General features: G+C 40.1%; 1 pseudogene; it reads left to right on the forward strand.

Moving 5' to 3' along the window:
* The first annotated feature begins 40081 nt into the window (after positions 1-40081).
* Positions 40082-50773, forward strand: LOC143394830 (ribonuclease P protein subunit p25-like protein; annotated as a pseudogene).
* Positions 50774-60948: the final 10175 nt, after the last annotated feature.

The following is a 60948-nucleotide window of genomic DNA, read 5'->3' on the forward strand; positions in this document are numbered from 1 at the left end:
TAATCACTAGATCCACGTCACAGATGTGGGGGATGGAGGTAGAGCAATCAAGTTACACCCACCCTAGAATCACAGAGCCCCTACGTGGTGGGAACAGGATTTGAACACTGAAAGTCTGGCTCCAGAGTCCTCCCTCTAGCCCCTTGCTTTATTGCCTCTCCGTACACATGGTTTGGTGCATAATCCCCAGCGCCTTAGTGTGTTTGCATAAAGATCAAATGTCTGATAAACTGTGGGGAATCAAGATCAATCCTGAGTCTTTCTTTTTCAAATAAAACCATTGAAATTATTTTCCTCTTACAAGCAGCTCATATAGTTGAACGTAAATTAGGTATTCATCTGAAGGGATTCCATGGTGTAAACTGTGGGTTTACTTGGTCAGAGCCTAATAGAGTTGGAGGCCATCTGAGTGAAAGATCATCCTTCTCCAGACTCAGGTGGTACAGGGTGGAAACCAAACCCTGGCATAAGAGTCATGTAAAAAAAACATTATGCCTGCCAAGGACAACCAAAGACATAGTTAAAAACTTCTTCCTTTATAGCTATAAATAACTAATTAAATTAACAAAAAGTTTATTGGCTAATGGGAAGATAACGTTGTGAGTTTGGATCATTTCCAGGAGAGAATGAGATGGCATATCCCTTAAAGATTTCACCACTGAATAGTGTCATACCCTTCAGCCTTAAAATCAGAGATTCCTGATATTTTGTCTCCCAAGGGCAGACTTGCCATAGGCTAATTAATATTTAAATATATAAACCCAATGCCTATAGACTGATGGCTTTAGCATAGCTAGACTATTTATTGGCCATGGCCAGCGGATTCTCTCCACTAGGAGAGAATAGAGAATAGAAAATCAAATAATAATAGACACTTGAAGAACTTGAAATCAAAACCAAGGCTTGAACCACATCTGAAGAGTGCCACTCGGCTGGAGGGCTTGAGGCACTCTCCAACATCACGTGAAGAGCCTTGCCACAGAACATCACCCTGAACTCCTGCCTCCCAGTATTGACTTGCCACCCTGGGAACTGGCCCCCCACCCCTCCAACACACACACCTGCTATACACAGCAGTCTGCTGGGACTCTCAGGGAGAACATTTTTGTTCAAATGGGTTTCCATCCCTTGCAAACAAATAAAATGATAGTGAAGCCAAAGGTCACCAGCCAACATCTGCCTCCATAAGGAGCTCTTCTCTTTAAGCTCCAGTGCTGACTGCTCACTACCCTTAAGACAAATAAGTACATTCAAATCAACTTCAGTCCAATCTGACTATGCTTGGAGGTTCTCTCTTTAACGTGACTTTGTGAACCTCTAATGAATATTTTAACTCTCTGAATGCAACTTGGTCTGATTATGAAGCTACTGACTGTCAGCTCTAAACCCACCCTTCCTTAATAGGCTCTATGATGTTCAGGCTGGGACTATGCAAACTCCTTTCTCCTTTGCCAGTTGTGTTTGTTAGGTTTTGTCAATAGGGGACCATAGAGGGAGACTGCAGGACTAGAGGAGGAAGAAAGGAAAGGCTCCATGACTGCTCCCATCAGTGATGCTCTGGCCCTGGTTCTTTACCCTAGTGGCAACAGTACATAGTTGGTAGCAATCTCTGGATTGTTTGTTTGTTTGCTTTGCTTTGCTTTGCTTTGTTTTGTTTTGCCTTTAGAAATGGCAACATGCAACCTCTCCTAGGAGGTCTGAGTCCCAGTTCCATGGCGCCCCTCCTACAAGCTCCTGACATTCCATCGGCAACCAGCTACACACTCTCCAACATCTGAGTGCCAACTCTGCAAGGCCTCACCTCTGAGCTCCTAGTTTCTGATAGCCTCGGGTTGCCATTGTTTCTTTTTGCAATTGCAATCTCTGTGGGATTTCAAAACTCAGGTTTTTCTCTTAAAGTCCTCCAACAACTGTTTAACTCCATATAAATTATCCCTACTGAAATAACTAGTGTAGTTTCTGATTCTTTGTTTTCTGTAATACAGAAACGATTACATAATAATCTATTACATAATAATCTCCCATTTATACCTATAAGGTATTTTGTTGGTTCTCCAATATCCCAACCCTAGGTGATATAATTTACTGGGAGGACCATGGGAAAAGGAAACAAGGGGAAAGATGCCAAAATATTTTCCTATTTTAACATGAGACGTGTTGGATGGATGGCCATCATCTAGAGTCTGCTACGTCGTGTTGGTCAGATTTGTCTTGGGAGCTCTTTAAATATATTTGCTGGGACTTCATTAGATCTGCTCAAACAGAATATTCAGGAGTCAGGGTGAACAGCTAAAGATTTTAAAGCTCTAGAAGTGATTAAGATTAGTAACCCAAATGAGTGGAGTTAAGTTCCGTGTGCTTCCTACAGGCTACTCTAGACAGCATTTTGATGGACCCAGTCTCTGGACACCAACCTCTCACAATTGAAGAGAGGTCAGACCCAGATTTCTTTCTATTTCAGTTATGACATGTGAAACAAAATGAAAATCAAAAACTTTTCTTGGACTCTTCAGAGAATGGAGCTCGAAGGACAAACAAACACCCAGAAATCTGGAGAGACAGTTGAATCCACCATCCCAGCCAAGATCTGCTTCCCAGAGCAGAAGCCCCTGAAGTCATAAACTGATTGGAACACTCAAATAGCCATTTTTGCAAATTTCTGCAAGCTGAGTATAATCATGCAAGAGTGAAAAACTTGTAGGACCAGTATCTATAGTTGGTGAGTTTTGCACCAGTTTCTCACAGTGTAGACCAGGGAGAGATCCCCCGCAAGGCTCTGACAGTAGCAAGGGAAGATTAATCACTATGAAATATGTCTATAGGCTTTTCCATAGCAAAGGTCTATTCTCTAAGAGAAAAGGCTTTGCTAGATGGAGCCTATTCTAGCTGAGAGAAGGGCATTCCTCCCACCCTAGGGCCTGTAGACTTCCTGTCTCACATAAATGGGAAGACAAGGTGAAGGGACTATGACATGGATGAATAAGTTAACTAGTGGAAAGCACTTACGAAAATCATTGTCCGAAGACATAGACCCACCATCAGGATAACACTTAATCATGAGAATATAGAACACTTCCCCTCACCCACACTTAAAGCCACACCACTGGGCTCCAGTTTAACATCCATGGGTTATAGCTGAGCTGCAAAATGCAGACTCTAAGGACCAGCACTTACAAAAACCTCAAAGTCAATAGGGGACACATAAACAAGGACACTGGAGGCATACACTTAAAACAGTTCAACTCTTAACTAGATTAACATAAGCCACACATCAAAGGCCTAGCCAACTCAGTTGTATTACCCACTGTTATATGTTCAGCTTTTTGACAAAAAATTAGTAGACATTCAAAAGACAAGGAAAATATAAGAAGAAAGAAGGTGAACATCAGACTATCAGACTCAGTAGATTTTGGTCTTATCAGACCAGGAATTTTTTAAATTATTATTAATATGCTAAAGGTTCTAACAGAAAAAATAAACAACATTCAAGTACATGCTTAATGTATGCAATAAGGTGAAAATAAGAAAGAATTGAGATGAAATGCTGGAAGTCAAAAATACTGTAACAGAAATGAAAATGCCTCTGATGGACAAATCAGCAAGGCTGGACATAACCTGGGAGCCTGAAGATACGCCAACAGAAATTTCTCAAACTGAAATGCAAAGAAAAAAAAGCAATGAAAAATAGAAGTGAACATCAAAGAACTGTGGGACAAATTCAGCAGGAATGACACAGCATAATTGGAATACCAGAAGGGGAAAAACACCAAAACACAGAATTCTTAGAGAATGTCAAGCAGGGTGAATACCCAAATAACTACACCTAGGTATATCATATCTAAACTATAGAAGACCAAAGACAAAGAGAAAATCTTCAAAGATTCACAGCCAACTTCTGACATGTGAAAACAAGCATTTTTAGAAGTCACAATAGCAGCAGAAATATTAGACAGAATTCAAAATTCCACTAAGATAAATTAAATGTAATTTAAAGTTTTACATGCCATACTTTAATATCTAGTCGTGTTGCAAATTTACTTACAGTACACTGAGGTGTACAGACAATATAATTTCTCCTTGGGTAGCACATTTACATGTACCAATCAACCATTCTCCTGGTTCTCCAAATTTCAGTAATATTCTCTTGGTTTAAAGAGCCAATCTGTGCAAATTCAACTCTCAAGTAAGGAGCATTTTTTTTTTAACTCTGTCTCATCAGGCAAATGCTCATCCCCTTCATTAAGGTTATACTTGCAGATGTGACAGGAGTCTTTGTGGGCAGGGGATGGGAGAGGAGAGACTGTCCTTGGGTCTGTAGGATCCTCTGGATCTTCCTTGGTGTCTGCTAACAAGTGGCTTGGAAAGTTGATCACTTAAGTATCAACAGTCTGAAGAATGTGGCATTTTGGCCTGAATATGATGGACCTTCTCTCAAGAGCTCATAAGGAACCCCGGCAACCATCAGTCTCAAAGGCCCAGCCACTGGCCCCCTCCACATCAGTACATTCCATCACTAGAGCACAGGGAGCTTTGCATCCCCCACTATGCCATGTTCAGACCAACCTCAGTCTCAATGACCTCGTTCCCTCCTGCCAACACCTCTGTACTATCAACCTGCAACATGTTGGAGGTGACAGAAGACAGGCATCTCCTTAGAGGAGAAGCCAAGAAAGCATGTCATCATTAGATCCATCTCCTGGGGGACCCTCCCTTATACCTATCTGAATATTCTAAAGCCACACTATGAATCTGCTAGAGTCATTCTACCACTCTGGCCCTTCCTCATCCCATGTTCCACTGAGCTGGAAGAGGAAGGCATGGGCTTTTGGACTTGTTAGTGACACCCTCCCTCTTCCATGGTCTAACCTTCCTAAGTGAAGGAGGGTCTTCTCCACATGATAGAAACGTCATGTGATCTAAGGCCTCCAAAATTCACTCTGGTTTCTCTAAAGAGTTTGGAAAATCTCTTTTTCCTTAAAAAATGTCAATAACATCAAACTATAATCTAATTGAAAGGTCAAAGCTGAACAATGACTTAATCTAGTAGGTATCCATTCTTTCCCTGAATACCTAAGACCTATTGCTCTGTGAGTGAGAAGTTCAGAAGAATAAATTACAGAATACAAAATGAAAACTGTTTCCACATGCAACAATGGCATGCTTGGGAAGTGTCCACAGCTAGAATTTTATAATGTCCAGTAGAATTACAAACTGTAATGCAAGGCAAGACAATCAATACTGAATTCTTTCCATATAACGAAGTCATTTACATCTCCTCCTTTAATTTACCAACAACCCTAATAGGTAGATATTATTATTGCTTATTTTATGAGTGTAAGTGACTAGTAACTCATCCAAAATCATATCTTTAGTGACTGGTAGAACTGAAATTCAAGCGCAGGTCCATCTGTCTCTGATACATGTGCTCTTTCACCACATGAAGCTGCATTTTCATTTTGGGTCTCCCCTTCTTCCTTCAGGTTCCCAATAACCAAATAAATGAAACAACATTGATATATTTGAACTTCTGATTATTTCAGTCTTGGTCTATTTTTTGTTGCTATAACAAAATACCTGAGACTCAAAAATTTATAAAGAAAAGAGTTTTATGTAGCTCACAGTTTTAGAGGCTAGAAATATAATGCCAAGCCGCCCCATTTGTCTGGATTCTGGGGAGGGCCTTCAGGCTACCTCACAACGTGATGGAGAAGCAGAAGGGAAACAGCCATACATCAAAGGGCAAGTGGTACATGCAGAAAGATTCAAGGGAGGTGACAGACTCACTTAAAACAACCACTTCTTGAGGAAGTTAATCCAGTCCCACAAGACCTGGCCCACTCCCTGAGAGCATCAATTCATTCGTGAGGGTAGAGAGAACCTGCTTACCTCCCACAGGGCCCTACCTCAGACAGGTTCCACCACCTCAACACCGCCACGTGGGTAGCCAATAATCCAGGACAAGAACCTTTGTGGGAACAAACTGTATCCAAACCACAACAATTTCCAACAAATCTGGTAGAGAAAACAATTCAAATCCAACACTCCCTGGGCAGATGTTGCAGATCAGCACAAGTAACCAACTGGTCCTATGCCCTGCACGTCCCTCTCAGCTGCTATGCCAGTGGCTCTGGAAGCCCCAGTGGGGCAGACTTTCATTAGCTGCCCGGTTAATGTGCTGGAGGGAGTAGAACTCACGGAGTTATTTTTATGCCATACTTTCCTCACCCTGCAGTGCACAGAAGCACAATTTACAGAGGCCCATAATTAAAACGTTCATTCTGACAGAACAAATTCTATAAACGAAGAACCCAGAGCTCCCTCAACACATAAAGTTAATCTAAGGGATGTCGGGAAACTCACCATAATGAGGAGGAAAATGAATTGGCATTTTCAGCAGTCTGAAATGGGAATGCCCCTCCATATGGCGAGCGTAGTTTACTATTGATCATAACTAGGCCTCCAGTCAGCCCAAATGCTCCTTTTTGGATGTAAAAAAAAAAGGCATGTGTTGGAGCATTTCTGTCCTGAAGTATATCTTAGGGGAGAATGAAAGGAAAATATGCCAATACAAACCAAGGGAAATGGCCATGCTATGGCTGTTCTTGCCATGAGACTTGGGTTTCAGTTCTTCCTTCCCCCTCTGCAGACTTCCAGAATGTGAACTTTGGATGATGCCCCGTGTGCAGACTGAGATTCAACTGCTCAGGGTACTGCCTGGCACCCTGGCCAGGGTGGCCCTCAGATGGGAGTGGGTGGTGTCACACCCTCCCCCCTCCCCCCACCCGCCCACTCCTGGGTCATGACTAGTCAAGACACCCAGGCACCACATGTGACCTGGGAGTTCATGGAGCAGCAAGGCCCAAAGTGCCTATAGAAGCAGCTGGAATGGATCCAGATGTGGCCTAGGAGTCGGGAAGAATAAAAGCAGGGTCAAGAGGAGGTGAGGAATCCCGCATCCTGGAGGCCTAGGCAGAAACAAGAGTGCTCCAGAGACAGGGATGAAAACAATGGCAGCCTTGGGGCCCAAGTGTGGAGAAGCTCACCAGGCCCCCAGCCAGGGTCTCTCCCCTGGAGAGTGAGGGGCTGCAAAGTGTCCACACTTCATGACCACCCCACCCCCAGTCCGCCGGCATAGAAGAACCAGAGAACTGGGTCAGGAGTCCTCCTGTTTTCAGCTTTTTCACTACTGTGATTAAAGGATCCGACCAGCACAAATATAGTAGGAAAAGTTTATGTGAGGGTTCACGGCTTCCGAGGTCTGAGTCCATAGAAGGCCGGCTCCATTTCTCAGGGTGAACCATCATGGAGGGAGGGGGTGGCAGAGGGAAGCAGCTCACATCATGGTGACCAGGAAGCAGAGACTCCACTTTCCAGATTCAAATATATACCCCAAAGCCACAACCCAGTTCCCAGCTCCTCCAGCCACACCCTACCACTCCAGTTCCCACCCAGCTAATCCCCATTAGGGGATTAGTTCACTGATCGGGTTAGGACTCTTACAGCCCAATCATTTCTCCTCTGAACCTTCATGCAGTGTCTCACCCATGAACTTTGGGAGACACCTCACCTTCAAACTGTAACACCTCCCTAGGACAAGTTTGGGTTAGGACCCTGGGAAAATGCTCTAGCATGTCCTTTCTAGAGCCCTTTTATCAGCTTACTTTTCTGGAGGAGGCTGTGAGTAGACTGATTCCGGCACAAAGAGAAGAGTCGCAGCAGTTCTGTCTCCATTTCCTGTGGCTGTTTTAACAAAGCACCGCCAGCCCGATGGCTTAGAACAATTCATTTATTCTCTTACAGTTCCAGAAGTCAGAACTCCAAAAGGAGATGCGGGAGGCAAAAAAAGTAAAAAATAAAACTCAACATGTTGCAGGCTTGCATTCCTTTGTGGGGGTTCTAGGGAGATTCTGTCTCTTTGATCTGCCCCATGTGTAGGGGTCGCCTGCATTCCTCAGCTCCAGGGTCCTTACTTCATCTTCAAAGCCAGCTTCCTTCTTCTCAGTATAGAAAGCCTTTCTGTGAGGACCATGAACCCCACTGGTAATCCAAGATGCTCTCCTCATCTGAGGCACCTCAGATTAATCACATTCCCAAAGTCCCTTTTACCATGGGAGGTATATTAACTAAAAAACAAATAAAATAATAATAATAATAATAACAGGCACAGATGTCAAAGGAAATAGTATATTTGGAAAACAAATGATTATAATTTGGGTCCTCTGAATCAAGACAGTGCTGAATAGAGTCCCATATGGCAAATGCAGGAGATGTCTCTGATAGGGGATTTGCACAGAAATTGTTCTCATTGACAGGGAAGAAATCCCAAATTGCAAACTGATTCTGATTGGTTAAGTAGGGTACTCCCAGCTGAGAGATGTTGGAGGCTGGGACACTGACTTCAGTTGTTTACTCAAGTCTACTGGAACATTCTGTGATTTAACCCTTCGAAACTGTATGTGCAATCCTCTCACAATCTCCCAACTCCACTTTAGAAGGTCTTGACCTTAATGACTTCATTTTCTTTCACAGGCAATATATTCACAGGCTCTGGGAATAAGGACGTAGACATCTTTGGGAGCCATTATTCATGCTATTAGGTGATTTTACATTTTACATATTGTTTTGTTAATTTCTGTACAGCATAGACAATCAAGCACATGAGCCCTTATTATGCAGCTCTATCACCAGTCAGGTGTCCCCATGGAAGCAGCCTCTGGGATAGAGATATGTGTGCTGGGCAATTATGGGGGAGTGCTCCTGGGATCCACACCTGGAGGAGGCCTGACTTCATAGGTGCGCTCCTGTCTAGTTATACAGGGTCATGCACTCTGAAGGGCCCTGCACTTGGCCTAATGCTCTGCTGTCTCCGTTTGGAAATTCTTAATGATTTATGAACAAGGAGTGCATCTTCATTTTGCAGAGGACCTTAAAAATAGGTAGCCAATCTTGTCCTGGAAGGAAAGAAGCAGCATAGGTCAGAGAGGGATTGGGCTGTGATGCAGGCGCAAAAAAGGTCTGGCTGATGCTATAGGAGCTCTAGATCTGGGATGGCCCTAAAGAGCTGCCTGAGCGGCATGCGCTCGGGTTTTTACCCTCGATGGCCAGTCTTTGGATACTGGCTTCCCTCTGGGAGGGGCATAACCTTGGACAAGGATGTTATCTGAGGCCAGGGGCATGTCCTGGTGATGGACTCAGCTGAGAACGTTCTGATACTGACACTTCTAGCAGCTGGAGGCCTGAGTGCCTCGGTCCTGCCATGTATAACCTGGGTCACACACACAGCATCCACCACAAGCTCAAAATACTAACACTTATTTCTATGTATGTAACAACCACCAAGTTCAAGGACAGAATACTTCCAGCATCCCAACAGGCTCCCCTGTGCTCCCTCCTGGTAATAACCATCCTCACAGAGGCAAACACCAGTAGGATGTTATACAGTCATGATACGTCAGCTCCGTATTTCTTGGTCTTCACATAAATAGAGTCATTCCATGAGGGCACTTTTGGATCTTGTCTCTTTTACTCATTGCTAATTCATTCACACTGTGGTGTACATCAGTAATTCTTGGTTTTTGCTGTGTAGGTTATATTTACCCATTCTCCTGAGGATGGGCCTTTGGGATGTGTCCAATTTGGGATGATTATGAGAAAAGCAGCTGTGAACATTCTTGTACCTTTCAGTCAGTCATTTCTCTTGGGTATATACCTAGGAATGGAATTGCTGCATTACAGGGTAGGCATAAGATCAGTTGTACTGAATACTATTAAACTGTTTTCCAATTTACATTCCCACATACATTCTATTTTAAGTAGACTCTGGCTGAATAGAAAAAGCAACTTCCCAAAAAATCACTGATTAATGTAGAGAGAAAAACTACTCTAGGTCCATATATATAGCCACAATAGATGTCAGCTTAGCTGCAGTTTATGAGCTTATAAAATTTTTTAGGCTGATTGGAGCAGCAGGGAAGTTGGAATGATATATTCCAAATGTTCCCTAAATAGAGTGATCCATCAAGAAAACAATCCTGTTGATAGATTCTTGCTGAAGTTTCAGGAAAATTCCAGGCAAGGCCAATGGCTGGATTTGTATTTAGGGTGGCCTTAATGAAAGTCCTTGGATTGAACTGATCCCTATGATAAGATCAGCCTCAACAAGCCAAGGAGCATGGGGCAGGGGTGACCTCCTTGTTCTCTGCAGAAAATAGAGGGGCTACAGTGAGAATCACAGAACCAGGTCTGAGGTTCTAATGTCACTCTTCCTTAGAGGGACCAATGTGACCTACATTTATTTTTCTGTAAAACTGGGATAGGAAAAATCCTTCATGAGATTTTCATGAAAATTCAATGACATATTATTTACAAAAGGGCTTAGAAATTTCAAGTAACAATGTAATTACAAGATAATATTAGCCATTCTCCTATGGCACCTTTCCTAAACTCTGCATGTTTATTATTCCCTTTCTTACCAAATTTAGGCACTCCTCACAGGTAGATCTTAGGGTTGATGGGGTTTTTCCCTACAGAGTCCCTAAATCCTGCTCAACATGACACAAGCTGGTCCTGAGAAACACAGGTGATTCCATACTCAAGGAGACAAAATATTGCTCATGATCCATCCCTTACCACTTACAATGGCTTTGTGGAAAATTTGTATTCAAAATAAATTTTTTTTTAAGTTTTCTTGCCATGAAGATACATTTTTCTTGGTGAAGCAATCTTAGAAATTACATTTGGGTGCCCAGAGAAGTCACAGAAGACAGGTGCCTTCTTCCTGGATTATTGATTCTTACTTAATACACAATAGCAATAGTATTGATTATGTACTTTCCATCTTAAAGCACACATGGTAAGCATAGGGATGGAACATCGGATGGGAGAAGACACTAAAGGTAGAAACAAGACCAGAAAGAAAAAAATATACTGCCTGGTAGTGTAGGAGGAGACAAGACCAACAAAGCAGAAGTTGAGGAAATGGCCTGGGGACAATTTGTGTGAGGACATCCCAACCCCTGAAGATGCCTAACGACTTTGAGTCATGAGTAAAAGAGGAAATCATATTCATTTTAGGAAATGATGGGATCAACATGTCATCCTCATTGAAGTCTTTTTCATTGAACATTATTTGAACAAGATTTAATGCCAAAAAAAAATCTCCTTGCCCCGATCAACCCAACATGGAAATATGATAAAAGCTTTAAGTACAATATCTTTCTTGATTAACTCGAAAAGTCCACTGCTCTGGAATAAATATCTCATCATCCAAATACAGCAACACTAAGTAAAAATAGTTCTGGGAACACAGCCCAGATTATGTAGGTTGCGAACCACATTTTTCCATTATTTCTCGAAATGATGAAGAATAAACTAATCAAAAATTTTTCAAGTGAGAAAAGAATACAGATAAAATGAGACAAATCATATTCAGAGCTTCACTCACTTCCTGTGTCATTTACAAAGGCATAAATGGATTATGCATTTTATGTTGTTATCTGAACCCTTGGAAATTAGAAAGTAAAGAATTTGAAGCTTGGGAAAATGGAGGAGACAGAAAAACAGACACAGTAATAACCATAAATCCTGATGCACATGGATAAATGGAATGCTGATGCATTGAAATAAAAAGCTACAATAATGTGGTGTTAAAACCAATACACACTCCTACATAATAGAAAAGAGGTCTCAAGGTTCCATTCATGTGAAAGGATCAGCAGATTTCTGCTCCATAATAATAACTGTTATTATTATTTATTAAGCACCTATCATATAGTGGATGCCTCAGGCACCATCTATAAATGAAAGAGAAAAGATCTTCTAAAAAAAATCAGCGCTCGAAGGCCTTATAAAATAAAAGGTTTCTATATCTAATATAGCAAAGACAGTAATAGGAGCAATATGCCTTTCCCATGTGTTTCATTTTATGGCTCCAATCAACACCAAAGGAAGCTTCTTGTCCTTCTGGCCTTAAGCAAAAAGAATCAACTGTGAGTGCCTCCAGGATAACAGGACTAGAGCAGAGTTGTCATGGACCCACTGGAGCTTCAAATGTATGTGTGGTTTTCACCTTCGTTAATACCAGCTATGATTTCAGGATAATAAATATTAAGAAAGGATCACAAATCAAAAATGGAATAAATTCAAAGACAGACCCTGTTCAAATTTTGTGAAAAGTCAGGACCGTGTGTTAAAGGTTTATCTGGGTCTATAGGACTAAAAAAGTTGATAGATTCGATCAGTTTCACTGAATAACCAATCAAGTAAACAAATAAATCAATTCTAACTTGTTTCATAGATGAAAAATATCTGAAAGCATAGAAGAAAATGCAAGGATGGACAGATGGATGGATAGACAAATGGATAGAAGAATTAAGAACAGAGAAAGGAGAGAAAGAATTTGTTGCAGATGATATCTGCTTCAAACACTCTCCTAACCCCAGGCTCTAGATTTGGGCCATCTTCAGTAGGACTCATGTCACCCCAGCTGAGCCGCAATTCTAGAAATTGCCATCTTTCCTTCTCTACTGCTCCCCATGGCCAAAACTCATAGCTTGTTTCATCTGCTTGTCTCAGTCTTCCTAGAGAAAAATTATTTTGTTCAATTTTATAGGTACAGAATACTTGGATCTTGCCAGCAATTTGGAAGTGAAGAATAACATAATGTAGAATCAACAGTATACTCTAAAAATTGATTTAATTTAATTATGATTAGTATGTGCTAATTTGTATGTACTGGATGACCTCAGTGGTCTCTCATAGTAGTTCCATCTAAAGAATAAGCTGTAAGTTGATAATAAATAGATGTTTGAGATGCCCCCAGAGTTCCAAACTAAAGATCAGTACCTCCGTGTTGCCAAAATCCAGCTGTGGAAATGTGAAGACGTAAAACTGTATGAGCATCCACTGAGCATTTCCTGAGTAAAGCAAACTCATAATCTCACAAAATGCTAAACTATTATTCCTATTTCACAAGTGGAAAAAAAATGAGGCAAAATAGTTTAGTTAACTTATTCAAGAATGTACAGGCTAATGGAGGGGCTGGGGTTATGGCTCACCGATGGAGTGCTAGCCTAGCACAGGTGAGGCCCTGGGTTCGATCCTCAGCACCACATAAAAATAAATAAATAAATAAAGATATTGTTTCCAACTACAACAACAACAAAAATACATATATTAAAAAAAAAAGACATGGAGCCAAGATTCAAACCCATTTGGCCATCTGGGTCTACAAACATCTCATCAACAGAAGATAGTATGTGTTAGTCAGGTTTTCGTTACAAATACCTAAGATAATCAACCTAAAAAAGGAAAAGCTATTTTGGCTTACAGTTTGAGAGCTTTCAGTCTATGACTAATTGGCCCTTTGATTTGTACCTATGACAGCACCAAACTTCATTGTGGGAGCACATGGCACAGGAAGATATTCATTTCAGAGTGACGGGGAAAAAAAAAAGAAAAATAGGAAAGGACCAGAGTATCACTTAAAGGACACACCCCCAATAACCAGAAGATCTCTCAGAAGACCCTGCCCCTTAAAGTTTCCATCGTCTCCCAATAGCATCAAGCAGGGGACTAATCCTTTAATTCATGGATCTTTGGGAACATTTCAGATACAAATAATAGCACAGTACCACTAAATGGCATCCACAGGACACCCATATGAGCCCATTTCCAGTGATACCACTTGCAGTTAGACTACTGCCCTGTTCTATTCCTGACCTGGGGATGGATGGGCAGCAGCCAGCCACTGAGAGCAGATGCAGCAAAGAAGAAGTAAGATAAATCAATTGGCCAGCATTACCACCCACTGCAGCCTGGTAACATAGATGCAGAAAGGTTGGAAGGGGAGAAGTTTGCAGTGACCTGATTATTAGATTAAGGTAAACTTATTGGCTAAGATGCACTGACCCATGATTCATCCAGGAACAACAACACAAAAAAGGGCTGAGGCTGGGGTTGTAACTCAGTGGTAGAGTGCTTGCTTAGCACATATGAGACACTGGATTCAATCCTCAGCACCACATGAATAAATAAATCAATAAAGATATTGTGTCCATTTATAACTAAAAACAAAAAGATGTTTAAAAAAAAAGACTGAAGAAAGAATTAACCCAGGAAGGAAGTTTGAAGAGAAATAGTTTGAAGAGGAGTAGTGCTGATACATAAAGCTGTTTTATGAATTCCCCCTTCCAAGTCCAGTCTATTCAACAATATAGATATTACTCAAACAATTCAACAGATTTGCTATAAGAAAACCACCAAACATGCCCGGTAATAAACACCAGCTCCAGGAACCATGGTGGAGAGTTACAGGGAATGGTGGAAAGAGTGGTAAACTGGCAAGTAGATATCTGAGGATTTGTGATGCTTGTTGTGAGGTATCTGTGGAGTTTGGCTACATCTACATAGAATTTGTTCATGCTTTTCAGGAGCCATGTGTTTATATGTGTTGTGTTGGGACCACACAGAAGGCTACAGGAAGCATCCTTGACTGTCTAAAGGGTATTGCTTCCCTCTAGGTATTGTTGTCACACAGGAATTGTGAGCCTAATCTTATTAGATCTTCTGACTTCAAGAAAAGCTGAAATTCTGAATGATGGTGTAAACTCTCCTGAATTTTCCAACGTCACCAACTAATTCAGAATATTTTTTAAATTTCTTAATAGTTCTTAATTAGTTATACATGACAGTAGAATGCATTTATGAACTTTGATATATCATACATAAATGGGGTATAATTTCTCATTTTTCTGAGTGTACATTTTGTAGAATCATATAGGTTATGCAGTAACAAATATACATAAAGTAATAATGTCTGTTTTGTTCTACTATCCTTCCTATCTCCACATCCTTTCCTCCCCTCCCTTCACTTCCCTTTATCTAATCTAAGTTAACTTATTCTTCTCTAGTGCCCCATGCCTAATTGTGAATTAGCATCCACATATTAGAGAAAACATTTGGCCCTTGGCTTTTGGAGATTGGCTTATTTCACTTAGCATGTTATTGTCTAACTCCATCCATTTAATGGAAAATGCCATAATTTCATTCCTCTTTAAAGCTGAGTAATATTCCATACTATGGTCTAGTAATATATATATATGAAACAGAGGCAGATGAAGCAGTGGTGACTAATTTGACAAACTGGAAAAAGCAATAGCTCAGAGCGTCTTCAGAGAGGCATACAGACAAGAATTACAACAACCTTTCCTCCCCAAATATTCAAAAAGCTGGAATCAGAGGCCTGAGTCAAAAGTCACATATAGAAACGCCCCTTACCATCTTCTTCCAAGTTCTCATCCCACTTGAATGCCAGCAGCAGCTTTGTACCCCCATGTCAGAAAACAGAGTCCTCATTCCAGAGATGCTGAAGGAGAATCATGCAGGACTCCGGGAGAGTCAGGAATCTCCAAAGAGATGGAACCATGGGAGGGATTGATGGATGGATAGATAGATGATTGATAGATAGATAGATAGATAGATAGATGACAGACACATACATACATACATACATAAAGTGCATTTATTAGGAGAATCAGCTCACACCATTATGGAAGCTGAGAAGTTCCATGACAGACCATCTAAAAGCTGGAGACCCCATGCTGTTCCCAGTAGTGTGACTCAAACCCAAAGTCCACAGATGAGGGAAGTTGAGGGTACAACCCTCCGTTCAAGGCCAAAGGTCTGAGAACATGTGAGGCTGCCGATCTAAGTCCTGGGATCCATAGGCTAGAAAGCCTAGATTTCTGATGTCCAAGGACAAGTAATAAAGAGTGTATCCCCTCTCCAGGACAAAGAAATAAATAAGACAATTTTCTACTGCTTTTTTGTCCTTTCTAGGCCCCCATCCAACTGGATGGTGCCTAATTCATATCAAGGGGAGATCTTTCCCACTGGGTCCACAGATTCACTCAATGTCATCTGTAAACCTCACAGACCCACTCAGAAATAATGTTCTACCTTTTCAGTAGGTATTCCTCAGCGCAGTCAAGTTGACACCTAGAGTTAACCATCTTGGACTGAGAAGTCCAAGGTCTGAACTCAAGATGAGGCCATGTAATTGAAAATCCGAAAATGAAATGATCTTGACTCCATACAGGGACACACAGAGACCACATCATCATAAAAATATAGAAGTTCATAAATAAAGAGAATATCCTAAGACCTTCCAGAAAGAAGAAAGAATATTTACATGCAAAGGATCAGAAATCAGAAATGCATCCAGCTTCTCAATACAGGCTACAGGGTTTATAAAATTCTGAAGAAAATCAATTTTCAAACCAGTCTATACTCATTCACACTACTCTTTACATGTAGGGAGAGAAAGACATAGAGTTTTTAGTTACTTATAATACTACAACAGGATGTACTCAACACAATTAAAGAGTAATAAGTAAGTAAGTAAGTAAATAAATAAGGATGTTGTGGGACCAAAACCAGATCTACACAGGAAAGCTAGTCTCCCTACTTCTGTCCCTGTCTATTCTCCAAGGATGTCCGGAGTGATCTTGTAAAAACACACCTTCTCTGAAAAATTCTCCTTTTATTGCTCAGCTCACTAAGAGTAGGAACCAAACTCCTTACTATAATCTACTCTGTCCGGCATGCTTGATATTCTACCTCTCTGACTCATCCTACTGATCTCTGTCTATAGGTTACACTCACTCGCCTCCAGCCCTGATAGTCTCCTTGCTATATTTGAACATTCCAAATGCATATCTACCTCAACAACTTTTCAATCCTCAATTTTTTTGTACCACACCTCATATGAGTTTCCTAAGAAACAGTGCTTTTACTGAAACACTCTGAGTCCTTGCACATTCAAAAAGCTCTTTATTTTATCTGTACCTATCAGTGGTATTTGTGTAAGGTATAGAATTCTAGATTGAAAAGTTTTCCTTAGTTCCTTCTACCTAGAGTGTTTTTTCCACATGTATACATGAGACTGGCTCCTTTACTGACTTCAATCTCTGTTCTAATGCACCTAATTAGAACTCCACTGATCAGCCTCTAAAACTTCACTTTCCTGGCCATCTTTACCCTATTTTCCTCTGTAGCTGTAAACACCAATCCATACATTACTATTTACTCAGTTTCTTTCATGGAGCCACCCACTAAAATGTAAGAACACCTAAGGCAGAGATTTTTGCTTTGTGTACTGCTGCATCCAATACCCACAACAATGCTTATTATGTGGAAAGAAAGGGAATAAGAGAGATATGGATTCTATTTAAGCTGCAGCTTTGGAGTGCAACATTCACATTCAAGCAGAAGGACAGATAACTCAGGGAGGGTGTGTGGGGGGAAAAAATGAAAACTCCATAAAATAAAATGTATGATATAGTATTTGCAAAAAGTAAGAAGAAATAATTAGTAAATCACACACGTAAAAAGGAAGGAAAATAACAGAGGAGAAGATCCAGATTACCTCGAGTATGGCAATGACTTCTTAGATACAATACCAAATGCATGATCTGCAAAAAAAAAAAAAAATCATTAATACTTTGGATTTTACTAAGATCAAAATCTGCTAGGTTTGTAGCTCAATAGCAGATCATTTCTAGCACGTGTGAGGCACTGGGTTCATTCCCCAGTACCACATAAAAATAAATATACAAAATAAAGGTATTGTGTCCATCTACAACTAAATAAAAATTTTTTTTTTGAAAAAAAAAAGCATCTGCTCTCCAAATGACACTATCAAGAGCATGAGAAGACAAGCCACAAACTAGGAGAAAATAATAGTAAAAGACATATATGAAAAAGGACTGTTACCCAAAATATTTTTTTAAAAACTATTAAAACTCAACAGTAAAAAAAAAATAACAATTCAACTATTAAAAATGGACAAAATATCTGGACACCTCGTCAAAGAAGATATACAGATAGCAAGGAAGACTATGAAATAATTTTCAATAGAGAGTATCATTATAGAATTGAAATTTAAAGCAATGAAGGATCACTGCGTACTATTAGAATGGCCAAAATCAGAACACTGGCAACACCAAAGTTGGCAAGGAGGCAGAGCAACAGAAATTTTCTCCTTTATAGCTTGTGGGATGCAAATTGGTACAGCCACCTTGGAAGACAGCTTGGCAATTTCTTACAAAACTATATAAATCCTTACAACAATTGCTCCCCTTGGTATTCACCCAAATGAAGTAAAAACTCACGTCCACACAAAAAAAAGCACACACAAATTTTTTTTATAGCAGCTTTACTCATAATTGCCAAAACTTGAAAGCAACTAAGATGTTCTTTGTAGGTGACTAGATAAGTAATACATAGACAATAGAATATTTTTCAGTACTGAAAAAAATGAGCTGCCAAGCCATGAAGAGATATGGAGAAAACTCAAATTCTTGTTACTAAGTCAAAGAAGCCAACCCCAAAAGCCTGTATACTGTATGATTCCAGCTATATGTCATTCTGGAAAAGGCCAAACTATGGAAAAAGTGAGACAAATCATGGTTTCCAGGTATTAGTAGACATAAAGGTATGAAAAGGCAGAGCACAGAGGACTTTGAGGGCAATGAAACTATTCTGTATGGTAGAACAATACCTTACAGATATGGATACGTGTCATTGCACATTTATCCATACCCATCAAATGTATAAGATCAAGAGTGAACACTAACATATACTATGGCTATGGGTGATGATGATCTGTGAATATAGTTTCATCAATTACGATGAATGTACCCGTCTGGTGGGTGATATTGTTAATGGGAGATGCTATGTTTGTATTAGAAGCAAGGGTATAGGAATTCTCTATTTTTTTTGCTCAATTTTATTGGAAACCCCAAAAATTCTCTAAAAATAAGATCTATTTTAAATAAGCAATATGAAAGTCTACTACCTGAAAAATTTTAAGCTTCCTAAAAAATAACTCTTGAGACAAAGGAGGACAACACTGAAACTGTAGAGTATGAGAAAATAACAATAAAGTCATATTATAGAACCTATGGGCAACAGCTAAAGCAGTCCCATGAGAAGAATCATAACCTTAATACTACTATTAATAAATAATTGCTATGGTTTACCAATTCAGCTCCCGTTAAATGTAGGAACATTTGCAAGGTTAAATGATTCGATTATAAGAGCTATAGCCTAGTCAGTGCATCCTAATTTAAATGCCCTGAATTGGTGGTAACTAGGCAGATGGGGCATGGCTGGAGGAGGTGGATCACTGTGGGCATGGCTGGAAGGGCACATCTCCCCAGTGCCCCTTCCCCGGCCTCTCTGTTTCCTAAATGTCATGAAGTGAACAGTTTTCCTCCACCATACCCTTGGGCCAAGATATCCTGCCTCAACTTGGGCCCAAAGCAATGGAGTCAGGCAACCATGGACTCTAATAAAACATGAGCCAAAATAAACTTTTCCTCTTCTAAGTTGTTCTTGTCAGGTCTTTTCTTCACAGCAATAAAAAGCTAACACAATAACAAGGAATGAAAATGAATGCTTTAATAATCCAACTCAAGAAACAAGAAATAAAATAAAAAGATAAGATTAAGGAAATCAGAGCAAAGAATTAAAATTGAGAACACAAGTAAAATACAGTGATAGAATTTTGAGGGTTGTTTTTTGAGGAAGAAATAAATTTTTAAAATTTTAACTAGTCGAGATTAAACAAAAAGCATGCATACACATACACACATACACACAATTGGCCTCTTGCACACACGCACAAAAAAAATGGTATTGTATGAGAAAACAAAAGAAAAGAAACTTGAGACTAGTTTGTCCAACTCTATTTAGATAAATCTGTAACTTTGATTAAATGGATGATTCTCCAGGGAAATATAACCTACATAAATGTGTCACATTTGGGAGGAAAAAAAAATCTAAAACAATTTTCATCCAAAAAGATGGAGAATGTTGTCAAAAATAGACATAAATATACACACGCTCCCAGTTTCCTGGGTAATCCTACAATAGTTTAAGGAAATGATAACACCAATACTATTTAAACTGTTAACAAAGTGAGGAAAAAAGAAGCGAAGCTTTTGAATTCTTTTTACAAAGCCAGCATAACACTGATGCAAAATTTAATAAAGATAAAACATCCCAACTCTGCAGGAAAATCTCAACTATGAATACAAAAAAAAAAGAAAAAGAAAAGAAATCCTAAGTACAACACTAGCTAACAGAGAACTCCAGTGGCAGGGAGGGGTCAACAAATCAATTTGTGCTGTCAAGGGGATAGAGGAACAAATTATGTTGATGTAAATGTAAATTGGTACACCACCTTGAGGAACAGTTTCACAACATCATCCAGACTTAAAACGCCTTCATTGTTTCACCCAGAAATTCCAAATATAGGAATTTACCCATTAACTAGATAACAAACACACACATGGAATGATGTGGACATAGAGTGTGCTTTCCAGATCTGATGGCTATATTTCCAGCAATAGAGACTAGTTAAACAAATGTTGGTATATTTATACAATAGAATACCATGCAGCCATTATGAAGACTCTGAAGCATGTTCATATGTACTAATACAGAATAATATCTAGAATGTATGTTAAAAAGTAATGTTTGGCATAGCAGCACGATTCACAATAGCTAGACTGTGGAACCAACCTAGATGCCCTTCAATAGATGAATGTATTAAAAAAAATGTGGCATTTATACACAATGGAGTATTACTCAGCACTAAAAAATGACAAAATCATGGCATTTGCAGGGAAATGGATGGCATTAGAGCAGATTATGCTAAGTGAAGCTAGCCAATTCCTAAAAAACAAATGCCAAATGTCTTCTTTGATATAAGGAGAGTAACTAAGATCAGAGCAGAGAGGAAGAGCATGAGAAAAAGATTAACATTAAACAGGGATGAGAGGTGGGAGGGAAAGGAAGAGAGAAGGGAAATTGCATGGAAATGGAAGGATACTCTCATTTTTATACAAAATTACATATAAGAGGATGTGAGGGGAAAGGAAAAAAACAAAACAAGGGAGATAAATGAATTACAGTAGATGGGGTAGAGAGAGAAGATGGGAGGGGAGGGGAGGGGAGGGGGGATAGTAAAGGATAGGAAAGGTAGCAGAATAACAGTCACTGGTATGGCAATATGTAAAAATGTGGATGTGTAACCGATGTGATGCTGCAATCTGTATACGGGGTAAAAATGGGAGTTCATAACCCACTTGAATCTAATGTATGAAATATGATATGTCAAGAGCTTTGTAATGTTTTGAACAACCAATTAAAAAAAAGTAATGTTTGGGGCATGATTATTAAGGGAAGTAGGAAATATATATCTATAAACATCATGTGCATAAATTTTCTCTAGAAGGATACATAAGAAATGCACATTGCTCTGTAGAAAGAATTTGTTGGTGGAATTCAAATCCTGGAAGAGAATGATGTTAGAAAATATTCGCTGGAAACATAATATTTTGTGTGTTTTCTTTACACAAAAGAAATAATAAAACAAATGCAATCTGAGTGAAATACTTGGCAGTCTGGGAAGCCTATCACAGAGCTGTAATAATGTGAACACATTGTATTGATTTAGCTAATAACTGTGGGGACCTACAGTCATAGCGAGGAGATAATGAAGAGGAGGGGTCTGGTGGAGAGAAATGGGGTGAGCCGTGCCAGGGCAATAAGTACTCCTCCATGATATTAGGAAGATACAGACAATGTCTAAAACAGAACAAGCAAACAAGATCAGAGTGAGCTTTGTTTCTGTCTGGGTCTTACACACCCCCAAAGGCCTGTGTACTGAAACCTTGCTGCACCTAGTGGTACTACAGGGAGGTGGAGGAACCTGCAGGAGGGGCCCAGTGGGAGGTCTTGAGGTCATTAGGGCCTGCCCTTGTAGGAGGCAGCAGGACCTTTCCCCATCTCTTCTGCTCTCTGGGAAGCAATTTTGCCCCACACGGCCACCATGTTATGCTGCCTAGTTGATGGCCACAACCAAGTCAAGATGGCGCCTGGCAGTTTGCCAGGAGGAGTGGTTTGTGGGCTAATGCCACTGAGCCATTGAGATGACGAGGATTCCTTAATGACTGACTGCTGTATCCAGATGATGTTAATTAAGTTAAGCTGTGTGTAATTAGTTGGGTATATATACCTCTGCTGTCCTGCAACAAAGAGGCTCCCACTGTTTCAACCTTCACAAGTTGCTTGTCAGCCCCCGGTTATTTTGCCCAGCCAGACTGCGGCACTGCCTCACCATGGGACCAAGAGCAATGGGGCCAATCCTCATGGTCTAAAATTGTGAGCCCAAGAAACCTTGTCTCTCTATAATTTGATTATCTAAGGTATTTGTTACTGTAAAAGAAAGCTCACTCATGCAAGAATATTATTTATAAATATGGAAATAACAAGTGAAAGAGACATCTAAAATAACTGAGAGTGACTAACTATGGGATAATGACTGGGCCAATAGGGAGAATGAGGGCAGAGCCTGTTTTTATTATAAAACTCTTGGTACTCTTAGATTTTTAATAATGTGCATATTTTATTTTGATAATCTTAAAAATTCAGTGTCCAGATTATTTGTTATAACAAGTAGACCTGTAAAAAGAAGCTATGAATAACTGGTGTGCACATAGACCCTCCTTTTGTTCCCACCCCAAGATAACCACACTCTTGTCACGGCACTGAACTTTGTATACGCTTCCCCATGTCTATTCAAATTAAAGTGCACATACAAATAAAAGTCATTTTCTGCAGCATATATGTATAAATACCATGTGCCATTGAAGTCCTCTCTGGATAGAGCTGGAGATAGATATGGAAATGGAAATGGAGATTGGGGTTGAAGAGAGAAATACAGAGACAGAGAGCAATCAAGACAAAGGTGGAGATGAATATGGAGACAAAGGGAGGAATGTATATGTAGATGTGTATACATATTCATATACACACAATACATGTAATATGCATATGTTTGTCTTCACCTCTGTCTCTTTCTCGTTGTGTACTGGCTCCATTCATTCATTCATTCAACTGTAGCTTCATCCCCTGTTCCGTCAACCTGAACCTCCTCCCTTCAGTTACTGAGTCCTCTCAGTGGCCACACTGTTCTGGCCTTTTCCTGATTGAGTATAGAATATGCACAGGTCAGGGTGTTAAGGTCTTTCCAAGAGCAGCAAACCAAAAGGTCAGCAAGGCAGACTTGACCTCATGAGCTAGTGGCAAATGAAGTGTTGGAGCTTTGTTCCCTGTTGCAGGCAAGGAATGCACTGCTCAGATGCTCCTCTTCCTGGGTGAGGAGTACAATAAGCTGGCAAACTTCAGATACAGTACCTGCAGGATCTGCTTGAGTGTTTCATCCAAGGCTATCTCCTCAGCAGCTCCAAGCACACCACAGAGCCCAATGAGGGTGCTAAACTGGCCATTTCTGCCCCATGGAACTTTATCCCAGTTTTGGTGCTAAAGTTCCATACTAGGTGACTGATTTACAGTGCTGTGGGTTGAGCCTTCTTCCTGCCCCTTTCCCTTTATGGAGCGTTAGGCCTGTGTCATGGCCCAAAGTCTCTCCTGCATAATCCTGCTCTTTCTCCCCTTCGTCTTTCACAGGGTATTAACCCAAAAAAATGTCTGGCACTTCTTTGTCATGGTGACTGCTTCCTAAAGAACCCAAAAGGATTCATTTCTCAGCTGAGGATTCCAAAGGAGCTTCACTACTCTGAGGTTTAGTGCAATTCAAACAATAGTCCATCTCCCAACCCTGAAATCCCAGATAATTCTCCTGCCTCTTTGAGAGCCCCTTCATCTCTCCAGACTCAACACTAGCAGAGTGTAAAGATAACTGGAACTTCTCCAGGGATACCATGTCTAAAGTCCTTCCCCTGGGCTGCAGAATGAGACCAGCCTTGTATGCACGGGTCCCCCCACCCTGTGCACTGGAAAATACTGTCCTCTCATTTGTCTTCTTCAAAGAACTTGGACAAACTTGCAGAGTCACTTGCCTTCATTGTTAGATTACTCTGCACGTGAGCGTTTGGGGACAATTCATAATCCAAACTGTAGCACTCACTTGTTAAAGCAACAGAAAGTAGACTAAGAGGAATTCATTTGAGCTGCCATAATTATCTGGGAGTGATACAGGAGGAGATCAGGAAGAGCTTCAGGTACAGGACAGGAGGAGGGAGAAAGAAGGAGGGGGCTATGGTTTGAGTGTGTCTCACAAAAGTCCCTGTGTTGGAAACTTAATTCCTAAAGTCATATGCTAATGATATTTGGAAGTGGGATTCTTGGGAGGCAATTAGGATTAGACAAGGGCATGAGGATGGGACCCCATAATGGCATTAGTGGTTTTATAAAAGGAAGAGAGACCTAAGCTAGAGTACTTGCTCTGTCTCACTATATGATACCCTTCACCATGTAATGATTCAGTAAGACGGTCCTCACCAGACACCTAGAAGCAACAGCATGACCTTGGACTCAGCCTCCAGAACTATGAGCCAAATAAAATTCTCTTCTTTATAAATTACTCAATGCATTGGCCAGTTGTCCATTGCTGTAACAAATACATAAGATAATCAACTTATAAAGAACAAAAGGTTTATTTGGACTCATAGGTTTGGAGGTTTTCAGTCTATAAATGATTGGTCCTTGGTTTGGGGCCTATAGTGGTACATCATCATGGAAGCACAGGACAGAGCAACCAGTTTACCTCATGGCTGGGAACAAAAAGAAGAGAGGAAGAAACTGGCATTCCATAATCCCCTGGGAGGATTTGTCCCCAATTCTAAAACCTCCCACCAGGCCCCTCACCAACTTTTAATAGCACCAAACTGGGGGCCAAATCTTTAACCTTTTGAGGACATTCAAAATCTAAACTACAGCAGCCAGTCTCAGTTATTTTATTATAGCAACAGAAAATGGACTGAGATAGAGAGAGAGGACTGGTGGGGTCACTCAGAACACACGTGACCCCTGTGATGCCGAAGTATTGGCCTCCTAAATGAATCTCTGACTGTCCTTCATGCCAACAGTGCAGCCAAGATCTTGGTCTAACAAGATGAATTTCACTGGCTAATTACTGTCATTTTGTGGATATCCACAGTCTCTCACACTGTCATGCAAGAATCAAAACTACCAGAGATTTCCAGACTGGTTTCCACTCTCCCAGGAGTTCTGAATCCTTCAAATTAGCATCTGTCATAGAATCTTGTCAGACAACAGGGACTTAAAAGGGGGGTGGACTAAAGAAATAAAAGTAGCAGCAGCCCAAAAGCAGTGTTATATTCTTCCTGTTCAGTATTGATTGTCCGTCATTAACTGTTGGATTGTTTTCCACCTTTTCACTTCAAAAGTATTCCAGGAAGAAATGAATATTTTTTAGCAGCTGATGGAGATCATCAAATGTACTTCTGAACTCTTCTAATGAAAGACAATTACTTTGTGTTGCCTCAGGCTCTTTCCAACCCACAGAATGTCGATGTCAAATTCTCCAATTAAAAGGGACATTTTTGTAAAAAAAAAAAAAAAATATAATACTTGAAAGAATAAAGTTGGTTTAACAATTGTGCCAGCAATTGGAACTTTCTATCAACCTGCATGACAGCTACTGCTGTGGAGAAAGTCACAGAGAGAACACTCAAGGCCCTGGATCCAAGTCTGAAACATGGCCCATAAGCTATACAACTTGAACAAATCACTTACTCCACTGGGACTCAATTCCCCACTTTTCAGAGGATGGATGTTTTAAAATCTTTAGCAGTGAACTTCTTTTCCAGTAAATCTTACCCAAAACACAAATCTATAAAAAAAGCATCCGTAATGGGTTGAATTGTGGCCTCTCTAAGAAGATATGATGAACTCCTAACTACAGATGTGCCCTTACTTGGAAATTGGGTCCTTACAGAGGTAATCAAGTAAAACAAGGTCTTCAGGATGAGCCCCAACATGATACAACTGGTGTCCTTTAAAAGGGGAAACTTGAACACAGAGACAATATACACAAACAGGAAATGATGGTGCTGAAGAGACACAAGGAAAAGACGGTATAAGTCTGAGGCTACCAGAAGAAAGTCTGGGAACAGACACACACACACGCACACACACACACACACACACACACACACACACACACACACACCCATAGATCCCATGGTGCTTTCACAAAGAGCATGACCCTACTAACCTCTTGATTTCAAACTTCTACCCGCTCCCCCACCCCCCACCCCCACCCCCGGCCCTGTATTGTGAGACAATAAATTTTCATTATTCTAAGCCGCTAGGTTTGAGATACTTTGTTACAAAAGTCCTGGGAAACTAATACAGCAGAAAGACCTAGTTAAAACCTGCAGTTTTTGCCATTATTTATAGACTCCTGCAACACATAGTCCAAAAATCCCTGAACTACATGATGCCAAGAGCCCTGATATACTTACATGGCCCTGAGGCCCTAAAACCTCTGAGTTCTCATCGACAGAAAAACCTTCCTTTGTGTGACATTTCAAGGCAAAGTGTATGCTCACGTCATGTCTAAAAACCACTAAAGTGTGCATTATATACCTGCTACTCTTTTTGGGGGGGATGGGAGTACCAGGGATTGAATTCAGGGGCACTCAGCCACTGAGCCACAACCCCAGCCCTATTTTGTATTTTATTTAGAGACAGGGTCTCACCGAGTTGCTTAGCACCTTGCTGTTGCTGAGGCTGGCTTTGAACTCCCAATCCTCCTGCCTCAGCCTCCGAGCCGCTAGGATTATAGGCCTGCACCACCGCACCCGGCTTACCTGCTACTCTTAATTGTAAAACTTGAGTGACCTGAATGTGCTATGCCCTGGTCAGAAAAAGAGAAACCTATATGGGTGCATGTTTTTAAAACAACAGATTGATGACAGAGACAGATAGATATTAAGGTTACATCTGTAAGCTCTTCATTGTGTGAGCAATGCCTTAAAAAGTGCTTGAAGTCACAATCTATTGCCAGAAAGGAATCTTACCCTTTGATGAACTTCATCACACACAAAATTCAGTACTTTGCCTTTCCCATCCTGGCTCACAGGGGAGTCTGGGACACTCCTTTTGCTGCACTCTGCTCACCCTTGTCCCTCCTGGAGGACCCTCAGGTCCTAGTCCACCAGGTTGGAGGGCTCCTGAGAGCTCCTTTAATGGCATTGTCTAGATTCTTCCAAAGGAAACATCATTTCTCCTGTCAACCTACTGCTTCTTACAGACTGTCATGTTAACAGTCTCTAATTCTGACCCCAAAAGTCTCTCAGGAGAGATGAAAGGCAGAGAAAAGAATATAACAGAAGTTGGAGAATGGGCAGGGATGGAGAAGCCCATCCTGACATCTATTTTATCTATGTTCTACCATTGAGAAGTAAACCTATACAAATAGTTCCATGGTTGTGCTCACGTCAGTATCACAATAGGATATTTCTGTGGCTTGACTGTCTCTCCCAAACGCACGTTGAAATTTAATTGCCATTTAAACCCTATGAGAAGGTGAGGTCTTTAAGAAATGATGGAATGATGAGGGCTCCACCCTCATGAATGGATCACTGCTGCGATCTCTAGAGTATTAGTTATTGAGAGGGTGGGTTGTTATACAAGGTCATCTCTCCCCTGTGCTCACTTTCCCTTCCACCATGTTCTGACTTGGCACACAGACCCTCCTCAGGAGCTGGCATCAAGCTTTTGGACATCCCAGCCTCCAGAATTGTGAGAAATACCTTCCTTTTTTATATAAATTACCCAACCTCAGGTATTTTAACAACACAAAACAAACCAAGGTGAATATAAAACTCCAAGAGGGGATACATTGCTGAATTTAAAACTTGGTGATTGACTAAAAGAGAGAAAGGCTTTCTAATGATGATACCTCGAAGCTATAGTTCCAAGACATACACAGTGAACACTAAATTAAAGCACCAGGCACTATCATGAGATGTCTTCCTTTCTTCCAAATGTTTTCTCTTGGAGAAGTCAATAGGTTTTCCTATGAGACGGAATGTTGGATGCAGCACACTCTTGGCTCAGACAGAAGGAGCCACCAACTCAATAAATATAAAGCTCAGCGGCTGCCATGTTTTTAAAGTCAGTGTTTGTTGAGCTCTTTGCATTCATCATTTCACTTAATCCTACAGCACAAATATGGGAGAGACTATTTATCCTGTGTTCAGAAAGGAACCTGAGGCTTGATAGTTGTGCACATTTCTCAAGTTGTGGGATCAGAAGAAATCTCCAGTTCTTGAGAACCACTGAGTAACAACAAAGGAGAAAAGCCATCTTTATCTTCCCGTAGGAAGGAAAATGTCCATGCCTTGGACTCTTTCTCAGACCCATTGCCGCTGTCTTTAGGGTATCCAAGTTCATCTTAAGAGATAGTTGAGAAGAAACAGGGCTGTGGGAGGCAGAGTCCGACAGGTCTGATGGAAATCTGCTCATCCATTTCCTTTCTGGAAGACGCTGGAAACTTTTCCTCGCCCATCTGATCCTCATTCTTCTTGTTTGCAGAATGTGCTCATCATGTGGCATATTCTGATTAATAAATTAGTTAACAAATTATAGTCACAAAAAATTGAGGTTTGATAACAACAGCAAAGGTAGCAGCAGTGGTGCATGCTTTTTATTTATTTGGTGGAGATCTCTCTATAACTGTCGGTTCCACATCCATCCCTACTACTCTCTTCATTGATTCCACCATTTCATCCTATTGCTCAGCCTGCTCAGCCAGCTTCGCTTGATATACCAGATCCTCCCCATCATCCATGGGGGCAGCAGCTTCGGGAGGGTCTGCATGACCTTCTGCCTCTTGCTCAGCATCTGGGCAGCAAAAATGGTGGTGCCTCTTTGTGGGGATCTTTACCCAAGTTATAGATCTGTAATCACAGGCTCCATTTTATAGCAGAACCTCTCCAAAGCAGGACATGAGAGAAAGTCTGCAAAGTTCTCTGTGCTGAAGTTCAGTTCCAAAATTTCAGCATTCCTCCTGCTATTCATGGATGCCCTCTCTTTGGGTGGTATGATCAGCGGAAACAAGTGTCCCTGCTATTTAGTCACTTGCCAAATTCAAATCCCTTGGTAACTACTGAGGACTTTTTTTGGAGTTTTCTGAACCTAACTTTGCATTGATCTATCCTGTCCAGTATCCTCCTTCCGAAACAGAATTAAAATTCCTCTTAGTAGATATTTTAAATTTTAAATGAGTATGGATCCTATTTTAACCATTTGGAGAAATTATTTGCAATTCTTTATAGATGTCCTATAGTGTGAAACTAGCATAGAAAAAGCATAATTTTAAATTGTTCTATTCTGTCTTTCTTACAGAGCATGCATATGTGTGTGTGTGTGTGTGTGTGTGTGTGTGTGTGGTGTAAGAGGCTATTGGTGCAGAAAGATAAAAGAGAAATGAAACTCTTCCATTTGGATAATGTTTGTTGGGCATATGCTTGTTGTCAGGGCCTGAGAATAGAAAAGAGGGGTGCATATCTCTGCTGGCAGGATCTAGCAGGAAAAGTAGGTCAGAAAGTTTATAAAAACAACAATGGTAGACACTAAGACACCAGGAAGCCCCTGAGGTCTATGAAAAGTGAAAGGAACCACACTTAAATCTAAGGGTTGGGGTTGTGGGGGTGGGTGTGCATAGGAAGCTGTTTCTCACCTTTTCCCAGAGGTGATGAAGCACATGGTTTGGGATTTCACAGGCTTATTCCTGCTTTAGGTATGAGGTCAGTGTCATTACTTGAAAGCCAATTCCAAGCCTTTCATTTTTCCACAGGCTCCATCAAAAACTAGATCAGAAGGGACTCTTCCTTCTTGCTCAGAAAGGTTTCTCACACAGGGCAGTCTCTACCAGGTCCTGACAGTTCTGTTGGTTGGGTCCGGTTAATCTAGAGGGTGTGTAATTAAAACAGTGCACCTCTACCCTCTGCCTAACTCATTGAAGTTTTGATCATCTGACTTGCAATTTGAGCCCTTCCCAATACTGCTCCAGGTCATGTGCAGCCCTGGTCCACCTGGCTGCAGAGCACACATCATCAAGATGTCTGTGAGAGAAGAGCCAGATCTTGAACCAGAACCTAGAATCTGGAGGCTCTGCACAAGGGCTCCTTTGTAGAAGAAATGGATTTTCTCATCACATACACCCACAAATCCACAGTTGTGTGTCCTGGTTGGCAGCTGGTAGACCTCTCAGTGTGTCTTGATTGAAGCTGCTCAAGAATGACTGCCCTACTTAGTGCCATGTCCCACAGACTGGCAAAGTAAATGTTATGCATTTTTTAATATTTTTAAATTTTTTATGTATAGATGGATAAAATATCTTTATTTTGTTTGTTTATTTTTATATGGTTCTGAGGATCAAACCCAGTGCCTCACATGTGTGAGGCAAGTGCTCTGCCACTGACCCACAACTCCATCCCAATGTTATGCATTTTTTTTAAATTTTTTTAATTTGTTTTAATTAGTTCCATATGATAGTAGAATGCATTTATGTACTTTGATATATCATACATAGATGGGATATAATTTCTCATTTTTCTGAGTTTACATGTTGCAGAATCATATTGGTCATATAGTCACATATATACATACAATAATGTCTGTTTCATTCCACTGTCTTTCCTATCCCCACATCCCCTCCCCTTCCCTTCCATCACTTCCCTCTACTTAAACTAAGGTAACACTATTCTTCCTTAGTGTCCTCCGCCTAATTGTGAATTAGCATCCACATATTAGAGAAAACATTCAGCCTTTGGTTTTGTGGGATTGGCTTATTTCACTTAGTATGATATTCTCCAACTTCATCCATTTACTGGCAAATGCCATAATTTCATTCTTCTTTAAAGCTGAATTATATTCCATTGTGTATATATACCACATTTTCTTCATCCATTTATCTACTGAAGGACATCTAGGTTGGTTCCACATTCATCCCTGATGTAGAGAAATGAGTTTGTTTTATGGGTGTTGATTTTATATCCTGCTATTTTGCTGAATTCATTTATTAGCTCTAGAGTTTTCTGGTGGAATTTTTTTAGAATCATGTCATCAGCAAATAGAGATAGTTTGAGTTCTTATTTGTTTTATTTGTATCCCTTTAATTTCTTTCTTCTAATTGCTCTGACTGGAGTTTCAAGGATGATGATGAATAGAAGTGGTGAAAGAGGGCATCCTTCTCTTGTTCCAGTTTTTAGAAGAAATGGTTTCAAGTTTTCTCCCTTATCCTACATTGTTTCAAGAAAGTTCTGGCATCTCATTCTTATTAAGTGTGGGTTCCCAATGGATCCAAGTTTTAGTCATTGAAACCAAATAAGCCATTAGATCCCATTCCAGCTGTATATTAAATCCAGGATCTCTGGTATGGCTAGCCATAGACAGAAATTTGGTCCTATCCCACTGTTCTCTTTCTCTAACATCTTGAAGATGCACTAATATCTGGTAAGACAAATTATCAAAATCTTGTATCAAAATCAAAATTCTTTTGAAATGTAAGCATTTCTGCATTTCTCAAATTGCTAGAAATGTTGAACTTTTTTGATATATTTGTTGATTCATTGTATATCATCTTCTGAGAAGTGTCTGTTCAGTTCCTTGGCCCATTTATTGATTGGGTTATTAGGTGTTTGTTTGTTTGTTTGTTTTTGGTGTTAAATTTTTTGAGTTCTTTATATATCCTGGAGATTAATGCTTTATCAGAGGTATATTCTGTGTCATTTTGGTTCTTGTTTTCAGAGCATAGTGAGCTACAAGAGATGGTTGGTTACATCTGGAGAAGGATGGGCCTACCTTGCAAGGTACTATAGTTTAGATATGAAATGTCTCTGAAAGGCCCATGTGTTAAACTCTTAGAAGATGGTGGAACCTTTAAGGGGTAGGGTCTTGTGAAAGGTTTTACACATTGGGGGTGAGACCTTGAGAGGAGTTGTGGAATTATGGTGTCTTCCTTTTCCTCTATTTTGCATCCTGACCATGAGCTGAATGGGCTTACTCTTCCATGTGATCCTACCATGATGTGCTGACTCCCCTCATACCTAAAACAATGAGGCCACTCAATCACAGACTTAAACCTCTAAATTGTGAACCAAAATCAGACTTTTCTTTTCTCTCTTATTATCTCAGATGTGTTGTTACAGTATGGAAAGCTGACTAACACACACAGCAACTTCCCTATGTGAGATCATTCCAGTGTCTTCTAGTACTAGAAGCCAGTTCTCCTCACAGATGGCAAGGAAAGATTGAGCTGACTTAAGGATCCACAATCATCAGCTTCATCTGAATCCATCCAAATGTCTCCATGCCAAGTCTCAGGGTCCCACTCCTTCCTAAAGAGAACCCCAAATCTCATGTGTCAAAATTGCCATTGCTTCAAATTCACTTGAGGTTGTAATTCTGCATCCTTCATGATTAAACATTTTCTCCAGGTCATCCTGGAGCTTCAAGAAATAAAAGATCTGGGGGATCACTCTGGTGTTCTGGCTGCATCCTGCATGAGGTGAATGGGCTTCTGCAAGGCCTGTTTAACTTCTGCAAGTTTAAAGACTTGAGTCTGTCATTTTTCTTTCTTTAACTACTTTAATGCACCGAGAAAGAGCTATTGTATCCCACATTCTGTGCAGTCATTATCACTGCCTTAACTGTCAAGTGCAGCAGTCCCTTGATCCTCAGGCATTCGCCTCAGTAAGCATCTCATCACAGGACACCTCAAGTGATCCATTGGTCAATCTTGATGATCCTACATTCCATGGCAAGGACTCAGCACCATATTTGATCTGAAGAATGCAACCAAATCATGCCTAAATCTCATCTCTGGGATTTCTTTTCTATAGTCACTCCTGAAACCATTTCCTGTACCGGTTGAATGTCCCTTATCTAAAATGCTTGAGGCCAGATGTATTTCAGATTTCAGATTCTTCCCCAATTTTGGAAAATTCACATATACATTATGAGATAACTTGGGGATGGGACCCAAGTCTAAATCTGTAATTCATCTGTTTCATAGGTATCTTATATGCACAACCAGAAGGCAAGTTTACAATATTTTTAGTGCATTTGTGATTTAACTATACATGAGGTCAGGTGTGGAGTTTTCTACTTGTGGTATCATATCAGTACTCGCAAAAGTTTTAGAATTTGGAGCCTTTGGATTTCTGATTATTAGATTAGGGATGCTCAACCTATTTCATAAGAGATCAATCAGTCAAGAGATGAAAAACATGCTGATTCCTAAGCGGTTCCTCCAACCTATAACATTTGATAACAATGAAAGAATGCCGCAGTCTGGCTGGGCACAATTCACAAGCCACTTATCAAGCAGAAACGAACTTTATTTTTAGAACACACACGCCTCTCAACAAAAGAACCCAGTGCCATTTAATAAACTTAGTTTAAAATAAGTTGGTTTTCTATAGGAAACAGCTACTACCCCTAGTGATGCAGGAATAAAGAGAAGAAGTTGGAATGTCAAAATTTAGAAACTTGATGGAAGGACCCTGCAGATCTGGAGATCAGAACTTTGTGGCAGACCACTTTTCTACTTGGACTGGGTGCCAGGCTGGCTGATGCTGGCACCTCTGAGGAGGTACAATGAAGTTGGTTCAAGGAGTGTAGGAAGACCTCAAACTGGAATCCATTGGTACTACTGGAATTAACTGGACCTTCCAGGGTGAAGAAGGGGAGCTACTGTGATGTCACATCCTTTCTTTATCCTCCAGCCTTCCAGCCTCCTTCCAGAGGGCCCTACTCCAAAGCAATTTTAATGTAGGTTTTAATTATTCATATTTACTATATTAGAAAGGAAACAGAGTTAAATATTTATTATTTCATTTAAAAATAACAAAAAAATCCAACACATGTTAACGTAAATAATATCTTTTTAAAAATAACTTTATTTTTCCAAAAGATAAAATTTTTGAGAATTGTTTTACATGATCCAATCTCTTTAACATCTGGTTTTATAGGAGACAGTTCTGTTAGTGGGTCTGTATCTGCATTCAATCTTTTAAAATATGTTATCTGATTAAAAGTATATGAAGAAAACCCAGACTCACACAAATATGAAATTGGAAATAGGAGAATCTTGCAAGATCCTCAGAGGTCCACCTTTGTCCAGCTGCTGAAGTAGAAGGTGATCTAAAAGACCAAATGCCATTGTTAAGCAGGACTCCATAGAATTGGACCAGTGTCTAATTAATGTGCCTCTTTTCCCTTTGCAATCCTCCTACCTTATCCCCTGTTAAAAAAGAAAAAGAAAATTAGTAGTAAATTCATATAAATCAATCAGCAATGTGAGGGAACAGGTAGAGGGAAGAAGCACATCATCCTCCCAGTTGACCAGGCAAATCTCAGTTTACACTCAGCTAGGGCACCTTCTCCAAGTGCATTCTGCACAATTTCTACAGGAAATAACATGAAAATGAATGTAATTTTCTAGAATATTTTAAAAGAAGGAGGGGGAGAGATAGAACCTGCAGAAACTTTCCCCACTTTTCTCACTTAAAAATTGGATTCCCAGAGGCAGAGACCAAGATGGTGGCTAGGAAACCAGAGTGGGGTAAGAAAATAAGGATGCAACAGCTGAGAAGCCCAGGGCTCTGCTCCCAGGCAAGTCATTCATATGTTGTGTCAGAATGTGATTTCTGTTCCAGGAGGAAGAGACAGGTACTTTTCTGAGTTCATACTTCCCCATCTATGGGACTGCAGTGTAAAGCTCGGGAGTCAGAAATAGAAACAATGTGTAAGTAGAATACATTGAGACCCTTCAACAAAGACCCTCAGTTGTGCCTGCCTTTTATACAATCCTCTGTGCCTCCAAGTTCCTGCTTGAGTGAGTAGAGTAATAACCCCCAAGATCCCAAAGCCGTCCACTCACTCAGATAAAGAAACCATCTGCAAAATAGAACCACATCAGAGCACAAAAGGTAGGTCCTTGCTAATGAACAGAAGCCTGGTTTGACAGCCTGGGCTGCTCGCCAAACTCATTTGTTTCCAGGCATTCTGTTTGCCAACTGAAGTTGTTGAGAATTAATAGGCCCCCAAAATATTTCCTAGGATACATACTGTAAAAGCTGCCAACTCTGTCCATTCCCAGTGATGTTAGAAGAAGCAAAGTAAAAGTGTAATAAAAAGAAAGAGCTGAAATACCATAAAGCACAAGCCATCCCAAAAGGAACAGCAAGTAAATTTGCTGCATTCACTAAGAGGAACATTTATTCTAAATTCAGCTTCTGATCACAAATGTCAGCAGGCTACTGCTGAGACCAGAAGAAAGGAAGCCTCCTCCACCTGCCATAAATAATAAATAAGTGTTCAAACTTACAGAACTTTCACTTAAGACAATCCAGGTAGTATATACTTTTCTTCTTTGGAGGCAAACATTAGGGAATAAATTTTAACTGAAACAGAGAATAAAAATAGAAGTGATATGGCAAGATAATACTGGAATCCTAATAAACATTGATATTTTTTAAAAAAAAACAAAGAGATTGCCTTCTGGTTTCTTGTCTGACATAGGACCAGAATAAAAAACTGAAAAAGCAATAGTTCTCCCTAGATCTGTAAGGGAAGAGAGAGGTCATAAGGCAAACCAATACCCCAGAAATTAGAGAGATTAACAGGGAGGTACAGAACATCACAACATACTAGAACAGAAATTCGGGAGCAGAAACCTCTGTGGGAAGCAGTGCCAGCATGGGAAACCTGAATTGTGATTGATAACTGTTGGATACTCAGTATGGGAAATCTGAGAGTCCATCTCTGGGTTCACTTCCATGAGCTCTACCAGTTCCTTACAGTAATTATCAGATAACCATCCCCTCTAACTTCCAGAAGGAAGAGGAGAGAAGGAACCACTTTGAAACAAATCAGAGCATCCTTCTCTTCTTAATATGTAATTTGAATATAGAACAACAGGGCTGAGAATGTAGCTCACAGTACCTGCCTAAACTGTGTGAGGCCCTGGGTTCGATTCCCAGGAGCCGGAGAAAAAAGAATACGTACCAGCAAATAAAAACAGTAATGAATATTATCAATAGTAATCCAGCTCTGCCAAAAACTACTTTAAATATTAATGTTTAAATAGAAAAAGAATTTCTAAGCTTGAGGATATGATAGAAACTTCCAAAAGTAAAAAGCAAAAAGAAAAATATACTAAAAATATAGAACAGAATATCCAAGAACTGCCAGGTGCCAGGCGCACACAGCACCCAGCCTCCCAGCAACTTGGGAGGCTGAGGCAAGAGGATCGCAAATTGAAAGTTAGCCTCAGTCACTCAGTAAGGCCCTAAGCAACTTAGCAAGACCCTGTCTCAAAATAAAATCTAAAAAAAAAGGGCTGGGGATGTGGCTCAGTGGTTAAGCATCCCTGGATTCAATCCCCAATACCAAAAAGAAAGAGAGAGAGAGAGAGAGAGAGAGAGAAAACTATCTAAGAACTAGGAGAACTATAAGAGGCAAACATATATGAGAATACTAGGAAGAGAAGAAAGAAAGAAACAAAACTAGTATTTGAGGTCATATTAAATGAGAATTCCCCCCAAATTAAATTGGATACTGAACTACATACCTAGAAAGCTCAGAGGACATCAAGCAAACTAAATGCAAAAAGAAAAAAACCCTACATTAGGCATAGCATATCCACATTGCAGAAAATATATCTTTTCCATGCAAGCAAGAAGAGAGTAGAGTGAAATGCATAGTATTGAGAGATAAAAAGCCACCTACCTAAAATCCTAACCCTTTGAAATTATCATTCAAAAATGAATAAGAAATGAAGACTTTCTCAGACAAATAGAAATTTAGAGAATCTGTTACCAGTAGAATTGCCTTGAAAGAATGTCTAGAAGAAACTCTTCAGAGAAAGTAAAATAATATAGATCAGGAACTCAGGCCTCCAAGAAGAGCATCAGAAAAAGGAATAAGTGAAGGTAAAATTTAAAATTTTATCTAATGGATATGAATATATACCCACACAAGTATGCACACCACACACATAGTCATATGCCATATAACAGCATTTCAGTCAATGACAGACCCATATATGATGGTGGCTTCATAAAGTTACGTTACCAAAACCAATGTAGCTAAATTTGTTTATATAGGTACATTCTATGTTGTTCACACATTAACAAAATCATCTAAGGATGCATTTCTCAGAATGCATCCCCTTTATTAAATGACACATTATTATGTATCGTCACTATGTATATAAATTACATATACATAAAAATGTATGTATATGCATTGGTACTGTATTGTATGAATTATATGTGTCATGTATATAATGTATATTCTTATGTATGTTTGTTTATAAGGGAGGATTTTGAAATATTTTGTTATTATGAGATATTTGGATAATCTGTGAAGCTGCATAGTATTATTTAAAAGTGGGCATGTAGTATGCACGTATTAAAACTCTAGAGAAACTACTAAAAGGGGGACTTTAACTGATACATAAGAAAGGAGAATCATAAAATCCTCATTTAAAACCACAAAATGCAAAAGAAACATAGAAGATAAAAGTAGGAATAAGGGCAACAAATAGAAACAGTGACAGGTAGGTATTAATTATATCAATTACCACTTTAAACATTAATATTCTACATATGCCAATTAAAAAACAGAGATTATAAGAGTGGGTTGCAAAACAATACCCAATTATATGTTTTCTATAAGAAAACAACTTTATTTTTGTTTGTTCATTTGCTTGTTTATTTTTAGTACCAGGGACTGAACCCAGGGGCACTTAACCACTGAGCTGCATCCCCAGCCCTTTTTATTTATTAATTTATTTTTATTTTGTGATAGGGTCTCGCTAAATTGCTTAGAGCCTTGTTAAATTGTTGAGGCTAACTTTGAACTTGTGATCCTCCTGCCTCCGCCTCCTGAGTGCTGTGATAACTGGCTAGAAAGCCAACTTTAAATATGAAGATATGCATATATTAAAAGTAAAGGAATGGAGAAAATATGCCATGGTGATACTAACAAAAGGAAGTGGTAGTAGCTATGTTAAATTCACATCAATCTCACTTTAGATTAAGAAAAGTTATCAAAGATAAAGAAACGCATTATATAGTTATAAAGGGGTCAATACTCCCAAAATACATAATAATCTTAATACATGTATGTGAAATCACAGAGCATCAAAATATATCAGAAAACTAAGAATTGCAAAGAGAAGCAGATGGATCCACTTTTTTAATATTTATTTTTTATTTGTAGTTGGACACAATATTTTTATTTTATTTTTATATGTTGCTGAGGATTGAACCCTGGGCCTCACACATGCTAGGCAAGCACTCTACTGCCGAGCCACAATCCCAGACCTGGATCCACTTTTATAGTTAAAGATTTCAATTCCTTTCTATCAGAAATAGACAGATCCAGCAGGAAGAAAATCAGTAAAACATAGTTGAACTCAACAAAATCATTAATAAATTGGGTATAATGGACATCTGCAGACAACTTCACCCAACAACAGCATATGACACATTTTTCTCAGGCTCACATGAAACATTCACCAAAATAGACCACATGCCTAGCCACAAAATACATTTAGCAAATTTAAAAGAATAGCAATCATATAATATGTGTTCTCAAACCAAAATGAAATTAAACTAGAAATCAATGACAGAAAGTTAGCTATTTTGGAAAATCCTAAAATACTTGAAGATTAAACAACATACTTCTAAATAACACATGGATAGTCTGGTTTCTGTTCAGGCTATATAAATATTTCACCTTTTACTAAATAACACATGGGTAAAAGAACTCTCAAGAGAAATTAAAAATTCATTTTGGACTAAACCAAAATGAAAATACAACTCATTAAAATTTGCAGAATACAGCAAAATTGGTACTTAAAAGAAACTTATAACATTGAATACACGTATTAGAAAAGAAGGAAGAACTAAAATCAAAATGTTCCTCAGAAAACTAGAAAAAGAAGAGCAAATTAAATCCCAAGTAAGTAGAAGAAAGGAAATATTTTTTTAAAAAATAGAGCATAAATCAATGAAATGGTAAGCAAGAAACCAATAGAACCAAAAATGTCAAAAGCTGGCTCTTTGAAGAGACCAATAAAAATCAATAAATTTCTAGCCAGGCTAAGCAAAAAAAAGAGAAGACACTAATTGCTAATATTGGATACAAAAGATGGGACAACACTACAGATCTTGTGTACATTAAAATGATAATCTATGTAGAAAAGCCAAAAGGAATTGATCAGGAAAGAAGAAATCTTCTAGAACTAATAAATAATGATAGCAATTTTTTCCCTATATAATAGCAATGACCAGTGGAAGGTGAAATCTAAAACAAATTACTATTTACATTAGCACCCCCAAACATGAAATAGTTATAAATCTAACAAAATATATACACCATATATATGAAGGAAACTCTGATGAAAGTTATTAAAGAAGTAATAAATGGAGATATATTTTTATAGTCATGGATAGAAAGTCTCAATTTGTCAATATGTCACTTCTTCCCAACTGGACCTAGAACTTAATGAAAATGCAACAAAAATTTCAGACAGTTATCTTGCAGATATTGACAAACTGATTTTAAAGTTTGTACGTAGAGGCAAAAGACTTAGAATAGTCAGAGAACTGACCTTACCCAACTTCAAGATTTGGCATAAAGTTAAAGTAATCAAGATAATACAATACTGTTGAAAGAAAAGATCAGTAGACCAACGGAACATGATACAGCCCAGAAATAATCTATATAAATGTAGTCAACTAATCTTTGACAGATGAGCAATGACAATACAGTGGAGTAAAAATTGTGTTTCAACAAAAGGTTCTAGAACCACTAGACACCTGCATGTAAAAAGTGAATCTAACAGATTGTACACCCTTCACAAAAATTAACTCAAACATAGACCTGAATACCAAGTCCAAAACTGTAAAACCACTGTAACAAGAGAAAATCTAGTCACAGAGGTTGGGGGAAGGGATGGGTAAATAGCTGCTGCACAGAGGATTTTTTAGAGCAATTAACTTCTTCTGTATGATACTATAATGGTAGTTGTATGTCATTATATATTTGTCCAAAAACCATAGATTATACAATGCCATGAGCAAACACTAATGTGGTCTATGGACTCTGGGTGATGATATGTGGGTGTAGGATAGTCAATTATAACAAATGTACTACCATGGTGCAAGATGTGGATGGTAGGTAATTGGAAGGGAAATCTCTATACCTTCCACTCAATTTTGCTTGAACCCAAAACTGTTCTAAAAAAATAGTTTCATTTAAAAAACTAGACTTACTGACTTGCAGATTGTTGACTTCATTTTCCCTCCGATTATATATTTTCTCATTGCTCAAGTTTTTGCCAAACCACTACCAAGCAACTTGAACTCTGGACTTGAGCACCCTCTGATGAAATTACGGAGACAAGTCTGTACTGTACTGTTAGTAAATAACATATCTTCTGTTGAGGGAGCCCATTGGGCTCCCAGCGCAGTGCTCACCACATGACATATATTACCACAGTCTGTTCTCACAACAACTGAGAGGTGGGGACTTCTACCTTCCTTTTCCACAAGAAGAGTCTGGATTTCAGAAATGAAGTAACTTGCTCTCTGCTACATAAGCACAACCTCAAAGATACTACTATTGAAGATCAAAACAAAACACTACATAACTCAAAACTATGTGCTTGTATGCGTGCACTTGAATGTTGGGGAGTGTGGTAGAAGGTGTCTACATCTACTTCCACAACTTAAGAATCATTCCCAACAGGTCAGATTCAGGAAGCAGCTGCAAGAAATTTGATTTTGTGTTTATGGAAAAACCCATGGAGGAATTTAGACATCATTAAAGGAAACTCTAAGAGACCAAAGACAGAGCTAATAACTAGAACTGAGCTAATTGCATGCCTCTTTTACTCAATCCTGAAAAACCTAACCATGTCAATCATCTTCAAAGCTATGTAGTTTATAGGAATCTCAAGTTGAAAGAGAGTGTCTCCACCAAACTTTATTATGCCCATCCCAGAATATCTGGTACATCATTTCTCCCAATTAACCAGTCATGATCTTTGTGAGATTCAGTACAGACTTTTGTGCATCAGCAATACACACAGCCTGTATTAGCTTGGGTTATTAACACTAGTTGCTAAAACAAATAAATCCCATTATGTCTCAGTGGCCTGACAGAGGAATTAAGCTGAGCATCTCTCTTCAAACTGTTTGTCATACCTCTTTTAACTTTGGCTCAGTCACTGAGTCCTCTTAATGGTCTGTCTTTCTGGAGTCTCCACATGCAAAGAGTCTGCATCACATTTTAGGAGCCAGAATTGAAAGTAGTAAAAACACCTATTCGTTCCACATCATTGGCCCATGCTTATTACACCATCCAACACAACCTGGGGGAAAGCAGTTTATCTATGAGCCCAGGAATAATAATATGTGAATGTCAGCAGTTCAGTCAACAGACTCTTTGAAATCAAAAGAGAGGATTATGGAGAGGAAATGGAAACCCATGTAGAAGCAATGAGGAAAAAGGAAGATGGCTACAATGAATTCATCCCAGATCTTCCATGAACTAAGATGGTGATCTCTCAAAGCGTTGGTTCCTCATAGGTAACATGAAGCTAAACATGGCTCAAGAATTGTGATGAAGACTGATTGAAGAAATGCATGGAGGTATGAGCTTTAAATGGCTAAAGACCAAACACAGGACTCTTCAGCCATGGAAGGACTCTGATAATGTGACCCAGGAAGTGTGATAAAGCTGCTGACTCCTGTTGGTGGGTGAGGTGTTCATCAAGAGGTACTCAACCTCATACCCATTCCATGCTCAAATCCTCTAGGATCTGCTCAGCCCCAGCTGCGCAGTCCAAGTGCCCAGAAGCAAGCTCATCACAAAGGAGAGAAAGATCCCCTGATCCAGCTTTGCCTGAACCCAAATAGCATCAAGCATCCTCAAAATAACTGGCAAAATGGAAATCTAGTCCTCTCTGTTTAGACAGTGAGCTTTGGATATTTACAGGAAAAGGGAGGGAATGAAGTTTTGTTTGTTGTTGTTTTTCCTGTTTGTCCTAAAATTGTTGATTCCAAGAGGCCTTCTGTTCAACTCAGAATCCATCTGGATCCAACAGAGCTGAATCAGATCCCTAGAGGCAGACATGTGATATACTGAGGGGGACTGAGGAGACCCAGAGAAGACCAAAGGAGCCATGTCCTCAGCCACATGCCATCAACACCTCTTCCACTATCCTTTCCATGCTCAGAAAATGTGCCGCTATTGGCCCAGCCCATCTTCGTGGATGGAGAAGAGTGTGTCTTCTTCCTCCAGGGAGGCCAGGGAAATCTCACAACAAGTTATCTCAAATAACATCCCAGGCTGCCCAAGATGGGATTTCCTTTTGACTCTCTGCTTAAAATCAGGAAGAAGATTTCATTCTAAATTTAAACTTCATGACCTTGGGCTTGATCAGTCAAAATGCCTGAGAGCAGAGCCTTCTCCTTCCCGTTTATGTGTCCAAGGAGGTCATGAAGGAGACAGGTTCCTTCTAACTGGGATGCTTCCATCTTTAAGACAGAAATTTCATCCCAATGGTTATAAAATGGAGGCCAAACTTCCCAGGTCTTTCATTGCTATTTCATACAGGAGAACAGGGAGGAATGGGAGTAAAAGGCACGTGCCTGCTGACCCTGTCTCTTGTTTCCCAGAAGCCCCACCCCACAGACATCCATGTAAATTTCTTTGGCCAGACCATATCAAATAGTCACACCCATTCTCCAAACTGCCTAGAAAATTAAAGTTGTACCTCTGTGTCTGTGAGTTTTGCATCCACTGATACAACCCAACATGGGTTGAAAAATACTGGGGAAAATAACTGTTTCTGTACCAAATGTGCAAACCTTCTTCCTTGTATAATACAGGATAATGACTATTTATATAACATTTACATTGCATTATGTATTATAAGTCATCTAGAGATCATATAAGGATATAGGAGAATTATGTAGTTTCTACTGGAGTATCTGAGGGAGGTCCTGGAACCAGTCCCCCTCAGATACCAAGGGCTAACTCTACACACCTTGGTTTTTACATTGTCCCCATGAAAAAATATGCTAATAAGTAAAAAAAGGAAACAAATATTAGGTAAGCAGCCAGCAACGTGGCCACAGCATGAGCCTAAAAGACTGACAAAACTTCATTTTGGGGGGGAAAAATTAAATCTAGAGTTGGGATTAAGGTGGTTATCATGGCCTGTTTAGTGACCCTTTCCGACAGTTCATCTCCAGGAAGCCCCAAATGCCCAGTGCAAGACTAGACACCCAGCATCAGCGTGGCTCACTCAAATAGCTCAAAATGTGTGCATTTCCTCATAATTACTGATTTCCTCAACAGATTTAATGTCTAAGTTTATCTTCACTTTAATCCAATTTCACGCCTGCAGCAGAGGGATTCCAGCAGAAGGTCTTTCTTAACCTTCTGATATCATTAATTATTGCTACATTGGGAGTTACTGCACAGAACAAGCAGGTTTTTAAATAGAAATCATTTGTCTCTCAGCAGGGAAACTCAACGGCTTTATTTCCAAGAATTCAAGCTGCTGCACTTGAGTAATCGGTTTCATGGTGATCTCCCTGTGCTCACCTCCAAGCCGAATAAATCCTTCCTCTTTGCTTCCCAGATCAGCCCAATTTGCCACCTGTAGCGGGAGGCATCCATTTCCTCCTTTAATTGTTGAGTAGGGTTTTCCAGAATGAGAGGGCAGCCTTTCCCCAAGCTCTGGGCATTTGGTCATGCTTCCTGGTGATTTTCTGCTAAAGGAAATCCCCTAACTCATTAAAAAATAATAATAATAGATTAATTGACCAGTTCAGTTACAAGTCGCTCCAGGACCCAATAAACTTTGCAAAGAGTACATTCCAATTACAACAGTGCTCAGCAGGAACTCGGTGGGTAAGCCAGCATAATCTTTCCCTGGCATGCAGGAATTTTTATGTTTTCTTCTCCATTCATGTCACTTTTCTGCTTCAGCACGGGTGTTGGGTCCAACGGCAGTTCTCTGTCCTGTCGCTGTATCAGCTGCTGTGACCCAGAGTGCCAGCAAATGACTCCCTGAAACCAACAGGGTCTCAAAAAGGGTGGCTGCAGGCTGGGTTGGCAGGAGCCCTTGGAGTGGGCCACTTGGACTGAGAACAGAGCGTCATCCCTGGAGCACAAACATCTGGGACACTGTCAGCATCCTGGCTGGCTCTGCAGCTGCAGCTCACCCTCCACACCGCAGGAAGGTCATCAGGAAGCAGAGATTTGGGTAAATAGCCTGATTGCAAAAGCAGGCTAAGGAAATGTGGCCAAGTCTGAGGTAAAGAACCTGCTGAGCGGTGGCTGCAGAGGATGCTTCTGGATGAGGCTGCTCTCTCGAAGGCAAGCTACGCCATCCTTTGACAACCTTTGATATCTTGAAAATGTTCCCCCTGAGAGGGCACCAGAGTGCAAGAGATTTCATGCAAGATTCCTAATCAACAAATGTTTATTAAGCACCTCTTATGTAAGACGATGGGTATGTTCATTTGTAACACTATAGTAATTATTTTACTCTCTCTCTTTATATGTACCTTATAACACCATGATATATATATTTTAAGTACATACAATAAAATTTATCATAAAAGAAAGGAAGCAAGCAAAAGAGTGAGGGAAGGAAGGAAGGAAAGAAGGAAAGGAGGGAAGGGTCATGTGTCAGCTCTGATCTGGAACCGAGGGGTTACAAAACACCAAGTCAAGGTCTTGCCTCTCTCAAATCCCCACGAAACTGTCTGCACAAATAAAATATGATCTAGAAATAAACTACAGCTACAGCATTATAAATCAGCCTCTCTTTTATCTGCCCTTTTCTCCTAGTGATTTTTTTTTTTTCTCATTTCTACTCCCCTGTCCTTCCTGGATTCTATGCAGGCCAAAGAACTTCAGCATTGAAGGAAGGACACGGCTTGTTGTTCGCCCAAGGAAAAGAGAAACAAGTCCACGGGTCCTGGAGAATCCTGCCCAGGACATTGCACAGACTGCTCTTGCTTCTAGAAACACAGTCCTGAGACCCTCAAGGCACCCCAGCTGTCATTCCCAAGCCTGTCACTTGCTGTACATCACAGTTTCTGGGGGTCACGAGTCAAGTCCAATTGATCTCAATATTCCCAAAGACCGGCACAGTGTCTAGTCCTGCCAGGTACTAAATCAGAGTTTCTGGGCCTCAGCACCGTTGGCACGCACTCTGGCCCAGGTCATTCTCTGTAATAGGGGTCGTCCTGTGAACTCTCCTGTGATGTTTAGCAGCCTCCCTGGCCTATACTCCCGTAGGAGCCAGTGACACCTCCATTCTGGTTGTGACAACCAACAACGTCTCCAGACATTTTTTCCTGGTGGGAAAACCACTGAATGAAATAAAGATTTGTTAAATGAAATATAAAGATGGTCACCATAGTATTCAACAATTTAGCTGCACCAGTATTGCTTTTGAATTCTAATTTCTGATGTTGTTTCCCAGGTCTGTTTTACCTCGCAATCTTTGTAGAAACAAGACCTCAGGACTGGGGAAAGGTAGGTTCTGGGCAACAGATTACAGCATTTTAGAAAGGATCTTGTCTCAGGAGGCTGAGGCAGGAGGATCACCTGTTTGAGGTCAGCTTGTGCAATTTAGCAAGAAAGACCCTGTCTCAAAATAAAAATTGACTGATGTAGCTTAGTGATAAAGCACCCCCAGGATTCAAATCCCCAGTACCAGAAAAATTAAAGAAAGGATCTTGAGTAGTTAGTAAAATTTCCCCTGTGTGGGTGCTGTGCTACAATCTCTGTGTTGCTTGTCCCAGAGACTGAGTGGTCACCACAGTGCATTGCCACCCAGGGGAAATCCCTCTGGCTAGGGTGCAAGTCCTTGGCTCAATTTACAAGTTTTTTCATGATTTCACATCTTCATACTCTCAGTAGCTTCACTCCCCACTTGCTGGGGTTTGGAAATGGTTTGAATGCCTCCCCCGGCAAAAAATTTCGTGTATTGGAAGCTTACTCTCCAGTGCAACCATCTTGAGAGGTGGTGGGATCATTAAGAGGTGGGGCCTAGTGGAAGGTAATCAGGTCATGGGGTAACACCTCTGAAGGGATTAATGTTGGTCTTATGGAGTTTGTTCTTAAAAAAAGTGGTTTGTTATAAAGCAAGCTCACCCCGTGTGCCTGGCCTCTTCTGCTTGTTGCTGCTTTCTGCTTCTCTATCATGTTGTAACACATCCAGGGGTCCCTCTCCATGACACAGCTGCTGTGCTGTTTGGACTCTCTAGCTGCCAGAATCATTAGTTAAATAAACCTTTTTTCTTAGAGAAAAAAAAAAAAAAAAAAAAAAACCTTTTTTCTTTATAAAATCCACAAAGCCAGATATTTTGTTATAGCAACACAAAATGGACTAATATACTACCACCCTCTGCGGTGCCTCATCTGCTAGACACCAAGCCACCCCCGCAGCCTTCCCCAAACCTGCTCTATCCTTTCTTTCCTGTCTATGGTGTACAGTTGCTCCCACACTCTGGACGACCTTGGCCCCCTTTTTCCTCCCTGTAGGGTACCTTCTGATGGTTCAACTCTGCACCCTAAGTTCACCTCTCTTCCTGGGCAGGGTGTAAGATTCCCTCTCCTAAACCCCATCTGCACCATCACATCAAAACATCAGCAGATGTTGCTGCCTCCAACACAGAGGCAGGAGCACAACAGGCACTCTGCATGTTTGATGAAGGACTTCCTTCATGGGTCAAAGCCTGAGTAACGGCTGCTATGCACTCATCCATCCATGTGACCTGAGTGACTAATTCCCTCATAATTTGAGACAGTAACACAAAGTTAACTCAGCAGCTCTATCTGTCAAATCAGTTTTCTGGCATTACTTGGAAAAAAAAAATAATAACCCATCTATTAAGTGGATGCTTTTTACTGGTTATTTGGACACTTTAAATATATCATCAGGATTCTTGGTTCCTGGAAGCTTACGATAGCATTATACGCTAGCTACAGATATACCCAAAAAAAAAAAAAAAATTACACTCTGCTGTGGGAGGTGTTTTTTAAAAACACTTTAGTAAAATTGGATCTACAGCACCAAGTGTTCATAATGGTTTAAAATATTAATGCATGTTGGATGCCAGGTTATTTTGAAGACTCAACCAGACTCCTGTTTAGCAGGAACAATTTTGCATAGACAATTAGATACACGTGCAAATATTTAACTATAAGTTGATGCTTATGCCATTGAAATATGGTGGTTCATCGACTAGCCACCTGGCTGGCAGAGCCAATTAAGGATTTGCCCATATTACTACTAAATCCTTCCCCACCTTCTCAGCATTCTAGAAATATAAATAATTGGGGGTACTGTAGCAGGAGGGTTAAAAAAAAGTTGGAAACTACCTCTGAAACCTAAATTCTCAATGGAAGCCAGAGTGCTGGAAATACACCAGCTGCATACACATATCTTTTTATCACTGTTCACATCTATTAAGAGATCATGAATTGCTGAGCTGGCTAAATGCTCTCAATCTCATTTTTTGGTTTGGGTGGACTTTGAATAATCACACATTTCATGTAAGATATGAACATTTGGGGGCTAAGGGTAGAACTCTTGCCTAACATTGCAAGACTCTGGGCTTGATCCCCAGCACCGCAGAAGAAAAAACAAATTAACATTGTCCAAAAAAATCACATCAAAAATCAAATACAACAGTTACTAATAGGGCATTATGTAAAATTGTGGATGTGTAACCGATGTGATTCTGCAATCTGTATTTGGGGTAAAAATGGGAGTTCATAACCCACTTGAATCTAATGTATGAAATATGATATGTCAAGAGCTTTGTAATGTTTTGAACAACCAATATAAATAAATAAATAAATAAAATAATAATAATAAAAATAAATAAATAAAATTTCATCAGATATGAAATAGCAAATGCTAATGTGTATATAAATACACACACATCGAAGACACGCCTATGGGAAAACTGTAATTGAAGCCACAATGTTCTAATCTCTGACTTTCTCACTTGTCTAAAGAACCAAATGATAGGAAATTCATCATAGTGTGCAGGAATGCGAACTGAACTTAAAATCAGAAGGGAGGATCAAACCAAGCAGTTTCATTTACCAATTTGCAATCCTTAGCTAGCTAACCCTCTGAGCCTCACCTACTTCCGTGGTAAAGCAAAGAAAACAATATTATCTTACAAGGTGGTGGGGAACACTGAAACAAGCAGCCAGATGCTGACTTTCTTCATTTGAGAAAGAGGGGCAGCCAGCTCTCCAATCTGCCCTTGGCCATGGCTTCCTGGCCCTCTGAGAGGCATTGTCGCCCATGCAGGGAGCATTCCTCGGTCTTCCTAGAGCTCACTGTCCGTGTCTTTGAAAACTAGGCATGTCTCCTGAGGTCTTTCTAAATTAACATGACATTTGATTCCAAATTAGACTGACAATGGATGAATGCTTTGACACAGCGTGATATACAGTGAGACCAGACCTAGTAATATGAGTTCATATTAGTTACCTAGAGTAGTAAAATTCCTACTAATGTTAAGTTGTAGGCATTCCAACAATTCCAAGAACCAACATTTTTCTATAAAGATACAGTATGTTTTAGTAATGATATTCAGAATTCATGCTTCCAGCTTTCTAAAGAGACCAAGACTTTTAAATCCCCTACCCCAAATTCATCCAAAAAATTTCCATATATATACTTTCTGAGAAAGCCCAACACAGCAAAGTTATACAGAATTTTGCCTCTTATTTAAAGTCTGCATACCTTGTAAGAAAACATAATTAAGCCCAAAGTCTGAATGTATCTTATTTTTTCATAGGGTGCTCAGACCTTTTGACAATTTGGTCCTTAAAAAATCTCAGCACAGGCACCTGTTGGCAGCTTCAAGCTGAGAACACAGGAGATCACATCACTCTGCACCATCCCCAACACTAAGCCATCCCCAAACACTACCCACGTTCACAACCCTTGCTCCATGTAAGTCTGCTTCACTCAGGAAGAATGGTGTGGGTGAAAGGACAGAGACTTGCCATAAGATAAATGAGTGCAGTCTGCCTAACTCACTGACACTGGACCATCACTTACCCCTCTGGGGTCCCAATCTCCTTATCTACAAAGTGCAATAGCAATGTCTACATGGGGATCATTGTACCCCACTGCATGGTACACTGGATATTACACATGACCTCAAGGAAACTACCAAGCTCTCTCTTCTGCACAAATAAAATCCTAAACATAATATGCTAACTTTACCCCTGTTGCCATTATGGACACAATCATTTTATGATGAACAAAATATTTCTTGCTAACATGGTAATGAGTGGTCCTTGAAAATTCAGAATTGCTGGAAGGTTTTCTGGTAACACTCTCACAATATGATACCCTTGTAGGGGCTGAGCTGGTGTAGCAAACCAATTACTAACTTCTCTCTCGTGGGCATGACTTAACTTCTTATTTTCAAATAAAACTCACAGTAAGTTGCAAAAACAGTGTAGAGTCCATTTTATTTATATATAAAAAAAAGAACTATACAATAGTGACCTCGTAGCATAATGTCAGAACCAGAGAACTAACTTTGCTACAATATTGTTCACAGGACTATGGACCTCATTCAGTTTTCACCAATTTTTATATACTAGGGGTCAGGGGGTAGTCAGTTTGAGCCATAAACAAACTTCAAATTCCAATAACCACCACCACCATCAAAACACAGAACATTACCAAATACCTCAGAAATCACCCATGCAACTCTTTTATAGTCACACGCTAATACCTACTTTTAAAATTGACTGTGGTTCAGAGCAGCATGACTCACAATAGACAAAAGGTGGAAGAAAAACAAGTGTTCTTGGGCCCAGGACTGGATAAGTAAAATGTACTATCTCCAAGCAGGATTATTAGCCCTTAAAAAAGAAAGAAATTCTGTCACATGCCACAACATGGCAGTTACCCAGAGTAGTAAAATTCCCAGAGACAAAAAGTAATATGGCGGCTGCCAGGGGCTGGGGGAGTGGAGGGTGGGGAACTGACAAATGTATATATAGAATTTTAGATTTGCATGATAAAAAAAAGTTGGGAGTTGGATGGTGGTGATGATTGCACATCGCTGTAAATGTATTTAATGCCATTGAACAGCACACTTGAGAAGGGTTACAATGGTAAATCTTGTTATTTTTAGCCCAACTAAAAAACAAAGAATAAAAATAAAACTGTTGACTAGCCTGTGTGCCATCTTGGCTATGCTGTGAGGATCCAGTGTGAGCAGGGAGTGGTGGCTGAGTAGGCAAGATTCACGGACACCACAGCAAGCAGGATGGAGAAACTACCAGAAAGCTGGCGTAGAGCTCACAGCACCTTCACCAGCGTTCCAGGTACCTCCTGACACCCTGGATTTGTGGGTCCAAGATGGCAGCAAAATTCAAACCCTGCTGAGGCTGGCACTGGGTCTGTTGGAGACAGGCAGCACAGGGCATGTGGTGCTCTCAGGTTCTGGCTGGGTTGCAGGGAAGGCTGTCAACAGCCTGAAATTATGCAACAGCTCTTCCCAGACCTATACCAGCTCACCAAACTGCATTTCCTGCACACTGAGGACAGCTGGGTCCCAACTTCACCTAACACAGGTCTAGACCTGCTCACAGGGCATGCCATGCACCTGCAATGAGGGTTCTGCTCAGCTGGGAGTCCCTGAGCCCCAGAGAGTGTGGCCTCCAGCCCCCTGGGGCACGCCCGAGCCTGGGGTCCCTGCTCAGCTCTGGTTGTGGACCCCAACTTAGAAGAAGACCTTTGGGACACCTTGTCCTGAAGACCTGCTGAGCAGGTCTTTGGATGGCTTTGCCTTTTTTGGGATGGCTGAGCCTTTTCTGAGAAACCTTTGTAGTCAAATCCCAGAAAGTCTTGGGTCCACAGAAGTCCTGCCTCCCCCTTCTCTCTGGCATATGGGAAGGTACGGCTGTGAAGAGTGCCAGGGGTGGGCATCTGCTGATTTCTGGATTGTTTGAAAGGGGCTTACTCTGCCTCAATCCTATAGAACATCTGATCTGCCTTCTGACAGAGATCAAGGGGCGGGGGAGTCAGGAAATAAAGGTTCTGCCCATTTGTCTGATGAAGAAATAAATAAAATAAAATAGTTTGTGATTATGAGGCCTGCAGTTCTTCCAGGAGAACTTTCAGGCCATCATGAGGAGGAGAAAGTATAGCACATGGTTACACAGCCCCTGGAATCAGGAAGGCCTGGGTTCAATTCCCAGCCTGGGATGTTGACTACCTGTGTGGCTTCAAAAAGGTGCTTAACCATTCTGTGCCTCCATTTCCCCCATCTGAAAATGGCAATAATTAGAGAACATACCTCAAAGGGCTTTTATGAAGATGATGAGGGGCCTGTGTTTTTGCATTCAGTGAATGAAAGATCTTGGCCTTATGGCCACTGTCCTCCTCCTGCATATCCCAAGACTTCCCAGCAAGACGAGACCTAGGAGATTACTAAAGGGGCTGAGAAAAAGGAGGGCGTAAATCACCAAGCAATGCAGGTCAGTCAGTATCTTCCCACTGAACAAGCTGGGAACCCCAAGTGATCCTAAGGGTGGCCTTACATCCCACCCACCCCAATGCAGTTTTATCTCATTTCTACTAATTTTAAGTCAAAACAGTTTTGTGGAAGTTTTTTTTTTTTTTTTTCAATCCTAAATCCCACTTGCCCTGCATTGGTCGCTTAAAAAATGTGAGAGGTCAAAGAAAATATAGGCCAATGAAAATAACATTGCAGCAAGAAATTAATTGCAAAGCCTGTTTAATATGACAGGGGACTCCCTAAAATCCTATTATATCATTCCCTGCTTCCCTTCATCGTGTGCACTGGTTCTGTGCACAAAGGCCAGGGCAGGCTCCCCGGTGCATTGCTGCATTAATTTGACATTTCTGGCTCCAATTAACCTTACATTTTAGCTATTTTCTAAAGATTGTTCTTTTAATTTGCAATAAGGTTATTTTTTTTTTTCCTATTGGTGTTTCACTGGCTTGTGCACAAAGGCCTGTTGTAGAAAATTCAGCCCAGTTTCTGTATGTTTCAAAGGACACTGTCCTTTATACTTTGCCTATTCATAAGCAGAAGAGTTGGGTAACAGGCAGTTTCCTGCAGTATATGTTGGCTGGGACAGGTTGCAAGTCCAGAAGAATCAGGTGAAGTGACCCCACATTGGCCCAGCGAACATTGGGAGCTAATAGCCCATACTCCAAGGGAAAAGCAAGGAAAACCAATTGCAAAAAGAATGCTGGATTCTGACTCAGTAGATCTGGATTCGAATCCACGGGTGTCTCTTAGCAGCTGTGCTAAGAGCAACCCGACTGTCGCTATAGAGTCTCAGGGTTCTCATATGCCAAATGAGGCAAGTTTACCTTCTCAAGAGGTAAAGATAGAAATCGAGATAAAAGTACCTTTCTCATAAGAGACCTCCCCTATTGTCACAGATAGTTTTAGAAAAGCAGCCAGCAAACTATGGTCCACAACCCAAACTGACCCACTAACTGGTTTTATATATAAAGTTTTATTGGAACACAGCCAAGTTCTTTCATGTATTGTCTGTAGATGCTTTCTCATCGCAACAGCAAAGTTGAGGGGTTGTGACAGAAACTGTAAGACCTTCAAAACCTAAAATATTAATTAGCGAACACTTTAGACATAATGTTTGCCAATTTCTGTTCTAGAGGGAAGAAAGAAAGCTGAGACAAGGATGGTGGAATGGGATGGACATCATTATCCAAAGTACATGTATGGAGACACATATTAGTGTCAACATACTTTATATACAGAGATATGGAAAATTGTGCTGTATATGTGTAATAAGAATTGTAATGCATTCCACTGTCATTTATTTTTTTAAAAATCAATTAAAAATAAAAGTTATACAGTAACAGAAAAGAAAAAGAAAAGAAAGAAAGCTGAGAGGCAAAAGGTTTTGGCATCGCAACACCCCTGTGCTTTGGCTTAGGTAAGTGTCCCAGAAGGGCCCAGCGTGTGGTACAATTAGGAGATGGTAGGACTTTAAGGAAATGGGGCCTCAAGAGAAGAAGTTAGGTCATTGGGGTGTGCCCTAGAAGAGAATATTGGGCTCAGAACCCTTTCCTGTCTCTCTGTTTTGCTTCCTGGATGTCCTGAGATGAGCAGCTCTCCTACCATGCACTCTTGCCATAATGTTCAAGGAAAAATAAACACTTCCTCCTTTTAGTTTATCTCAGGTATTTTTCCATAGTGATTGTCAGCTGCCTAACACCCTCCTTCACCCCTGTCTGGTTTGGGTGGTGACTGAGCTCCTGCACTCTCCGTAGGACCACAGTCTCAGAACAAGGTTTCATCTGATACTGTGAACAACTCTCGTTCAACTGGGGATGTTAGTTTATTTTCTAAACTACGTTAGCCCTAAAATACCATCTTTAGAGTTGATGCCCCTTATGCCTCTGCAAATACAGAATTTATTTTCTGTAAGATATTTTGAGCCTTTCTCCAACTTCCTTCTTTTAACTCTTCTGTGGGAAAGGCTCTAAGCTATGTAGGCTACTTGGGGAGAAGGAAAATGAACCAGACAAATCCTTTTCTCCTTAATGCCTATGCCCTGATTGGAAACATTCCCATAAAATAAGACTTGTGGAAATGGGAGTCAAACGAGTGTCTTACTCACAATGTTGGGCCTGGGGACCAGCAGCCATGGGATCCTCCTGGAGCTGGTTGGAAATGAAGAATCATGGCCCACCACAGACAGAGTGAATCAGAATCTGCATTTCAACAAGATGACTGATGGATACACGTGTCAGGCAGTTCTTCTGGAAGCATACAAGAGATTTACAAAAGGAAGCAGGAACAGGGTCAAGAGCAGGGAGGAAAGCAACAGCTTATGATGCATCTTTGACAGGTGGAAAGAAGAGGGAAAAGGAACAATTAGGAAGGAAGGATCTGGCATGAGGGTGCAGCTCTGAGAATGTCGTGGCCAGTTCGAAAAAGATTTTGAATAAACTTCAATGTCATCCCTTTTCTATCTGTAGAAATTGGTTTCAGGACACTCCTCCTCCAAGCATAGTATTTGCATAGAACCTGCACACATCCTCCCACATATTTTAAAATCATCTCTAGATGACTCGGATACATAATACAAAGTAAAAATGCTAAAGAAATAGTTGTTATATTGTATTATTTAGGGAATAATAATAAGAAAAAAATCTGTACATATTCAGTATAGATGCAAATTTTTTTCTGGGATCAGATGCAAAACTGAGAACCAATTGTGATCAATTCCATGAGTTAAAACTGCCCATCTTTATAATTCTGCTACCCCTCTTCCTTTGTCCTTGATTTCCTCAACCATTTCCTGTACTTTTATTTTATGAGCCTCAAAACTTTTGTGTGTATATACATAATTTGCTTAAAAATTCAAAGCAATTTTTATGGGTTGAATTTGAAGCATCTTTTCTCAAAAGATTATCCCTGTCATTGAACACTCAGATCATTTTTCTACCAAACCAACACTTGAATGAAATTGCTCTGTGGCTAAAATATCAGAGATCATTTTGAAGTGCCCCCCCAATACCCACAAATAGACACCGCCCTTCTTTGACAGTGTTGTATGTTCCCTAGTTAGTTAAGGAAAACTTTCCCAGAATTTGGGCCCACAAAAAGGATTCAAAAGATGTTTTTTTTTTTTTTTCACACTTCACGCATCAGATGCTGGTTTTTAAAATACCCTGCATGGTGTGAACTTAGCTTTCAACATCAAACACAACTTTTTCAAGTTTGAAACTAAGTGGCTGAGAAACAAAGATGTTGGGCAGCAAAATGCACATGTGCAGAACATCACATTGTTAAATCAACATACGTGTGGGTGAGTGTGGCCATTCACACCAGAGAAGACAGTTGGAAGTCCTCCCACGATTCTGAGTCCCCCAACCCCCAGTGGGTATGCATGCACAAAAGTGGGTGTGCACACACACACACACACACACACACACAGTGTATCATTTGCTAGACTTGCCAGCTGAAGCACTGTGTCTTTTGCATTAATGTGTGTCTCCATATGTGTATTTGACATCTGTATCAGACAAAGAATGTGGTGCAAATGCTTAATGAAACAGAGCTGTTCTTTCCTGTTTAAAAAGAAATAGCTTTGCACACCTTCACAATCACTGTGATTTTGTAACATCCTAATTTGTTGCATTTGAAAAACCAAGAATACCTGAGAATGGTTTTAGAAAAAAAACACAATCAGTCTTCCTTATCGGGGGATTCTGAATCCAACGATTGGACTTGCAATTGTTTTCCAAAAATTCACCCAACCTCAGGTCAAAAATATTTAGAAAACAATTGCATCTACACTGAACATGTACAGATTTTTTTGGTCATTATTCTCTAAACAATACAGTATCACTATAATTTCCACAGCATTTGCATTCCATTAAGTGTTACAATATCTAGAGATGATTTAAAGTTACAAGAGATTACGTATAAGTTCTATTCAAATGCAATGCCATTTTATGTAAAGGATGTCAACATCCATTGATTTTAATATCCGTGCAGGGTACTGGACCTTGTCCCTCATGGATACTAAGAAATGATTGTTTGCCTGAGTGTTTTAGTCAGCTATTTCACCACTGTAACTAAAAGACCCAACCAGAACAATTATAGAGGAGGAAAAGTTTGAGGGCTCATGGTTTCAGAAGTCTTAGTTCATAGAAGCCTGGCCCCAAATATCATGGCAGAGGGAAGGGGTTCGCATGATGATCAGGAAGCAGAGAGAGAGAGATCCACTTGCCAGATACAAATATATACCCCAAAACTAACCCCCAATGCCCCACTTCCTCCAGCTACGCCCTATCTGCCTTCAATGACCGACCAATTAATCCCAACAGGTGATTAATTCACTGATTGGGTTAAGGCTCTCACAACCCAATCCTTTCCCTTCTGAACCCTCTTGCATTGTCTCACACATGAGCTTTGGGGGGATACCTCACATCCAAACCATAACCCTGAGTCTCTGCAGGATCCGGGCCTCGCTGGCTGCCTCGAAGGACACCAGTGGTGGCACATCTGATGATGTGTGCCCCTGGCTCCCGTGCTCACTTCATCTTTCCAAGGTTAGCTTTTCTGATGTGGCTGTTTTGTTTTTGCTGTGTGCTAACCCTTTTTTAAAAAAAGGCAAATGGGCAATCAACAGAAAGAAACCAAACTTCATGTCATAAGATTTGGCTTCCTCTGGGTCTTGGATGAGCCTCAACATGCTCATCTGGAAAATAGGTTCATGCTACTTCCTCACATGGGTTAAGGTTCAAGGAATGTAGGTGTGTGAGCTTCATTGATTGTTCAGAGTCATGCAAACTAAGGTATCCATGCTGAAAGCGACAGTCACAAGAATACACGGCTGTCACCAAAGGAAAGGCAGACCAGATCCTGGCCTGGCAGGAAAGCTCAGGATGTAAAATCCTTTTCTGTACTTTTCCTCAGCTTTACCCTTCAAGGTGCTTCTTCCTGGGGATTAACAGTTTTAACATTTAATAAAGTATGACAAGCCCACTTCCACTTCTGTAGGTCAGTTCTCCCAGCCTCATGCAAGGCTTAGTCTTTGAAGCAGTCAGACTCTTCTAATCAAATGCTCATTTTAAATGTTTTGAATACTATAAAAGCACAGTTATTGAGTGCTCATAATAATGCTATAAAGCACCGTGCTATATTATGTTTTTTAAACCTCATAAGAATCCCTGCTTTATTGATGAGGAAAATCAAGGCAAATAAAGTCAAATAACTTGCTTCAGGTCACAGAGTTAATAAAGGGTGACACAAAGGTACAGACTGAGGACTGTGTCACATCACTGCACGTCTCTGTAATTACTGAGTTTTGTCTTTCAAGGGCTTTTTAGAATGACCCCTCCTCAATACTGCTACTTTGTATATTTTAAATCCCTCAAAACATTTTAGAAAGCATCAAAAGCAAACAACAAAACAAGTAAGCAGAACCCAAGTAAGAAAAGACCATGATTACCCCTGCATCTACTTTCCAGGAAGACCATTCCCCGCTCCCAGGCGAAGACTGTGGTCCCAGATTAATTATTAATAGCTTTGCCTCACTCTCAAAGTGACCAGACTGGAACAATAAATTATGTGGTCAACCCAGGTTCAAAACTTTTGCAAGGACATATACACATAAAATGAATAATAAAAGAAATTCCCAGAGATAACCCTTGTGGAAATTGCTATTTCTCTGCAAAGAATAGTTAATAATGATGCATTGCATATCTCAAAATAGCTAGAAGATGGAATTTTGAATATAATCAGCATAAAGAAATGGTAAGGGGCCGGGGTTGTGGCTCGGTGGTAGAGTGTTTGTCTAGTATGAGTGAGGCACTGGGTTCGATTCCCAGCACCACATAAAAACAAAAACAAATAAAATAAAGGTATTGCATCTGTCTACTACTAAACTTATATATATCATAAGTTTAATGTGATAGATATGGTAATTATCCTGATTTGATCATTACCAAACATATATATGAATCAAAACATCTCATTGAACTTCATAAATATGTACAATTATTATGTCACTTTTTTAAAAAACTTGGAATATTTTATCCCTTGCTTTAAGATTCTTAGGTATCAAGTCCTTAAACCTCCTCTAGACTATAAATTATTGTCTGCAGTTCAAATACCCAACTGGGCTCCTGGAGATTGACATTCCCAGAATTCTGCTTTAAAGCCATATCCCTCCATGTTTTAAAGTGTGTGTGTGTGTGTGTGTGTGTGTGTGTGTGTGTGTGTGTGTGTGTGTTATTCTGTTGTGCTTTATGTTTTAACTTCAGTTTACCTATTGGTGGGGGGAGGTGGCAGGGAATGGCCTCACACATGCTAGGAAAGCGCTCTACCACTGACCTATATCCCCAGCCCTGCCTATTTCATTCTAATTTGTTTTGAGAGTACAGATAATAAAAAGGGAGAGAATTATTTAAACCTTATTCTAATTGCATACTTCATTTTAATTCTGTTTACACTTGAACTGATTAATGTGTACATTTAATTGAGTTAATAAAAAGTTCTATTTTATAGAATTATTTCCAGTTACCTCTGTTTACCATAGCAAGGAAACTTGAACATTAAAGTGCAATTCCCTAAATCTCACCTACTTAAATGTGTATTGGGTTAATAGTAATTAAGACATATTGACTCATCAGAATGATGAAAATGTCTTCTCTATATTTCATGGTAGAATTTTGTCGAATGCTCTGGTGCCAGTTCTAGGAGAAGCCCCTCTCTGGTACCTCTGGGAACTCTGGGTGGAGGGTCACACCGTCAAGCTTATTGCTATGAGGAACCAGGAAGGATAAGGAAACCTCTGTGTGTGAACCTCATAATGCAAACATCTGGAGCTCCCAGTGACCAGAATCCTCTCTGGGTATCTAGAGGATTGCTCTTTTTTGGTTTGCTCTGTGTGTGTGTGTGTGTGTGTGTGTGTGTGTTTCTGGGGATTGAACCCAGGGCCTTACGCATGCAAGGCAAGCACTCTACCAACTGAGCTATATCCCCAGCCCTATGGTTTGCTCTTTGAGACCTGGAAACCAGCCATGGTCGCCGTTCCTGGAGATCAGCACAGGACACATGGAACATAGTAGTGCTTCCTCCTCTGAGAGACTGCTCTGCACTGTTCCTTCAGAGGAATATCCATCCATTATCCAAAATGGAGAACTGCAGGCAGACGAAACTGTCGGTGAGATTTCAAGACATCAGCATAGGCAATGATGTTTTGGGATGTGACTGCCCAAAGCACAGAAAACCAAAGGAAAAGTAGACAAATGGAATTCCATCAAACTAAAAAGCTTCTTCACAGCAAAGGACACAATCAACAGAATGAAGAGACAGCTTATAGAATGAGAGAAAATATTGACCAACTATTTATCTGATGAAGCATTAATGTCCAGAATATATATTTGAGGAGACTCAGAAGCTTAACAACAAAAACAAAAACGAAATTCAATTTTAAAATCAGTGAATGGGGAGGATAGTAGAGGATAGGAAAGGTAGCAGAATACAACAGTTACTAATAGGGCATTTTGTAAAAATGTGAATGTGTAACCGATGTGATTCTGCAATCTGTATTTGGGGTAAAAATGGGAGTTCATAATCTACTTGAATCTAATATATGAAATATGATATGTCAAGAGCTTTGTAATATTTTGAACAACCAATAAAAAAATAAAAATAAAAAATAAAATCAGTGAATGGGAATCTGAATAGACACTTATCAAAAGAAGAACACAAATGGCCAATAAGTATATGAAAAAATGCTCAAGTCATTAGCGATAAAGAAAATGTAAGTCAAAACTATAATGAGATATTATCTCATCCCAGTTAGAATATAGAGTATAAAATAAATACATAGAAATTAACACCAAGCATGGGGGTGCACGCCTATAATCCCAGCAGCTTGAGAGGCTGAGGCAGGAGCATCACAAATTCAAATCCAGCCCCAGCAACACAGCAAGGCCTGGAGGAACTTAGGGAAACCCTGTCTCAAAAAAAATATAAAAAGGGCTGGGGATGTTGCTCAGTGGTTAAGCACCCCTGAGTTCAATCCCTGGTACCAAATAAATAAATAACAAATGTTGGTGAGGATATAGAGAAAAAGTGTCATACACTGTTGGTGTGAATGTAAATTAGTATAGCCATTATGGAGAATAGAATGGGAGGTTCCAAAAAAAACTAAAAATATATCTATGATATGATCCAAGTATCCCATTTCTGGTTAAATAGCCAAAGGAAATGAAATCAGCTAGGAATGTCGCCCAAGGTTTGTCCCCAGAACCACCAAGGAAATGTAATCAGCATATTAAAGAAATACCTAGCCAGGCACTGTGGCACATACCTGTAATCCCAGTGCCTTGGCAGCCTGAAGCAGGAGGATCATGAGTTCAAAGCCAGATTTAGCAACTTAGTGAAGGCCCTAATTAACTCAGTGAGACCCTATCTCTAAATAAAATACAGGAAAAGGGCTGGGGATGTGACTCAGTGGTTAAGTACCCCTGGGTTCAATCCCCTGTCCCCCTCAAAAAAATTTTTAAAACCTATACAACTGGTAATGGCAGCATTATTCACAGTAGCTAAGAAGTGGAATCAAGCTAGGTACCCATCAATGAATGAGTGGATAAAGAAAATGTGGTCTATGTGTATAATGGAGTATTATTCACCAGTAAAGAAGAATGAAGTTATTTGAGGCGAAGTGGAACTGGAAGTCATGTTATGAGAAATAAGCCAAACAGGAAGATAAACACCGCATGCTCTCTTCCGCATGTGGAAGTTTGGCAGGGGTTGGGTGAAAAAAGAAAAGAAGAAAATCGACTTGAATGTAGACTAGTGATCAGCAGAGGTTGGAAAATGGTGGGGGTGACAGAGTGGGTGAAGGGAGGGCAGATTTCATGAATGCATACCATATACATGTATTGAAATTTCACACCACCCACCTATGTATACAATTAATACATGTTAATCAAAAATTTTTTAAACAAAAAAAAAAATTTAGTGAGAGAGTTCCAACTTAATCAACCTTAAATAAACTTTCTATTTCCTATGAAGAAGGATTGTCTTATGCTGCCTTTTACATAATGAAATTACCCACATTTCAAATTCTTTTCTCAGAGCCCCAGAGCTGGAACATTGGTTTCCTGTAAAATTGGGACCTCTAACCCCTTCAACGTGGAAGTGTATCCCAGGTTGGGGCTTCTGATTATCTCCTTTTTATTTGAGCTAGTTTCACTCAAAGGACAAAACATACAGGCCTTGAGCGCTTGACCCTCCTGAAAATATTTAACATCTGAATTAAACCACAGGCTTTGCCAGAAGTGCTCTTCACATTTTATGTCTGAGGCTATTTTTCCCCCAGCATTTAATCACTGAAACATAAGTAGATAAAGACAACTCAGATGAATTGTGTTCCTGAACTAAATGCCATCAAGGAAATTCTTTATTT

This window comes from Callospermophilus lateralis, chromosome 3 (assembly GCF_048772815.1).
Source record: "Callospermophilus lateralis isolate mCalLat2 chromosome 3, mCalLat2.hap1, whole genome shotgun sequence".
Lineage (NCBI taxonomy): Eukaryota > Metazoa > Chordata > Mammalia > Rodentia > Sciuridae > Callospermophilus > Callospermophilus lateralis.